The sequence below is a fragment of the Prosopis cineraria genome, unplaced genomic scaffold (assembly GCF_029017545.1).
Source record: "Prosopis cineraria cultivar Desert tree isolate PC_DT_omini unplaced genomic scaffold, ASM2901754v1 PC4, whole genome shotgun sequence".
Lineage (NCBI taxonomy): Eukaryota > Viridiplantae > Streptophyta > Magnoliopsida > Fabales > Fabaceae > Prosopis > Prosopis cineraria.
In genome coordinates this window covers 554,129-626,217 of record NW_026555335.1, presented here as the reverse complement: position 1 = coordinate 626,217, position 72,089 = coordinate 554,129, and the positions used below count along the sequence as shown (strand labels likewise).

The following is a 72,089-nucleotide window of genomic DNA, read 5'->3' as shown; positions in this document are numbered from 1 at the left end:
AAGTAAAAATTGGCATGTTGAAACATTAACTTAATTTATTATTTGATTAACTTTTACTTATTAATATATGATGGTAAGTTACAAATTGAGAGATTTAAAAATTTAAAAATTTGATAAGTTTTTTTTTTTAAATGATAACTAAATGTTTGACATTACAACTTTACTTTGATTGATATGAATTTTCAAAAAACATAATCAACTAGTGAAATATGAAAACAAGATCAAAAAAGTTCAAATTCTCCATGTATGAGTTAACTTTTAAATGATTTAAACAATTTGTGTCTTTGTGACATATTTTAATTTTGAATCACATTTTTTGGTCATGAAAAAGTAAATGACGGCAGGAAGTGGCACTGATTCTATATCCATTTGAGGCCAAGAAAATTATTGACCCTGTAAAACCCTTTTTTTTTTTGGGCCAATAAAATATTTTCATTCATTTGTGGTGCATATGTGCTTGGATTTTCTAATTTCGTGTAACTAGCTACATTTTGGCCAAAAAAAATGTTGGTGGTCACAGGAATTATTGAAGGTTGTTGTGGAAGGAAGAGCGCGTGTGTTGATCCTTGAGAGAGAATGAGAGAGATCTGGTGAATGCTAGAGGCAACATCATAAGTTTCTTTGCTTTTCCTACGTAGGCTCTTCTTGTCAAGTTGTCATATTCGTTGTCTTCTATTGCATCCAAGATCTTACCGTATATTATTAACGACGACCAAACCTGCAAATCATCCACAAACCAATTCATCAACAACTGCTATTGATGCACCACACCACGATGAATTTGTTTTCATGCAACATTCATAACTTCACACTGTTCCTTTGCATGCCAGGTATTTGCCGTAATGTGTGAGAGAGGTTATCATTCTTTAGGGTGTAGTAGCTTGGATTGGAGGTCAGTTAATTGAATGGCTTTCTACTGCCGCTTTTCATTTGCACTTTCAAGGGATTATTAACTATAAATGAACTGTCTTTGAAGAGATGATCCTTCATATTTATTTTTTTCCCTCGTTTTTTTGGTTGTGGGGTTCTCCAAGTTTAAGAGCTAGCATACCGGCCAACGGCTTGCCTTCTCGAGCTGAGAAGCCCCTTCCTCTGCCAAGCTGAAGTAGAATCTTGCCCTACTTATCTGACGTTTCATGAACACCTTCCATTCTTCAGTGACAGTTCTTGAGAAAATATCCTTGTCACTTAAGCCAAACTGGGCAAGTTCATCTTGGGGAAGGTAAACTCTACCTCTTGATGCACTGAAAGGATAACATGGAAAATTTAGATGACAAGGCTGTGAGAAGCACAGAAATTGTGAAGTAATAAATCAACAGGAGACTTACTCCTCTCCAACATCTCTGAGAATGTTTGTCAGTTGATTCCCAATACCCAAATACAGTGCTGCATTGTATATAGTTTGAGCAGGGAGAAGAGACTCTGCTGCAATTCCCATCACTGGAACACTCATCAAGCCAACAGTTCCGGCCACATAGTAGCAGTAAAGATATAGCTCTTCAAAATTCTTATACCGGGTTTTCCTTGTATCCATCCTCATGCCTTCTATCATGTCCCTGAAAGGCTATAATAGAAGAAAAACACTTTATTTCTGTGGATTCCTCGAGCCACTGATTCGTACATTTGTTTCTGATAGCTATTATGTATATATACCTTGATGTCCAAGGGAAACATAGACACAGTCTCAGTCAGAGCAGCATCGAGCATGTCATAAGGGCGTCCGTTGAAAATGTCATGGAGTCTCTCTTCCCACCTATCAAGAACAGCTGAGCTCATATAGATCGCATTTGGACCGTCAACCAATTCATCCGTCCTCCTGCACCAAACTACAGACAAAAATTTAGGTCTTTGAACTATACATAACTAATAGTGGGTTTGAGATGGACAAGGTTTTAAGAATAGATGGATCTTCCCTTTTGGCTAATCCAAATAATAGGATTCCAATAAGAAACTAGTAATGTGAATTCAGAATGTTTTCAAACAAGGTCAACTATGTCCATTTGGATTATTATTCAACTGCCTTTACAGAGTAAAGCTAGATGTAGTTTTTAGTAAATCCTTAGATATTTTAGCTACTAAGTCCATATCCTCGCTGTGAAACTTTCTTACCATAAATCGCCCATATAGCTTTCTGTCTTTCTTCTGTCATTAGTAGAGTTCCTGTTCAAGAATGGTGAGACGGTCTGAGTCGTGCAGGAAGGAGAATAGAATAGTTCATATGACTTGAAGAAATAAGCATGATAGAGAGGAACTAAAAGTCTACTCATGTTGAGAAGTTGGGCAGTTCGCAGTTGCATGTGCGAGGGAATAAATGAATCACAACATAAAAACCATTTTCTTCAATCAAAGTGATGAGACTCAAGAAGGAAAATCATAAAAATTCATATACTTCAATTCATTAGAGGGAACAAAGTGCATTTGCACCTAGATAGAAGGTCTTGGCATATTCTGCACAGATCTTTCTGCAACTTTCATACGCTTCCTCTAAAAAACCAGGACGAAACATTGGCTTGTTACGAGGACTGGTTGAGATGAACTTGGCCGGTTGAGTCTGCCTCTCTACAACATCTTGTACGTGCAGATCAGCAAGAGGAATTCCTTGTTTGGACAGATGGCGATAAACGATATCCCTTGTTGGTTTGGGAGCCAAGGTCACTTGTGCTCCTGTAACACTAAGTCTTCTGCTGATTGATTTGCCTGCACTGATATGGCTTCCAATGATGGAAGCGTTTGCCGCTGGAGAAAATGGCAGACTCATCTGACTATTTGAGATTGGTCAGCAGATGCGAGAAAACTATCAAATGAATGGCTTTAAAAGTGAATTCGGGGTGCTTCTGTCAAGTGAAGCCCAAGGGAACTATCAACTCCTTTTGCCACTATCTGTGTATATATAGTCACCTTCGTTTTTGTAGTTGCGAGTGAAGATCCATTTTTAATTGCGGCCTGCCTTTTTGTAGGGACCAGTTGCACTTGATTTGGACAGCTGACAAGTGAAATGAGAAATTCATTCATGCTCAATCATGGAACTACATATTTTCCCCTCCCCTAAGAAGCTTGAATCATATTAAATGCAGGGAATATCCATCTGATAGACTCTACTCTTCTCCCGATACATATGATATACTACTGGAAGTTGATTTTCTAGTTAGTAAATAAGACATGGGGCGTGGTTTGGTCTGATTTTGGGAGGGAGAACGTAATCTTCAAGGACGTTGCTTTTGTCATGGAGAATGCCACCGAAACAATGTTAGCCAAAACGTGTCCGGTAGTGGAATTTCTTGCGAGGAATCCTAGTCAGTTTTGATGCCTCCTAAGGCTAAATTAGTCTTGTTTCTGGATTGGTTCGATTAATATCGGCTTGTCTTGTGTTTGCTTATCTTTACAAATTGTCAGGTTGTAAAGCCCTTAATATTCGACCGCCCACGTGGCAAGCAACTGCATCCACACACATCATGCCACGCTTGTACTCGCAAATTCCTACTTTAGAAGTCGACAACCTCTTCTGGGGCAAGAGTGGGATTCAACTATTGAATATTGATGAAGTAAAAGAAAAGTAGGGAAGAGGAGCAGGATTAGAAAGGCCCCTTAACCGAACGGCTAAAATCATTGCGATAAACAATTAGCATTATTTAGCTAAAAAGCATCATTTACTTAACGATATTCAGTAAATCAGTTGCTCTTTTATATAAAGTTCTTGATGTCTTTTTATGGTTGTAGTAATAGAGAAATAGGAATGGAATTGGCTTGTGTTTTTCTGTTCTGGGATGCATATTCTCATGTATGTTACGGTTTCTATCTTTTCGTGGGACTTGGACTGCTCGAACTTATCCTTCATCTTCCTCGTCTAGGTGGTTGATTATACATAAAAGAATCTCCATCTTATTAATAACCTACCAAATATATTGATAGTAATAATTTTACATTGCATTGCATTATCAAGAGGGTCTGCAATCGAAACTAGACGGTCGAAGGATACATATTGCATACATAAATAGCCGTGCTTAATTCACAAGGCAGTATTTAGGTATGTGTCAGTTGGCTAAAAAAAAAAAAACGAAGGTATATATTGTTTGTGAGTTGGGTTGAAAACCTCAAAAAACAACTGTTGGTAACATTTTTTTCCACAAAATCTATTAATAAGGTCACCACAAATATTTTGACCCATACTGTTTGTGAGTTGGGTTGGAAACCTCAAAAAACAACTGTTGGTAACATTCTTTTCCACGAAATCTATTAATAAGGTTACTACAAATATTTTGACCCATATTGTTTGTGAGTTGGGTTGGAAACCTTAAAAAACAACTGTTGGTAACATTCTTTTCCACGAAATCTATTAATAAGGTCACTACAAATATTTTGACCCACTTTGATGTGTTTATATCAATATTATTAGACTTAATTCGGATCAAATAATTCAACTAATCAAATTGAAAACTGAAAACTAAATATAATTCGGAGCACCCCAAAATTGGTAAAAATGAATCGTTGAAGAACCAGTCATAACTAATCTTTTCTTACTTGAGATAAACAAAATTATCTTAATGAAAAGAGGTTCTATGGATAAAATTAATAACATAAGCATTAAAACAATAATCATTCAACTAATCAATGAGATTTGAGTCTAGTGGAAGGGGCTAATTCCTCACAATGTGATGAACCAAGGTTCGAATTTTCATTGGATAAGGTGTAGACATTTAGTACCCAACCATGTGTCAAATAGAATTGCTTTTAATAAAAGAATACCTATGAGTAATTAAAAATATAATCATTCAAACAAGAATCTTCATCCAATCAATAATCTATAAAGTTTTAATTAAATTTTATAAATCTTATATTATTGAATACTACTCCCTCTTGTCCATAATGTTAGTTACTTCCAACATACATAGCACATATTAAAAAGGAAGGAAAAAAGAGAGAGGAAAGACTTGTGTATTGTAATATCACCTAATTTACTCCATTATTTTAATCATAATATCATGCATTACCATGATAAAAAGAAATGAATTGCAATTAAAAGAGCTAACCATAATAAAAAAAAAAGATGTTGAAGGTCTATTATAGTTAATAGAATTGAACTTATGATTATAAATCAATAAAAAAGTGTATATACATGTACTCTACAATGGTAGAAAAGATTCTATCATAGTAGAAATAATTAAAAACTAATTAATAGGTACTAGTATACTATAAAAGGTTGAAACTTATCATTAATAGAGTATAATTTCACAATTCTTTGGGACCTCAAGTAGAACAAGTATTTTAGAACATTTCAAAGCCGAACAAGTATAAATTAGAGTTCCAAAAGTGTACCAAAGCATGTGATCTCGTTTTATAATTAAAACCATTGAAAATACAGTTTAGAAATCATTTTTCTAGGAATCAAGATTGTAATATCACCCTTACTACCTTTCTTACTTAACCAAAACCACCTTGGTAAATGTGGGGTGAACCCAAATAATCAAGCTTGAGTTTTTAAACATAATAGTAACAGATATGGGATCCCCAGATCTAGTCTTAAAACACTTTGAATCTAGACAAAAACAAGTTTAAATTAAAGTAAAAGCAAATATAGAAGCATGCGATACCAATTTGAAGATAATAGTTGAAAATATGAATTAAAACATCAATATTGTGAAATCAGAGGGATCCACCATGATTGAGCACAGTACGCCACATTGCATTACATAAAACTAGACAGCAGAATAATGTCAAATGTTATATCGGGGACCAAACTTCCAATGTGCTACAAATCTTTATCCGACATCTTATCGAGGCAATCTAAGTGTTCATAAAAAATTATTTCCATAAAGTAGCTAATGGCACTGGTTTCATTTTTAAGTTATTTCATACTAAAAAGTTAGACACCTAAATGCATTTAAGCTACTTTTCATACTTAACAAAAACTAAGGTGCACCAAAACTCAACCAATATGTTAAAAGTGCAACTCGACACCTAAACCACACTTTATAGACTTAAAAACCACCTATACAACACACCACAGCATTCATAACACACTTATATCACAATATAATTTCAACCCTCAACCCCTGGCTATGTGGCCAAAATATGATATGCAAGACTATAATGGTAACAACTATGTGGCCAAGATATGATATACATGATCAATGCTATAGCATCCTAAGTTTTTAAATTAGGAATTATCAGTATAAATTAATATAGTTTTTAAATCCTTATAGAGCTTTAAAAGGAGGCTAGATCGGTGTTTGAGCAAGCCATGGCACAGAAGAGAGTTTAAATTTTAGTGAGACTTTCTGTGCCATGCGCTGTAGCGGGTATGTCAATGCGCAGACTGGAAACAAAAGGAAGAAAGAAGGAAAATGAGGGAGCTATGGAGAGGAACTCGTGCACTACTAAGGCATGGTCCCTGGGCCATATTGGGAGCGTCAGGAGCTTGAATTATCCTTGGGTAAGTTCCACATTCCCTCTCTTTCATCTTTATATGAAGATTTCTAACTTTTAGGGCAACGGGGGCTTTGATTTCAGTTTTCTTAGGTTTAAATTGAACCAATTAGATTATTTAAAGTCTTGAAAAGTTAAATCAATCCTCTAACCTTAAGTTTATGAGTTTTATGATGATTGAAAATTTTTATTGAGGGTTTGGACTGACCCTAGGTATAATTTGAAAATTTTGAGACAATGTGAGGAATTGGATGATGAATTTAGTGTGTTAGGATGTTTAATAGGATAGTTAGAGTATTTTGAAATAGTCGGTGTGGTTAGGTGAGAAATTTAGGTGTTATAAGTACTTAGAACCTAGTAAATTCAGGGTTATCCGGAGTGATAATTGATGATTATCACTTAATTGTGTAGATTAAGTGTTGCTCAAGCTACCTCATCTATATAGAATATGTGGAGCTAATGTTGAGCCACGATAATCCTTTTGTGTAATAAAGGGTTGAGGTAGTAAAATAATTTACACTATTTGATTATATTGCTTAACTATTTATGAGTAGATAAATATATTAGTTCATATGTATTTGAAAGCTTGGCATATTGAGAAAGATGATTTTCCTTGTGTATTAGAAACTAATTTCAAATTGATAAAGATTTTGAATCCGTATGTGAAAGGTAATGACTTTTCATAAGTGTGTAAAATGTGTAGCAATTGAGCATGATCATATTAAGGGGTGGGAGTTCACCTGTAGAAAGGAGTAGTGAAAGTCCATATAGCATGTATCTCCTTAGTGTCTAGTAAAGCATGGTGTTGGAGATTTTCTCCTTAGTATCCATGCGAGATATAGTATTAGAGAGTGATACTCTGTAATGTCAATGATGCAATATCAGAGTAATGACACCCCAATTTGTATGTAATAAGGGGAGATCATAGTTCAAAGTAGGATAGGATACTTTTGGCCGAGTGATCCTACTACTAAATTTGAGCTTGGACTATTGTGAGGGTGCACTTGGTCCAAGAGCCTATGGTTTCAGTCGAGGTGATATAGAGACTCGGATGATAGAATGATCATGCTAGTGATAAATGATTTGTGTTGATGAAAAAAAGTATGTTATAATATGCAAAAGTATATTTTGGTGTTTAATGACTTTACTCCCTAATGGTTATGTGTGTTAATTAATGGTAGTAAATTATTTTGTTACTAAGATATTTATCTCACCCTGTAGTTATATTTTATATGTAAGGGCTCCAATAAGGGTAAGGGAAAGGAAGGAGTAACTGAAAAGTGAAGAGCATTATTGTATAGTTCTTCCCTTTCTTTTGTGGGTTTGTAATGAATATATTATGCTATTATGCTAACTTAGGAACATGACATTATTTTGATTATTACTTGTATGAAATTGTGATAAGTGTATGGGTATCTTAGTCCAAGGTTAATGTTGTGGATTAAGTGTGTGTGCTTGGCCAAGTTACAATTACAAGCGATATATTTGAAATGATTTATGTGTCAAAATGACCAATTGAGATGTGTATTAAATTTAATCCACCCCTTTGTGTTTTTATCAAATGGGGGTTTAGTGGTTATTTTGAGTGTGATTACTTATTTATATGATATGAATGAATTGTCATGTTGCACATCGTCCATTTAAGGTTGATAAAGTGTCTTTGGGGTTAATGACATTTGACATTGTGAGTTGGACGCTTTTGAATGTGTTTTAAAGTAAAAATGAACCATTTTGAGTTTGGATGTTTATCTTTTTAACAAATAATTATTTGAGTGTGAGATCAGTGTCATTAGTTAAAGGGCTAGAAAAACTTTATGTGGACACTTGAATTGCTCAAATCAAACATTGGATGGCAAAACGACACACTTTGAAAGTTTAAAAAGCTGTCATAATAGCAATCTGTTGTCATGACAATAGGTGTGCACCACGGTGCATGGTAGTTGCTCCACAGTGCAAGTAGCCTTCGAGGGACTCGTCCTTCTGTGCCATCCACCTTGGCAGGCATGGCTTGTGCAGCGGCGAATGAGCCAGAATCTAGAGAATTTCTAAATTTATTTTAGCTTGTTTTAATTGCTATTTTGATTTTCATGCTTTCATTACCATATTTAACTAATTTTAAACTATGGTTTGAGCTCAAACAACATTTTTAACAAGGGATTCTTGGAATCTCATTGTTTTAAACTAATTATCTTTTAAACCCTTGGATTGTGATAACTTCTTCTTGGGATTTTATCTAATCCTGATTATCACAATGGCGTGTAAGAGTGTTGTCCTAGTAATGTCAAAGCAGACATTACAAATGCCATTTTTATATCCTCTTGATACTTTTGACATGAAACCGTTGGCTATTTAGTAGGATTTATCCATGTAATTGGACTACTTGAGCCTTCCACCTGTGAGGAGCTGCTCAGCCAAGGCTACTATACTTACTTGTGAGGCATAATTTCTCCCAATATGAATACCCATAGGGTGTCATACCTCTAAGTTAGCCTTATTATGAACAAGTGGAGACTAGTTAGATTCAAGTCCCTCAGTGAACAAGTAAAAAAATCACTCGAAGAACAAGTAGGATAATGAAAATAAAGAGGCAAACTATCAAGTTTCGAATGACGACCTTATCATGTGGATTTCAAATCTCTACTCATTTCTTTAAGCAAACTCTCACCACAAAATGATCATGCAATGCAACTCTTGCTTGTTATAGTATGCCCATTTTCAAACATATCATTTACATGTAGATTTCAAGCATATAGTCATGGCATGTAAATCTCATTCTTCATGCTCATTCATCTTCACATAACCATACTTAACAACATATTTGATCATATCCATACACATCATCAAAATCATCACACAACATTCATTACATTTACATTTTCATTTCTACATATATCACATAGAATTTTTCTTAAGTTACCACATTTGCATCAAAAACAAGATTACAATTATCATGATTTTCCAAACAAATTCATAATTACATATAATTAATTATACAAGCAAATGACAAACTAAATTTCTCCCAATTATCTCAAATCTTTGAGAGGTCAAATGTTTACCTCTCAATACAAATACTTTTAAAGCTCTCATATAACTTGAAATGGTGCCAAGAAATGATCAATTTATAATTAATCATATTAACAATTGTTAATATCTTCTTTAGGATAAATTCCAACACTCTAGCTCAACACTTCTAAATTATAAAATCATATAATCTCTCACATTTAATCACACCCATTGGATTCATTAACTCCCTTTAACTCTCGTTATCTAAAATAAACTATCAACCACCATTAATGGTGATCTAACTCCTCCAATTGCCCCATTCAATGACATTTTTGGCCATTAATGACCCTCTAACAATCAAAACCCACAAAATTATAAATGCTAGGTTTCAATAACTTAAACCACTTCCATTAAATTTATTTAAGTCAATAGGTTCGGACCCATAGTCTTATATGTCTGAAAATCACTTTCATAACTCAAACCTTAACTCAAAAACTAGAGAAAATGGAAGAGGAAGGAAGAAATGAGTATATGAAACTTACCCTTAATATTTGTAAGCTCTAAAATGCCCTCCAAGATTTGAAACTCAAACCTTAAACCCAAGTAAAGGTCTTCGTGTTCCTTCTTGTTTTCCCTTTATTTTATCTTTGGTTTCAGACTAGTTTGTGCTCTTATTATTGCATAAATTCAATATGCATTTTGAATGTGGTATAAAGAGATATGCTTCTCGTTTTTATGTCTCGTGCATCGTGGCATCTTGTGCAAACATCGTGTCATATGGCACAGAGGTACTTCTCATTTTTCTCCCTTTTTGAAGTCTATATGTCTTAACTCCACTCCAAACTCAATCTTAGGGCTGAAAACACAACCTAAAACATTTATTAGCTCTTTACAATCACACACCACATTATTTTACTTAATTAACCTTATTTAACTTATCTAATTTGGGGTTAATTTTTTAGGATGTTACATACCATACGTCACAGCATGTGGCACAATGAGGAATCTCTCACTTGTCATACCATCCGGTCTAGTTCCTATCTTACTTTGACCCTAGCCTAACCTTGAAACTATCCAATAATTTAAAATGTCAATTAACAATCTCAAAACATGATTAACTTAATTAATCTACAAATTTAATAACTACCCTTGATTAGTAAATAGTTTCCATATTAAAAAATTTAAGATGTTACATCATTAACCTTAATTTAGTCTCGTCGCGGAACAAGTGGAGAAAAGCTAAGTTCGAGTCCCTCAAAAAATAATGAGATAAAGGCTAGCCTTTAATTATCGAAAAGCAACCATACCACGTGGATTTACACCACTCCTCTCCCTAAAACGAACTCTTACCAAACATGATCATGCAACACCTTAACACATCTAGCTTGCCAACATTCGATATCATCACGCTCAATCACATTTAACACATCACATATCATGAGTAACGCCTTTGTTATCTCATAAAATCTCATGCTACTTATTACCCATTTTTTCATACAATCATATGTCATGACATCATATCTCATGTTCATAATTACAAACATAATTCATGTCATGATGAATATGAAAATACATTCAAATATTCAAAAATCATGCTTATAAAATTCTATAACAAATCAACAAGAAAATACATAAATTAGATTCCCCCAATTACCACTAACCTTCAAGAGATTAAAGATTTACCTCTCAATGCTAGAACACCTTCAAAGTTATTATCAAGCCCAAATGGTGCATAAGATGATTAATTTTACAATTAATCATGCCAAACTTCATTAATGCCATCATAAATATACTTCTAACTCCCAATTCCAACACTTTAACAACTCTAAAACTCATAACCACAAGCATTTACTCACACCCATTATGTGTATTAGCTTCCATTATCCCTAACTACCTTCATTGCACTTAATAAATACTATTAATGGTTGCTAACCTCTCTTAACCACCATATTTAATGCAATTTTTGTCCATAAATATGAGCCCAAGCTTAGAGACATGCAAAATCATCAAACTTAGGTTTAGATAACTTAAATAACTTACATTAACTCCATTTAAGTCAATAAATTTAGACCTATAGCCTCATAAGTCCAAAAATCTCTCATAAAGCAAACCCTAACTTAAGAACTAGTTAAAGAGGGAGAGGAAGGAAGGAAAGGACATAGGAGACTTACCCCAAGTGATTAGCAGCTCTAAATTGTTACCAAATATCAAAAGATTTAAGCCCTAGTAAAGAAGGAGGCGTGCTCTTCATTTCTCTTCTTTCTTTCTTTCTTATTTTCCTACCAAGTTGAAGGCTCATTTAAACTAAAAATTACTATCTGCAATGGCACAGGGGTCATCTGCCACGATAGATGGTTGACAAGTATAGTCGCTTAACTCTTAAAATTAAACTAGAACTAACCCTAATATGGTATAGTGTTAACACTAGATCTTCTCATAAGGAGGTGATTTACACTACTTAGGAAATTAACTTGGTAAGTAAATTATACAAATGAGTGAAATTTTTACCTAATTAATTAGTGAATTAAAGTTGTAAACTAAATTTAATTTTGATGGGTGAACTTCCCTATTAAAGTGGGAACCCTAGGACATTGTTAATAGAAGAATCTTAGCTTCTAAATGATTATGGCAGCTTACTCAACTTCTCCCCCTTGGCTAAAAATGTTATCACTCAAGATGACTATCTTAAATAATCTAGCATCACCAATTCAATTTCTTAAGTACTAATTACAAGCCCCTTAAATATCCTCACTAGCTCAGCTTAGAGATTAACTAAGTGTTTAATCAAACATCCTCTCCTAATGCCATGGTCAAGAGTGATATCTAAGTATAAAACCATGCAACTTGAGAATTCATCAAGCATTTACCAAACAATTACATGCTAAGTCAATGCAAAACATTCACCAATTGAAAATCACATATTACAATATAAAATCCAAGGTAGTCGAAATTACCATTAGCAAAGGAAGAAGAAACTCAAGCCAACAAACTTATTTCAATACAAACATTTACAATCCAACCATGAAACTATAGTCAAATTGAACTACAATCAACTATAGTCATGGTCTACTAATGAAATTGAAATAAGATGAGAAATAAGTTGAGCTTAGCCAAATGTAGTTTTCAATGCTCATTTTCTATTAACTCCTTCCTAAGATTCCTTGGAGAATTTAGCTAGAAAATATCAAGAACATCTTGCTCCTCCAAGAATTCCAAGAGGCAGTGCGGTGCTCTATTGCCCTTGATGAATTACAGCTTTAAAACTCTAAGAAAATGATAGGGTTGGGTTTGACCTTGAGAGAGGAATGGAATCATGGTGGTTTTATAGAAGTTTGATGGCTAAAAGTGGAGATGGAGTGGCTGGACTACTAGGATTTTTAGAGAAAAGAATGAGAAAAATGAAGAACAAGATGAACTAGAGAGAGAATGGAAGAGATAAATGAGTGTGTGTTGAATTGAGTGAATGCATTTGAAATCCTTAAGAGAGAAGCTAAATAGCATGTTTTTAGGATCAAATTGGCTCTAAAAATTAATTTAAAAAGAAATTAAAATCAAAGGAGAGCTTCACACTATGTGTACATGCTCTTCGGTGTTTCTTATTGGTTGAGTGATAATTCCTATGTGAATAAGAATAATCTCATAATTTGCACTTAATAAGTCTGATCTACACATTCATTAGCCATTTTTCATGCCACCTCATATTCTTTAGTGCCCTCTTGCACTTCCTTGACCAATTGACATAAGTTTAAGTATACATGTCTCACCTATGTTATATAATGAACAAAATTAATCAAATAAATGCATGTGACATAATAATTCATATTTTGGCACATAAAATTAATTATTTAAATGGGAGATAAATAATAAAATGCAATCTAAGGGCTGCCCCATGTAAAACCATGTACACATACTTGCACAAAACCCTAATTAGGTTAACAAAGTCAACCACCCTAATGTTGTAATTTTTAATTAATATCTCTCAAATCACATTGAATTTTAAAAATATTTTATATTTATTCTCCTAGATTCAAAACGCATTTTGACTAGTTTTCTTACATATTTTCTCAAGAGTTTAATTTTTGAACCAAAATATCTTTAATGCACAACTTTATTCCTTAGGTGATTTTCTTACTTTTAAAACTATGAAAGCACCAAAATGAGAAATATAATATGTAAAATGGGTCCTAAATAAGTGAATAATTTATGTAAATAATATGTCTTATCAATTTTATAGAGAAGGCTACACACAATTTTGCCTTGCATTCGGGCTCAAGTGGCCCAATCTGACTCTGGACCCTATTTAAATGTTATAAATAAGGCCTAATAAGTCCATTAGTCTTCTCTGACTATCCAAAAGTTTAAAACTATTAGATTTACTTAATTACTCTCAATTAGTTTAATTCATCAAAGAGTTAATTTTTAAGATGTTATAAGGTTTATCTACCACGGTCGATGATGCATCTGCCCCAGCTGATGATGTTGAGGCCATCCATGATGACTAACGTATTAATGCCTAGCGAAAAGCCTCTTTAGCATTGTGTGTTGCAGAAAAGGTGCCATTTGCCACGCCATACAACTCAGAAACAATAGCATTCTTGTTATCCTAAGACAAATTTGGAGGCTAACTTCCATGACTCCTCAAATTTTTGTCTGGTATCCCTTTAAGGTGATCTAGATGTCGATAAAAATAATATTCAATAAACTAGCTAATAACACTAGTCTCATTTCTAAAATATATCATATCAAAAAGTTGAATACTCAAAACCAAAGCCACTCCTTTTTCAAACGTTTAAAACCTTTAAGGTGTCCAAGACCAAATCAAAGTGCCAAAAGCCTAACCAACCACCTAGACCAAACTCCAAGAACTTAAGAAACTATGTAATGCATCACATCACATAAATATAGTACATTCCTCAATTTCACTCCTCAACCCTAATATTATTAAAAAATTATGGGGGAGGTAAATCAATTCAAATTCTCAAATATCATTTACATATCATTATCAAAATAACATAATTATATATGCACCAGGATTTAGACCTTGAATACACATTTATAACTCATCAAACAAAGCCTAGGACACTAAATACAACCAAAACAACACATATATCATGCAGTGGTGCAAATATTAAAAGAATTGTCCTAGTTGACAATTTTTATCATCAATTACACATATTAAATCAAAAGAAAGAGGCATAAGTAGGAATCACAAATTCCTATACCTCAGGTGATTTTCCCTTATCCTACTTGGAGCTAGTGCTTGTAAAATCTTAAATAAGAGTAAGTTCAGCCACTCAATAATCAAGAAAAATTCTAAATCATGCATATGCAAATCAAATCAAGTAAGGCATGCAAAGTAGGCATTTAAACTCATTCAAAGATCTAGCACAACATCACATCACATGATATCACAAATGCATGATCAAACTACTCCTAATCTCCTCCATATACTATTAACTGAATTTGTGACCTGACAATTTAATAAAGCTAAGTCCATGTGAATAAACTAGTCCAAACTTACCAATTATGAGAAGTTACCTAGCTAAAGGTGCTACGCTCACTCTCAAACAATGAATTCTCCTAATTCTCAAATTCACTGAGGTATGCACCCAATTTAAGGTGATGTAAGGACTAAGGATCTAGGCAACTTAAGCTTACATTTATATTTAGGTGAGATTCAAAAAGAGCCAACCCTAAACTAAATTTCAAGGCCACCCATGGTGATAGTAAGTATCCACGTGGAAATAAAATAATATCCTCATAGGACAGACTCTTGCTATCCTCCTAAAGCATCATCATGCATACCAAGTCACATAGCATAAATTAGCTATCACAAGCATGCATGCAATATCATAGTTTCTTATAGGCTATTATAATATTCAAAATCTTCTTTCCAATAAATAATTAACATGTTAACTTTGAGTTATTTCTCATTTGTATAAAACAAATCATACTTGCATATGAGTTAATAAAACAATAATTTAAGTTTAACAAGTTACAAAACATTTTTTTCAAGTTTACAAACAACCATAACTAATCTAACAAGTAATAGCATCAAATAAGATTCTCCCAATTACCCTAAACCTTTGAGAATTCAAATATTACCCCTAAAAAGTTACTTCTTGAGCTAGGATTAAGCTCAAACAATTGTGTCATAAGGTTTATGTACAATTAATAAAACCTATCATCACTAGTAATCAATATAAACACTACTTTCTAACTCTTAAACTCACAATTTGTTAACCAAATTTCTTATGCACAAGTTAAATCTCACATCCAATGAGTTTATTAACTCCCTTCAACTCCATTTAGCTCCCATTACCTTGAATAACAACTAATATATCACCCAACAACCTAAAATTTTACTTAAAGAGGTTAAGGTTCATCCAAAACCTTAGACCCAAGTTCACAATCTTGTAAAATCATTAAAACTAGGTAATGGAGATGTTAAACAACTCCCATTAGTCCCAATAGAACTAATGGTACTGGATCCATCGCCCCCAAGGTTTGAAATTAACATCCTTGTAGAGAAACCTAAGCTAAAATCATGTGGAAAAAGAGAGGGAAGTGAGGGAAAACATTTACCTTGGTTGTGGTAGTTAAAATCTCCCTTGAATGGTCACCAAAGCTTGCCCTAGCAAACCCACTTCCTCCTTTTCATCACTCTCCCTTAGTTTCTCTATATTTTTCTCTTTCTAACTCGTGCTCGAGCTCAATCTCGTTATTTAAAATTTTAGACCATCTACCACAACACATGGCATATCTGCTGTGACGAATGACACAAAAAAGAGCCTTCACAATTTGGGCCCAACTAGCCTAATCCGTCTCCTATCCCAATCCAAAGGTTTTACCCAAAATTAATAGGTTTGTTAGCCATCACTAACCATATATTATCAAACCAACTAATACTCAATTTTTAACTAATTTTTTAACTAATAAAATTCAATTAATCAACTTAATCAATGAATTAAAATCTAGGATGTTATATGTATTTAATTTGTATAATTAATATACTTTTTTGACCAATCAAAATAAATGAATTTTAATATGTTAATAATATTAATATCAAAAATTTGTTATGGAATAAATAATATGTGAAATATTTATATCTCTTAATTTAATTAGAGACAAATACATTGAGTGTATAATACTAAGTATATAAATTTTTCTCAAGAAATTTAATTATTTTAAGATCTCATAAAAAATAGACTTACTCTTTGAGTTGTGCCCTTGTCAATAATAAATGCTCAAGATTTTCCAGGCAAAATTACTCAGCATACATTAATCAACACAACAAATAAAAAAATGAAAATAGTTGGTAAAAAATGTCATGCGTTGTGGAGAGGAGGAAGTATAAATCTGACAAGATGCATTTTGCAGAAATGTTAATCCCTATTTGGTGGTTGTGATTATTGAGATCAATGTACTGACCACTAATTGATAGGTATTGGGCTGGAAGCAATTATGAGAAGGCCCGATAATATCAGGCGGGCAGATTATATAATAATAGGCCTGACGTAAAATTAGATAAACGAAAACCAAATCCATGGATTTTATTTGCAAGTCTGCTTTGTTCGTTTTCTGTTGGTTGATAACGATGTTGATCAGAGAGAGTGAAAGAGGGGACCCACCACTCCAAAAGGTGGGATCTCATTTTCCTCACGATTTAGGGCCTGTTTGGTTCAAGGAGAGGGGAGGGAAGGGAAGGGGGAGGGGAGGAGGGGGAAGGGAGGGGAGGGGAGCTCCCCCCCCCCCCAATTTGGAGGGGAGGCTTTGGAGGGGAGGGGAGGAAAAATTTTAAAAATTTTCCCTCCCCTCCTCCTAACCAAAGGAGGGGAGGGGAGGGGAGGAGCTCCCCTCCTCCTAACCAAGTGAGGGGAGGGGAGAGGAGCCCCTCCCCTCCCCTCCATCCAAACACTCCTTTAATCAACGAAATGAAGTGCTGTACTATGATTTCAGCATGTCAATATAGTGACAGCGAAGGCACCACACGATTTTATCTTTGTTATCCAAACGTTTCTAATCCTGTCATCCAGGGGAACACACTTGACAAGGCCTATATTCATGTATATCACTCATCAATATTTATATCATTCTTTTGCTTTTTAAGTTGCCAAAATCATGCAATTTTAACATTTTGTTTTTGCAATGAAAAACCTATATTATATATGATGCCACCAATTATAATTTTTAAAAAGCTTCTTTCAGTAATAGCATTTATTTGAAAACTTTCGAGATGAATACAATTTTTTCAATGCTTTCTTAATTTTTTTTATATGGTCTTTTATTTATTTATTTTCACTTTATACTTAATCTTTGGATATAGTTTAACATTTTTTATTGTGCTTTGATTAGGAGCAATTCATCTCACACATTCTTTATTATTTATTGAGGCCTAGCATGTATTAAAATACTACCTAATATTATTCACTCCCTCTTTTAAGAAATGTAAGACATTGTTTTAAGGTTTGAATGTTAAAAGAAGTAAGTTATTTTCAGTGTTTTAATGTCTAATTAATGTGCTTTTACCAAACATGTCCCTAATTAACAAATTATTTTATATTTATTTTAAAATAAAGCACCCTATTAATTAAATATGAGTAAATATAAAAAAATAATATTAATTAAAATGCGTGATTCAACTAAAAATACTTCTTATTTTTTAAGGAAGGGATTATAAGCATTGTGGCTGGATCAATGATCATACGCATATACACAAACTCGTCATAAATTCTCTTGTTGTCCTGAGTCGAGTCGGTTTGCGTTTGCCAATAAATGGTGTTTAGGATGCTATAACACAGGAATGATGGAGTACCTAATAATACCACTTAAATTCTAATTAATAATTAAAGCTGCTTTATGGGAACTATATAACTTTTGACATGGCGAAACTGCCCTCAAATTATTTTTTTTTTTTTTTGCTTGCCTTTTTGGCGTGGGTTTTTCATTCCTGTTTCCCACGTGAACTACACGATAACTAAGTTATTTTAATTTATACATCTAAAAAGCATGAAAATGGATGGGTCGACCAAGAATTGGATCCCGGCCCATATCTTGCTTCCTATTGAAAAGTATCCTTGGTCTTCATTGATAACGCCGAGCGGAACCCTGCAAAACTAACTAGACAGTTCGTGGGCTGGTATCAGAGTACTGACCAGCTGTCATGATGCATGATGGAGTGAAGGGAGATGAGCGCATGGCCGCATGCTGTGAGGTTGTTGCAAAGACACGTTGAAGTGAGCGGAGCAAGGTATTACGTGAAATGTATTGTGATGTTTTCTCTCTGCTCTCCCTGTGAATTTCTCGTTCTCTTCCCTTTCTTCTTGATATGCTTCCAATCTGATATTTGAACCTTATATCAGTACTTTGACGAAAAATTTCTACAACAATTAGATTTCCTGTGCTTAATTATAATATTATTAATTCTGGTATGTTCGAGACACCAGCGTCTAAATTTGACTAGAAAACAAAATGCGGGTGAGAAAAGAGATTTTGGTATGATTTTGCTGCCTTAAACATGTGTGATTATTTTATGCTGAATGATTGAAAACGCTCAGACCGACACAATATGAATTAAATAACAATAATATTTTATGCGCATACGATGTGCACGCACCATCATCGTCTCAGAATCCAATTGTAAATCACGTTTTTATCCTTAATTACTCAATTAACTTCATCATTCTCAGCCCTCCCAAGCCCAACAAGGACTGGACGTCTATAAATGAAGCTCTCAGCCTTGAATGTTTTCAACACACGCAGACGAGAGACATCAGAGAGTATGGGGGAGGTAGTAAGTGAAGAAGTGTTCATTTCTTCTTCTTCTTCTTCTTCTTCTTCTTCTTCTGCAGAAGCGGAGAAGAACATTTACAAATACATATTGGGCTTCGTTGAGATGGCAGTCGTGAAATGCGCCATCGAACTCAACATAGCAGAGGCCGTTGAAAGCCACCACGCTCCCGTGACGCTTTCCCAGCTCTCGTCAGCCCTGAACTGCGACCCCTCCATGCTGTACCGCATCATGCGCTTCCTCACCAGCCGAAACATCTTCAAACAAGCATCCACCGCCCACGACGCCGGCCGGCATCAGCGAGCCTACGTCCACACCCCGCTCTCCCGGCTCCTGATCAAGAAGAGCGAGGCCAGCATGGCGGCCTTTGTGATGCTGGAGAGCAGCCCCGTAATGCTGGCGCCATGGCATAATTTGAGCGGCAGGGTCCGGGAGAACGGGACTCCGTCGTTCACGAAGGCTCACGGGAAGGACGTGTGGAGCTACGCGGAGGCGAATGCGGAGCACGGCGAGCTGATAAACGAGGCGATGGCGTGCGATGCCCGGAGAGGGATGAGGGAGATCGTGGAGCACTGCCGGGAGGCGTTCGAAGGGGTGAGATCGGTGGTGGACGTGGGCGGAGGGAACGGAACCGCCATGAGAGTGCTGGCGAGGGCATGCCCGTGGCTAAAATGCATCAACCTGGATCTTCCGCACGTAGTGTCGGCGGTTTCCGAGTGCCGGGGGGTGGTGCACGTGGGAGGCGACATGTTCGTGAGCGTTCCGCAAGCAGATGCCGCTTTTCTCATGGTATGTCGTCTTCTCTTTGGACATTGCAATGAATGAATTATATGATGAATGAGTGACACGGCGCAGTGGGTGCTGCATGACTGGGGAGACGAGGAGTGCGTAGAGATCCTGAAGAGGTGCAGGGAGGCCATAAGAGAGAAGGGAAGGGTGATCATAGCGGAGGCAGTGATCGAAGAAGGAGGAGGAGAGGGAGAGGAGCTCGAGGAGGTGGGGCTGATGCTGGACATGGTCATGATGGCTCACACCAACATCGGCAAGGAGAGGACCTTGACGGAGTGGGACCACGTCATCACGGCGGCCGGATTCTCCACCTTCACTGTCCGCCACCTCCCTTCTCCTGTCAAGTCCCTCATCGTCGCCTTCCCCTGACCCACCTCTTCATCAGGCGCACCATCCCTTTCTGGTTCTGTATGTGTGTGGTTGACATGCATGTACTGTATTATATTATTATTATATTCCTCCTCTTTACATCGAATAAACATGCAAGTGGATGCTTTGTATTTCAGCTTTTTCGAGTGTCAGTGGCTGGGGCCTTTTTTCTTCTCACCTTGGGGCTCGCCATCATTATTATATATCAAATTATTAAATATCCATCAATAATATAATACTCCGCTCCCTTAATCAGTAAGATATCATTTGTAATCTTTGCAAAAACACGAGATGGTGACCGGAAGAGAGCGTAGGAACAAGCATAGGACCTAGCAACTACGCAGAAAGGTGTGTGCGTGAGAGAGAGAGAGAGAGAGAGAGAGAGAGGAATCATCGATACTCTGTACTGTAATTTGTATTAGCCATGACATGAGTAATGAGTTAGAGATAGTTACTTGGTTGAACTGAAAGAAAAGAAGCTTGAGAATCGGGCGCTTCAGGAATCAAAATTAAAAATTGGGTGTCACCTCCAAAGTTCGGTCACTCGGCAGGAAATGGATCTAGCAAGTGGCAACACTCCATATAAAACACAGAGACGCATAAGCCGGCCAGAAAGACCAAGACGCGTCATTCTTAATAGAATAAATTGAATTCTATTATTTCTAAACCGCCAGATGTTACATCCGCCTCTTTGGATTTGCATATATAATCAATTATTGGAACTAAAACTATAATCAATTATTTGGCTGCTAACTAACTCCGTTATGGTAAAAACTATAAACTGGGAGGAGGGATCCCGTTTCAGTGCTAAGCAGTGTGATTAGCAGGAGAAGCTCATCACCAAAACGCACAGCTTAATTAAAGTAAGAAAATTCTTGGCCATCCATTATGTTCTAATCTTAGCCGTTGATTTATTTATTATTGTTTCACCTTATCAAACCCTGATGGCTCTGCCCCTCCATTATTTGCGTTTTTTTCCTAGCTTCTCCCAAAACCAATTCACCCAACGTGAGTTCCCCAATCTTTGGCCTATCTCATTAGCAATTTTTTTGGCTCATTTATCCTTTTCCATTATCAATAGAGAGGCTTGGAGGTATTGGATTTGGTTGGACATGCTGTATTCTTCCATGAACCTTATTAGCGGCGGCTGTGATTGGACATCACACAGAGGCATCCGATCTGGTATACTGTGAGGTTTTATGTTTCTTTCTCATCTTTCCTTCTATAATCTACATTCAAGGAATGATTTTTTTGTAACGGGAGAAGACACTATCTCATCTTTCCCTTTATAATCTACATTCAAGGAATGATCTTTTTGGCAATGGGAGAAGACACTATCAGTTTGTTGTTAACTTAGTGTCTAATATAAAGTTCAAATGACCAAATTGAAAGAGTTAGAACTTAAGTGGCATTTTTTATTTTCTAAGAATATGAAGGAAGAGGAACATATTTTTTGTTTGGATCTTTTAATTAGATGACATGAAATTTTTTCTTAGATTTATTTGCGATGATTTATTGCCAAAATTGCTAGATAGCACAAAAATCGTGTGTCTATGACAAGTATTCATCAATTTCTTATCCCCCATTCTATATACTTTTTATCTGTTATGTGTGTCTGAAATAATTTGACTTCTATTTTTTTATATTCTACATATCATTTCAAAATTTCATTTCAAATGCCAACCCTGTCACTCTTACTTCTTTCTCTATGAAATGCTTCTCAGTCAAACATTTCTTCCTCAAATGCTAATGGAAGTAATGTCATGAAATTATAGCAAAAAGACTTATTACAAGTCTCGAAGCTCACTTTGCTAATTGATTTCAAAAGATAGTCGGAATTCAACTCAGCATCAAGCATGTGAGACAAGTTCAACTCAGTGACCTTTGTTAAATATCATTCTTCAAGCATAAACACTCTATAATCAGTCTACTCAAAGAGTAAAGAGTTCAAAAATTTATTTTCTTACTGTTTACTAATATCATATATATATATAAAAAAGCATGCACCTTTCAGTCTCCATTGACCAAATGAACGAAATGGAATCCATCACTTTACTAATAATGTTGTACATAAATTTTAGTTTGTGTGCGCGTGCATGAATGAAACAGAAAGAATACACCTTTCAAATTCCATTGACAAAACAAACTAATCAGCAACTGGCTTCCTCCTTCGCACGGTAAGTCAATGCCTTTTGCGATCAGAATTCAACCTCCTCCCTCATATTGAAAGTCGACGCCTTTCTAGAAACACCAAACCTCCAAACTTTGGCGCCCAGCAGCATTTTCTTTATCACATTCGTTTGTTTCGCTCGCATATCACGTTCTGATTTTTTTGCTGATATTAATATTAAATATTTGATTTTCAAAACAGCCAAGCAAGACAACACCGTTTGCTAACGCATGACTACATCAGTGAATCTCGAAACCTGTTTTTTTATTAAAGCTGGACGTTTTTGTGTGATGAGCTACTCCTGCTCAGGATTATGCTTAGCAGGGAAACTGTTCCCCTGGGAGGAGTGGCTTCTGAAATTCAATTTTACAGTGACAACATTTATTATCTGAGAGAAATTTCCACCTGCCCAAACATACCCTTAAACCACATATCATCGTGCTCAATCGTTCCTCGTCGTCCTCATCGTTGCTTCTGTAGCTTGTGCCGCCATCAATTGCCTCACTCTGCTTCTACAATTCCATCCTCACTTTCTCCGTCTAGTATCAACAAACAGATTAATCAATCAATCTAGAAATCCAAATCTGAAAAGGTGATAACAAGATCAAGCGGATGAAAGGGGTGGTAGTAACATGTTCGGGCGATCAAATAGTCCATCTCGGATTGCTGATTCTGGTCTGGAAAGTCAAAATGAAAGAACCCAGATAAAGAAATTAAACACATAGTGAATAATTATTCTTACAATAATATAATTTTAATCTTATAATATTACAATTACAATATAATATAATATAATTTAAATTTCTATAATTAATTACAGATATATAAATAATGTTATTTTTTAAATACAGTTCAACTAATTTAATAATATTATATACTACCTTGTCAATATTTACATTTTCACAAAGTAATTTATAACATTTAAAATTAATCTTGACTAAATTATTTAAACATTTTTAATTATATTAGAATTAATTTTAAAAAACTATATCCTAACATAATTAGATTATAACATAATTTATTATAATAAAAATTAATTATATTAATCGAGTTTTTCATAATCAATTATAACTAACTAAAATTTAAAGGCATTATCAGTGGCCTAATTCTCCGTACAATTATCCTGCATATAATGATATGAGAACAAGAAAATGTTGGTCTCTTATCTCATCAACGTTCGCCCACAGGAGGGCAATCATTTACTTTCCCCCTCACACACTCTACTAGCCCTGTCACCGACTCACTGCACCTTCAATTATGACCCGCTTTTTTCGTCCGCATAGATAATTTTAGATACGGTCACCAGATCACTCCAAAACTCTGCACGAGACTCGAATTTATAAATGGACGACCTTTTAATCTCCCATCACCTCGCTTTATCTTTCTTTTTCAATGACATCTTGCCACCTTCGTCTGATTTTCTTTCAAGCTCATATAAATACATAATCGAAAAGGTTCTGTACTATCGCGAAAGAAATGTATCAGTTTGACGTCAAAGTTATATTTCAACAAGCCTCAACTTTTAAGATACTTGTGCATGCATTCACTATAGAATTCTCGACTTTAGGAATTTGCCGTGACAAACCCACCCACTCTGCCGCCGGCAAATTACTTGTCACTCGGTGATTTCAGGCGCAGTGTCAATGGCCTATATGCAGCTAACACTACAGAAACCTTACATGCAAGAAACCCCATCATTCCAACAATGACTTCCTTCGGCGTGTAGCTCACTTGCAAATCTCCAGAACCATACCTCGCCCCAAATAAAACAAAGCCTATTGCCAATGCCATGCTCCATATAGGGCCTTCCAATCCCCCCAACAATGGATTGCTTTCCCTCCGCTCTCTAGTGATTGATTCTGGAACTGGCAATCCATCCACAGATCTCTGCAATAATAGCAGATACAAAAAGCCGCCGATCCCACCTATCAAGAAAGCACAGCCTTCATTTTTTCCGGCTGAGAAGGAAACAAAGGATGTACCGAAGAACACCAGCATAGCATCATATAATAGCAATGAGAATTTCAAATCTGCATACTCCCTCATGCTCTCCTCATTTGATATCTTTGGATATTGAGGTAAGGCATCATCATAAGCGATTTTGCCGAAATGGACAAAGGGGTCAATCCCACTTAACTCAGTTACAAGGCTCGGTCTTAATTCCAGCATGGACAGATCGCTTCCTTCCCCAAGCAAAGCATCATCATTCTGAAAGTCATATTGGAAACCAGTGTACTCATGAACCTCCTCTTCTTTTAATGATAATTTGAACTCACAACTAAGAACTGTTATCGACACGCTTCCGAGTCGCCATTGACCTGACCTTAGAAAATAAATAAGAGCAGAATTAGAAGGTTCTGATAAAAATGAATCTAAATCAAATCGCAATTATAACAAGAGTCATCATTACCAAAAGATATACTTCAGAGAAATAAATGGATCTGAATCTCAAATCTGTATTGCATCTGAATGGATGTTTACACTATAAAGGGTCCTTGAAATCGCAGCTAATGACACGTGTACTAACCACTTAACTAAACAATCAACCTTTCTGACCTTGACCATAACTGACTGATTAACTAGTACTCCTCCGGTCCTATATATGGTACAGAATATTAAAGAAACGGCGTATGACTGAGCAAAGACTTTCGACTTTTGACCTATCACTGCAATGATGATGTTTTTCTTTTACCGTTAGATAAAATTGTGTTATTCAAAAAGTAGTCCTGAATTGTAATCGAGCAACGATATCTGTTGAATCTTAACCACTTTAAAAACAAACCTCCATCATAAATTTACCTGATTCAACGCCAATCCAGAGAGCTTTAAGTCTTGCAATTTTAGGTCCATCAAAGATAAATTCATCAGTGGAACCTCTTTGGAAATGAAGCGTATTAACATCATTTATATCCCCTGTTACTGTAGAATGATCCATCATCAAACTTGCAGGTATCCTTTGCAATATTGAACGCCCATATTCATCTATCAAGCACATAAGGACTCCAGCATTCAAGTCGCTTAAACTTGAGCCATATATGTTACTGGTACATAACTTGACCCTGAATAAAGACTTTGAGGTATCCTCCTTCAGAGACAAAGAAATCCCTTCTATTGATGTGTTTGTGCAGACTTTCACCTCAGAGCCAGACAGAAGATGAGAAGGCTTCACATAGCTCTGAAAATCTGTTGCACGAACAGCTTAGCTCCTTTACACATTCATGATCTGAAGATCAAATTAAGATTTCTTTGAAGAATAAAAGCACATTATCATCGCTGCATGGCCCAAGTTAATTCTCATTCTTCGTGAACGAAAAAGATAGAGAGAACAAATGCACAAGTCTTAAACTCTACCACAGAATCTACAGGGAAAAAATGGGCAGCCAAGATTTAAGACTGTTAACAGTGTTAAGTTTGATCAATCCTATAAACATGGTAACAGGTGTCAAGTGTAAAACATGTAGAAAATAGTCACAATACTATACGACAGCAAAAATCTATGGAAGTATGGAACCGCTAAGTTATGCCATGAGTCACCCCAGCCATAGGAAGTGGCTTGCCATCAGAAGCCAGTAAAATCCAAGCGTTTTCAGTGATATGAATCATCTATAGAGTGGCCAAAGTAAAACACAAGCTACTCAGGTCGGTGTGTTAAAATGTTTAACTTGAACAACCATGTTGATGCACAAAAGCAATTGATTATTATAGTATTGATCAACATGGTAGTTTAACGTCAACGAGTGATGTAAACAATGTTAACCTTATTGGTTGGTATCGAACCTGCGGTAAGCCATTTCAGAAATCCCAAGTGACACTCGACGACGAGTGTCATCGATATTCTAATTAGGAAGCATTCAAGAAAACCCATCACAAACAAACTTGGAAACTAACGAGAACCAAATTCAAGGTAATCATGGCAACTTTCTAACCCAAAAGAGAGAAAAAAAAAAAAAAAAGCTCGAACGGTTTCCATAAAATGGGGCAAAACCCAACGGACAACGAAAATAGCTTTTGAGCGCAGTGAACATATTGAAAGATTTTTTTTAAAAAAAAATGTGAAAGTGAATTAGTGTACCCTGGAAAACAGATCGTTTGGCCCGAACTGCAAATCGGGAAGGGGTGACCGAAGCGCGAATTCTCGGCGGATGGAAAGGCGAGAGGAAGAGTTTTGGTTTTCGTGTTTGGATGCTTTGAGTGGTTGAATATGCCCAACTCGGCAGAGGAATTGCTTCCATAGCTTTAGCCTTTAAGCCCCACGACCCCGGACATTCGACAATCAAAAAACCCAACGGCCCACAGTCCAGATCGGTAAAAGGGAATCATACATATTTCTGGGCATTCATCTCCAACGCCACAAGCTTTCTGGATCTCGCAATTTGTAAATATCCCGCATGGTTAGATTTTTCTTTTTCTTTTTGTTCTTTTTATTTTGTTCAAAATCGAACTGGGACCATCTTCGGTGCTCAAATTGTTTAATAAATATTTTTATCATCAATCTATGCAGTACCGATTTAATATGGACGTCCATATTTAAAAATTCTCAACTTATACTTTGTTTAAAAAATATTTTTTAAAAAAATGGCCATTAGGATATTATTGTTATTTTTGATACTATATTTATCTAAATACAAATTTGTAAAAATTATAAAAAAATTAACATTAAATTTGGAAATCCCGTACTATATCTAGAACATTAATTTATAAAAAATTAATATTAAATTAAATAATTTAAATTAAATATGTAATAGATTGATGATAAAAAGATTTATTAAAAAATTATAAACTTTTATTTTAATAAATATAAAATAAAATATTATAAATTAAAACAATTTGGACAATCCAAATTAAATCTAAGTGACCCATATTTATTTTTTAATCATGAAATGATGCATGATAAGTTTATTTTATATGTTTAATCTTTTATATCGTGGTAGTCCAAGTTGAAAAAAATTCTATATTAAAAAGACTATTTCTATCATAATATACTTTTATGAAATGATCTTAATTCTTAATTACTATAATAGCCTATTTTTTATCACATTAAGGTTTCAAAATATTATTTAAAGTTTTTTGTACCATGGTATTATTTTAAAAAATAAGTTTTATTCTTTATCGTCATGACTAGCTTTTTTCTATCATGGTATGTTTTTAATGAAGAAAGTTCACCATAAAATTATATAATTTGTAAAAAATTGATGTAAATTTTAGAATGTTACAAAATTCATTACTAATTTTAGATTTAAAAATTGATCGGCCACTACTAATCTTCATCACAAATATGACTTCCCATGCCATCTCTCGTGTACACATCACCCTTACCACCAGCCATACTATCACCATGTCAATAATCTATTTTAATCCTCATTGTTTGTGATATTGTCTTGTCTCGAACTCAAGATCTCCCTATTTTTATAATAACCTTTTGTTAGTTGAACTAGAATGACTTTTCAATCTCAATACTTAAAATTTAATATATACTAATCAATTGAACACATATAGTTAACTTAATGTATCAAAATATATATATATATATATATATTACTATATGATTATTTAAATATATTGGCAACATGTATCATCTCACACACGCGCTAACACATATAAATATATAAATCAACATATATATTATTAGTTAATAAATATATTATTTAATATCAATTAATATATTTTATGAAAATAAATATTTTTGTATATTATTTTATATTATGTATGTTATAATTTAAATATTTTCATATGAAATAAATTATTTTTACATTCAAGCTTGTATGGTAAAAGAAAAATTATTTGTTATTTTTTCTATATCATTTTATATTACATATTTCACTTTAATAAGAGAAAAAATTTTTGTGTAATTGTTTAATTTGGTAGTTATTAAGCTTTTTTCATTGATTCTCTCTATATTTGTTATATTTTTTATTTTTATACAATATTTAAGCATATTTTACTCATTTTTAATTAAAAATATCTATCACTAATCTGTCATTAATGTAAAAATTTAGTGATGAAAATCAATGACAAATTTAAATCTATTTCTAAATTTATAAGATTTTACCAAAATGTGATGACATTTTATATTCATAATTAATCCATTACTAATTTATGCAATTAGTGACAAATGTCTATAATTAGTGATGAATTAAAGATCTGTCACTAAGTATTTATCATTAATTTTAACTTTTTATAGTATTTATTTATAGTTAGATGATTCTTCCTTAATTTGTGTTTAAAAATAATTAAAATATCTTTTCTTGTCAAGTGTCACATGTATCTTATTAATCTAATGTGGCAAAATCTATTAATAAAATAAGAGTTTTTAACAGTAGAAGGGTTTGAAAAAAAATAAAGGTTAATTTGAAATATTTAAAGACGAGGGAAGCTAAGTGATATACAACTACAATAAAAATAAGGGAGTTTATTATATTTTGGTCAAAAATTAATCAATAATTCTAAGCAAAGGAGCCATTGTGTGAGGAGAAAACCTGGACACTAATTCATGCATTGGAAAAAACTTATAATTTTTCATTTCATGTCAAATGGAAAATCGCTTGAGATCAGCTAATCTGTTTGAATGAGTGGGTGGAATTTATCGAAATTATAGAATATTTAGACTTTTTTTAAAAAAGAAAAAAATTCAGTTGAAGCAGGGCATCTCCTATAAGATTGGAGTTTATAGTAATCCGAGCACTTCATTTCTGTTTGGCCGAATCGAACACTTGATTTGGTTCTGACTATGGGACAATTCCTCATGGTGCTTGAGAGTTAATATAGACCCTTTTGTCTAATAAACTAATTTTTAAAAAAAAAATGTCGTTTTGTTTGGATGGTTCCTAATTAACTAAACAGCTTTATTTAATGAAAAATTTTTATTGAAGTTTTATAATTTTTATGAAATTATTAACATATTCTTGTAAGAAAAAGTGTGGGTGCAGACTGTGGAACCAAATTTGATGGGGTGAGGGGAGGCAGGGTTGGCAACAGAATTGCGTGGCATGAAGAGATGGAAAAGGAAAGTTCATCTGGATATTTGATTATATTACATAGGTAATCAGTGTCAGGATTTTCAAGGAGTGATAACTGATTTCTTAGAATTGAAATTAATGATAAGAATAAAGTGCATGTCAATAATTTTTTCAAGGAGTGAAAATTATTGGGAAAAATAAATTTAAAAAAAATAGCGTGGAAAGGAAGGCGAGTGTCGACAATTTCATTCCATTATTTGAAAGATTGCAGTGAAGTCGCAGATTCATTTCTCCATAATCGGCGTTTCATATAAAATTATAATGAGGGATGGCGGGAGGGAAGAGTTGGGAAAAACATGTGTCTAAAATCTATTATTTTACAAACAAAATAATTTAAATAAATTATTACACGAATATAGCAGAGTATAATAAAATATTTTATTTAATATTATTTTGATCACATTCAAATTATGTTATATTATTATTTAAATACATGAATTTTAAATACATGAACAGTGTGTTTTTATTGTTTTCTGCTATAATTTAAACTTGAATTAAATAAATGTAAAAATATTAAATATTTAGATTGTAGTTTCATGTATGCTTAATTTAAATGATTTATTTTAAATGTAATCTTATTTTTTTTGTCTATTTTTTAAAAAAATATAAGCGGGCTAACCGGTGAGGTACAAGTTTAAGTTATGCAAGATGGGCCAAAACTATCTCACATATAATTGAATTCATTTTTTCTAATTCAACCTGCAACTTTTTGTAGGTTAGCAAGTTGAGCTTACGAGACCAACCCATATTATCGGCTCTAAATGTGGGACGTATCCAAGACATTGATTCAATACTTCATGCAGCTAGGGGTGGAGAGAGGGGGGATTGGCAGGGGCCATGGCTGTAGGAGTTATATATTTTTGGCTATTGCAAATTAACACATTATAGAAGTTATGAAACACTAAATAAAATTCTCATTTCAATTCTATATGTAATTTTTTATGCATGTATTAAACAACTATTTTAATCGTTTGAAGATATGGTTGTCATAAGATATACTTATTTTCAATAAGATAATGTTATACATGTTCTTAAAGTATTGGTGTCATTTTATTTTGCTTTTATTTTATATTTAACGAAAGAAATTGTAAAAATTATTATTAACAAATTTTATTAAACATTACGACAAAAATTTCAAAATATATTAAATGCTATATACTTGATATCTATCATAAAATTACTTCAAAAATTAAGAGGGTTGGAAAAGATGTTCTTCCAAAATTTTTTTTTTTAAATAATCAAGCTATTAAAATTTATAATTTAAATTATTTTTACTCGATATAATTCAATAATATATTTAAATTATTTATGTGATGATAATTTATACTGTGAAGGAAATTGCTAAAGTATTTATTATAAACATAACAACTAATGATTTTTATTTCATAAAAAAAACAACGAACAAAACTTAAAAATATATATGTTATTATATATGTATAAAATTAAATATAAATATATATATATATATATATATTAGAATTTATATTATATCGATGATATATATATACACATAATTTTTTTATTATTATATATATTTTATCATTTTGGTCTTCCGTTAAAATTTTTTGGCTTCGCCTGGCATGCAGCCAAAAATTTCCCTCCATTTCTCCTTTACAAAAACCTGCTTTGTGGTTCCGCCAACCCAAAAAGGGAAAAAATGAAATTTTTTTTAAAAAAACAGACTGCGAACGGGAAGGCAAGTGGCATGTGGGCTGCGACGACACTTCCTTCAATTATTTGAAAGATTCCTGTGATCTTGCACATTCAACCTCTTATCATTTCTCTCCTCCATCAAATCCCACTTTTTTATCCAAATGCCATCACTTTTGACGTCAACAAGAACGTCTTCATTCAAAGATTAGACTCTTGAATAGAAAAATGGGAGCATCCCGCTCAAGCAAGCATAGTTTAGCCCTCAAGTATCTTTCAATCTATTCACCTCTGAATCGAATCTTCCCTGCTGTCACAGTTTAGCTTGAATTCCGCAGTAATTCAGGAAAGCAATGCGTCGAGGCAGCCTTCACTTTCAGGAGCCTCCTTGGCGGATTCACCTTCCAGTCTCCCTCCCTCCACAGATATGCGGGCCCCCGCGTTTTTTCGCACTGGGAGCCTCGACTTTCAGGTGCCACTTTGAAACATTACGGCTCAATTCTTCACGTTATCATGTACGGCCGATTATCCCATACACCCGCACCCAATATCTTGGACTCTTCCTTATCACACTGGCTTGCAATAGAAGCATCAATGCCTGGTAGGTATTTGTGATTTGGACGCAAAGAGCACCACTGCCTGCTTTTACAAGCAGTTGACCTTGTCCTTCATGATTGGAATCCTCCTGCTCTTTTAATCAACCAAAAAGGCCCTCGCAATCGAGATTCTAGACCAAGCTCCCAAACACGCCCCCCACAAAAACAACCAAAAAAAAAAACATGGAGGATTCTCGGCAAAAACTCATTCTTGACCATAACACACAAACTGAAGCCACCCCCACCCTCCATTCACCCAAGAAGCTAGCTCTTCTCCCTCTCGTCTTTCTCATCTATTTTGAGGTCTCTGGTGGTCCGTATGGGGAGGAGTCTGCCGTGAAGGCTGCGGGGCCGCTCTTGGCCATCCTCGGCTTCCTCGTCTTCCCCTTCATCTGGAGCATTCCGGAGGCTCTTGTCACGGCGGAGCTGGCCACTACCTTCCCCGGCAATGGAGGGTTCGTAATCTGGGCTAACGAAGCTTTTGGCCCTTTCTGGGGCTCCCTCATGGGCTTCTGGAAGTTCTTCAGCGCGGTCATAAACTTAGCTTCGTATCCTGTCCTCTGTATAGACTATGTCAAGCTGGTGATTCCATCTCTGTCTTCTGGCTTACCTCGCTACCTTTCCATATTTTTCTCCACTATCGTGCTGTCTTTTCTGAATTATACTGGTCTAACTATAGTAGGCTATACTGCTGTGGCTCTAGGTGTTGTTTCTCTGATGCCGTTTGTATTGTTGTCTTTGATTTCAATTCCCAAAATTGATCCCAGCCGATGGTTAAGTCTGGGTCAGGCGGGTGTGAAGAAGAACTGGACTCTGTACTTCAACACCCTGTTTTGGAATTTGAACTTTTGGGATAGTGCTAGTACTTTGGCCGGTGAAGTTGAGAAACCCCAGAAAACATTCCCGAAAGCCTTGTTATCCGCTGGTTTGCTTACATGTTTAGCTTACATAATTCCTTTGCTGGCCGCTACAGGAGCCGTACCACTTGATCAGGAAAAATGGGTCGATGGGTATTTTGCAGATGTGGCCGAGATGATTGCCGGGGAGTGGTTGAAAATCTGGATGGAAATTGGCGCTGTTCTGTCCATTATTGGACTATATGAAGCTCAAATGAGCAGCGCAGCATACCAGGTTCTGGGCATGGCCGATTTAGGATTTCTGCCTCGAATTTTTGGAGAAAGAGCGAGGTGGTTCAAGACTCCTTGGATGGCCATTTTGGTAGCAACGGTAATAGCGCTCGCAATGTCTTACCTGAGTTTCACAGAAATCATATCCACAGCGAATTTCTTGTACAGTTTGGGGATGCTTTTGGAGTACGCATCTTTTCTCAGGCTGAGAAGGAAGTTCCGGACATTGGAAAGGCCATTTGAGGTCCCAATAGGATTCCCGGGTCTGGTCATCATGTGCTTGGTGCCTTCTCTGCTTCTGTTAGTCGTGATGGCTGTCGTTACCAAAGCCGTGTACGGGGTCAGTGCTTTCCTGACTTCTCTCGGTATCGTGTTGTATTATTTCCTGAATCTCTGCAAGGCCAGGAATTGGATCCCATTCACGAACTCACTAGGCACGATGGGAGATGAAGACGACCATAATTTATAGACGATGGGGATTATTTAAGTTTTATTTTGTCAATGTGAAGAAAGTTACCGCCCAAGAATACGGTTTTTTATTTGAGGTTAAAATTACGATGCAAGTGTGATGTAACGCCGTCTTTCCCCTTATCTTCATTAATGAGTAGGAGCATTCACACCAACGTCAACAGGTCCTTGCAGAAGCCTAAACTGCTCGGGAAAAGACGGGGAACGAAATACTGACGAGTGACAGGCACCTATTCATCAAATATGCGCGCGCGCACAACAATACTTTGACTTTGATTGGAGATGATGGATCCGCTGTGGGAAAGAGGAAGAAAGACAATCGTGGTTGCAGGGTAGTGGGGCGAACGATGAGAAGGAGGTGGGCGGGCTGATAGGATTACAGCAGCATGAGATCACCCTCAAAGCTGAGCCATTTGGGTGAAACGCATAATCATTAATCAAGATTATTTTATAGAGATAACCGATTAGAGACATTTTAGAACAATCACCGTAACTTAACTAATGAAATGATTATCATAACGAAACAACATGTTAACAAGAAGAAATTCTTAATAAAACATCATGTTGATAGTACAATGGTTAGTTTAGGATACAATTTCCAACTGTGCTTGCTTCAAATCTTGCCATTTCCTTCGCCTTTTCATTTTGGTTGCTGTTTCTTTGAAACCAATCTTTCAAGCTTGATGCATTTGTTTTGCTATCGAAATCAGACATGACTACCATTTTCTTTTGTTATTTTCGTTCTTTGAGGAGGTACAAACAGGTGGGTCTTAACGGGGCCTCCTGGATTAGAACTGTAAGCCAGCTATCATTTGTTTGTACATGACTTCTGGTTTGCGTCGCTGGTTTCTACAGGCCGAAGATAAGCAATCTTGCTTTCCATGTGACATGCTGTTATGCTGCATTTACCCAAAGATTCTGGTCACGTCCTTTTTAACATTCACTTGTATTTCTTTGTTTATTCGATCATACTTTCTACAAAAGCAATTCTCCTTTGTATTTCTTTGTTTATTCGATCATACTTTCTACAAAAGCAATTCTCCTTCAATGAATTGTTCTTCAAACAATTCAACCGTATGAGTTTATAAAAAGAAACTTCGATATGATATCGTATATCATAAAAATGTTAAAATATAAATATACCCTCTACCTGAAAATTTAAGTTGAGATCACCTGCCTTCAGGGGTGGACCCACGTTATAGGTGGAGGGGGCCTTGGCCCCCCAACCTTGCCCCCTTCATGTTCACAGTAGGCGGTAACACACACAGAGAGAGAGAGAGAGAGAGAGAGAGAGAGAGAGAGAGAGTTATGAAGGAGGAGGTGAGTGAGTTTTGAGAAGGTGAGAGAGAAGGAAAAGGAAGCAACCAGGTTCAGGACCTGATAGTCATCAATGAAAGGAGGGATTGGCATTTGAAAACAATTTTTTATTTTTTATTTATTTAGCAAAATTGCATTTTTCACCTACTAACTTTATATGATATTTTAGTTTTAATTGTTTATTATATTTTTTGATCAGCTTTAATTGTTTATAATATACTCCCCTAATCTTATTTGTAGTGCATTTTTTAGAAGTAATTTTTAGCATTAAATATATGATATTTTGTAATCACTGAATTACTTTTTTCAATTTTATTCTTCATTGATTAACATAAAAATATTTAATATAGTTGTATCATGATTTAAAGTCAATGATAAAAATAAAAATAATTTTTTTTATGATATCAATAAAAAAAATAATTTTTTTAAGATGCATCAAATGAATGATAGCATTTTATAATAAAAATTGAAAGGTGTATTTTTCATTATTATAGATCATGAAATGTCATATATTTTCAATAAAATTTATTTATGGAATCTGTAAAATAATATATTGAAAATGCAAACTTTTATATATTTTTGATAATTTTTTCTTGAAACTAATATATCATAAATAATAATGATATTCCACTTTTTATATTTTTTTTAGGTTTTTAGTTTTTAACATTATATGTAATTATACATAATTGTTTGTGGTGAACAACAAATATTAGGCGTGCTAGAGACATTAAGTCTTAATTGATAACAAAAAGGTCTTAAGCTCCCTTATCATAGTTCACTCGAATGTAAAAAGATATAAGATTTTGGTAGAACAAGCATTTGATTTTATTGAAATGTGAAAAAGTTATAGATCTAAACTGAAAAATTAACTGATAAACTAAAAAGCTAAAAAGTGTAAAATTGTAAGTCTTTGATTGAGTGTTGGTTAATTTTTTCTGTGTCTTCTTCTTCTATTTATACTGTCAGAGTAGCAGCAACCTCTTCTGTAAGACCTAGTATGTTTTGCTGAAGAATTAAGGATCTCGTGAAACTCATGGCACATTCTTTATTCCATACTCTCCATTTTGGTAATCAGCCCGTTTTATCGAAATACTTGAGCGTAAAGCCTGTAAATTCCAACATTACTTGAGATTGTGTTTTTCATGCTAACGATCTAATGTCTATAGCAGACGAGATTTTAACATGCTTATTTATTGTAATTTTTATTAGGCCTAGGGGCCGGCTCTTTTTATTTATATTGGGCCTGACATTTCAGTTATTTAGTCCAATTAACCTTATGACTTACCTTGAGTGATGTTTCATATTTTAGCCCAAATAATAATTTATTATTATGTATATTCTTATTCTATGAATTATTTCTTATAAAAAAATAAACAAACTTAATTAATTATTAAAAAATCCCCCCCCTTTATAAATTTGGAAACTGGTTCCGCCCCTGCTTGCCTTTGCAAAGATCAATTAAACGGACGTTAATTCGCATTAAATCTGTGAACAACTGTATTACATTCCAAAACTACACTTATTATATACTCAAGCCTCAACCTTAGATAGAATATAGTAGAACGGAAAAGTCAAAATATAAATACTATGAAGACATGTTTTTACTTTAAAAAAAAAAAAAGAACTTGGAGGTTGGGACTAATCAATTCCGCGCCGAAAACTACCCATTAATGTTATTTACACTGACTGAGGCCGAACTTTTCTCTGCCATCTTGTCATTTTTCCCGGTGACGCGACGTGAAAGAAAAAGGAAAATAAAAATTTGCTATTACATGATTGAGAATGTGATGATAATTCGGGTCGGCTCCTCTGCTTTCGTTTCAAAATTAAGAGCATTTTTTAAAACAAAAGAAAAGTGAAAAAGCAGCGCTAAACGAAAAAGCAAGCCGCGACAAGAGGGGAAACTTCATTCTTCACGTTCAATTATTCATAATTGAGCGAACCGGACCGGTCTTTTTTTTTTTTCAGACGCTTCCATTTTCCTTTTCTTCTGTTATTTATTCCCTTTCCTTCCGTTATCAGTTATCACTGTTCCTGCTCTCATCCGTCTCCCATGCCCCATATGTATACATGTTTATCTTTTCTCATCTTATTTTCGTAATGGTAGATCATGCTTACTCTTCATCTATGGTATATAAGCAATTCACGTTAAGTGATCACAACAATGTTATGGCGCAGACCTAAACTTTTTAAAAAAAAAAAAAAATTAACATTGCCAGGCAATATGTCAGTCACGGACAATTTGTTTCTTAAAAGTCCAAAGTTCAAAAAAAAAAAAATGTCTTTACATTTTTTCAACACACAAGAAAATCTGCTCTTTTCGTTCCATTCATGTTTACTTAAAAAAAAAAAAAAAACAAGAGGGTGCAACCCAATCCATTTCTATTCCACGTGTCACTTCTTCATCCGTCCTAATCACCTCGTGTTCCCTTTTCACTCTTCACTCCACGTACGCTAGTCTTATCCTCTTCGATCCGCACACTGCAGTGAACTGGAGTGGCGCCCAATCTCAGCACCATAAAATATCCTTGAAAAAACACCCAAGATCTTAACTAAATAATTATAATTGATGCTAAAAATTATGACATAAGTGAGAGAGTTCATGATAAGAAAATTAAATCAGAGCAGGAAGTGTAATTTCGTGACTTGTTGGAGAAATGTGAACGATGGGAAGTTTGTGTTGTAATTTCGTTTGGATGGCAGTGAGTTAGAAAGGGGGGTGAAAACGGAACGCCGGGGCCTGGGCAATGAGACGCGACTGATGGTTTTGTAAATATGGATAAATGGATAAAAGTAACAACCAGTCAGCCGAGAGCAGTATAAATACAAGTGCAAATATCTGCAGACTCCAAGTATCGGTTTATCCACTTTCTCTTCGCATCCGAAGATTCAAATGCCAAAACATCCATTCTCTTCAAATTCAAATTCAACTTCAAATCAAATGCGCCTCCCAGATTTGATCCCTGATCTGCCCCACGATCTGGCGCTGGAATGTCTCTCCCGGCTGCATTTCTCCGTCTACTCGCTCGCTTCCCGCGTCTCCCCTCAATGGCGTCACCTCCTCCGCAGCCACTTCTTCTACCGCCACAGGAAGAAATCCGGCCGCACCCGTAACCTCGCCTGTTTGATTCAGGCTCTCCCCCCTAAAAATCTAAACGATGGCCTCAAGCCGACCTCCTCGCCTGCTTATGGCGTCACCGTCTTCGACCCTCTCAGTCTCACCTGGGAACGCCTCCGCCCCGTTCCCGATTTCCCCCTCGGCCTGCCTCTCTTCTGTCAGACCGCCAGCTGCCAGGGCAAGCTGGTGCTCATGGGAGGCTGGGACCCCCTCAGTTACGAGCCCCTCACGGACGTGTTCGTCTACGATTTCAGGATGAATGAATGGAGGAGGGGGAAGGACATGCCGACGAAGCGATCGTTCTTCGCGATCGGATCCCGCGACGATCGGGTCTACGTGGCTGGCGGGCACGACGAGAACAAGAATGCGCTCAAAACGGCGTCGGTTTACGACGTGGTGAAGGACGAGTGGGCGGAGTTGCGGCCGATGAGTCAGGAACGGGACGAGTGCCAGGGGAGGGTGGTGGGGGAGGAGTTCTGGGTGGTCAGCGGGTATGCTACGGAGCAGCAGGGAAGGTTCGAAGGGTCGGCGGACGCGTACGGATTCCGGTCGGGCCAGTGGAGGCTGGTGGAAGGGGTTTGGGAAGCGGGTCGGTGCCCGAGGTCGTGCATTGGGGCGGGGAAGGACGGGAAGCTAGTGAGATCGGGCGAGCTAGAATCGGAGCTCCGAGTCGGGGTATGCGGGGTGACGCTGGGTTCGACGACGCTGGTGACTGGAGCGGAGTGCCAAGGGGGACCGCATGGGTTCTACTTGCAGGAAGGGCAGGATTGTAAATTGAAGAATATCACCGTGCCCGATGATTTTTCTGGTTTTGTTCAGTCAGGGTGCTGTGTTGAGATTTAGTGAAACCGGAGCAGAGTGACATGGAATTTTCTTTCGGAATAGAGGGTGGTACACTATATTCAGCCGTTGATGTTATGCGTACAAAACACTGTGACTTGATCTTAAATATGTAAATATAAATAATGAGATGATGTATGCACCATTAATTATTTTAAGTGCATAGAGGACCAACTCATGATGCTAGGATATACTTCTTGCGATGTCCTTTTTATAAATTATTTTTAACTGACTTATCAGCATTAATATATATTAACTAATTTAAAATTTTGATCCTAAATTAATGGAGAAAGAGTGTTGGGGGGGGGGGGAATTAAAAAAAAAAAAACAAAGAAAGAACAAAAGTGATTGGAGATGGGTGGAAATGTTATTGTTGGAAACTGAAATGCCATCTTGCTTTTCATTTTTTCCTTCGAATACTATACAAAAGGGTATTTTTGGAAATGTACTTTAACAATTGCAAAAAACAGGGATAAAGGATTAATATTACAGATCAAGCCAATATTCTGGAAAAGTACTTATTTAGAAAAAAAAAACGAGTAATTTAGACCAGGGAATTTGAGCACATTCGGTTTAGTCTTTTAAGGGTCAGATTTGCCGGAGGATGCAAATGCATTCATCCTAGATTACGCAGATTTGGAAAAGTGTTAACTTCGTTTGGATTTGAATAGATGCCAGGTTATAAGATCCAAATAGTTTGCTTTCAAGAATTTCATATTCTACAAGTATTCTTAAGAATACAAATATATACAAATATCTAACCTATGATAAAAAAGATTAAAGATTAAAATTATCCAGCACAACTAATTTATTTAAATAAATCCACAGCTCAATGGTCAAAAGAATTTTCTCAACATATTTGTGCAGCGACGGTGATTTTCTGCACCGGTAAATCAAGAAAATGATAAAACTTGAAATAATGTGTAAAAATTATCATCATCATTATTATTTTTGTTTTAGACATGCCCTCAATTAAATACCTTCCCAGGATGTGCATTCTATAATAATTTTCATTCTCTATAAGGATATTTTAAGGAAAACTCATTAATTACACCTAAAACTTTAAAGTGGGACTCGTAAGTTTGAAACTTGCAGATAAGATGAAAGAGAAATACCAAACTTGTCAAGCTTGTGACGGGACTTTGGGTTTGTTTTTCAGCGATAATTTAATTACAGTGACGTTTGCCTTTTCGTTCATTGGATTCCCACGAGCATTTGAGCAAAGACGGGGCAAAGTTTCACGCACGCTTCTTTTTCCTTATCAACTCCAATCACGCACAAAATAAGTCTCTATCATTTAAAATATCACCATTCACTTGACCACAAATAAAAATCACCACCCCAAAATTCCAACTTGGAACACAACAGGATACGTGATTTCTGCAGCTTGGCACCAGATAAGGAAAAACTTGATATTTCATAGTGTATAAAGTCGCGTTGTACAATGGGGATCTCTCATTATATGTTAAAAAAAAAAATGGGCATCACAAATATGTATGTATCATGTATGGTAAATTGGCTTCTCAACTCAATTCAAAAGTAAACGATACACTCAGCTCCTTTCATAGAACAAGATGTAAGCCTCACAGGCAAGAACTTCTTTAAGGGAAACTTCACGTACATAGGCATCGCTTGCATGATACCATGTGCAATTCTCATTCTTTTCATCGGCCACTTTGTTCCTCTGACCCCCTCTTACATAGGCAACATAGTGACCCCCTCTCATTGTCCCCGAGTGCTCCACCACGCCTACCAAGTGGTATTCATGCTCCTTCTCTTCAGTCATGCACCTGTTTTTTAAGCCATAAACAAAATATTGTTTTACTGCCAAGACTTTTATTCATCAACTTGATTACAGTTTTCATGGTGTAGAGCCATCCAAATGCGTACTCCACAAGTCACCTTGACCTGTAAATTCTATATGTTCTACAATCAAATTTTCATGGCAAGATATTACTTAACCTTCTTCCATGGCAATAATAATGCACAGCCAAATGCAAGCCTCATTGTTGAACTCTAGAGAATCTAATCACGGATGCTCAACAAATACATGCCCCACAACTTCAACTTTGCAGGCAAGAAATTATTTCCTTCTTTCCCCTTCTCCTTTTGGCCCCCTAAGAAAAAATTATACTAGGAATGAAGAAGCATACAAAAGAGGAGGATTGGTTATCCTCTCAAGTCTCGGAAAATAAAGGAGATCACCAGACATATGCATCCTCTCACTCAACTACATGACACCTTGACCGTTCCATACTGCCTTCTTTTTCTTGCATGTATCATAAACTTTTTCTTCAACTACCATTATTATCCACAAGGTACCTAATAAACTTAAAGAGAAGTTTTACTATACTACTATAAAACCAGCTACGTTATATGATAATAAATGTTGGGCTTTAACGGGACAACAAAAGCTTAAAATTAGAATAGCAGGGATGAAAATGTTGAGACAGATGTGTAGACATACATGTAAAAATAAAATCAAAAATATAGACATACAGCAAAATGTAGGCGTAGTACCTATTGAGAGGAAAGTAGTAAAAAATCATTTGAAATAATTTGGACATGTACAAAGAAGACTGCAAGAAGCACCAGTGAGGAGAGTGAAACATATAACTTTAACCCTGTTAAGAAAAGCAAAGAAAGGCCAAACAAAACACTTTTGGAAGTTATTAACTGTGACCTCTTAGGAAAATTTCTAAAAATTTGGTAAATGATAAAGCACAATGGTGTCGTGTAATTTATGTACCTGACTCCGCCTAGTGGAATAAAGGCTTCTTGTTATTGTATCATTATTATCCATACGTTAATGCTTGTCAACATGCATGACAATGAGTGATAACGTTTCTTTCTATGTTTCCTTCTTTCATCTCTTTCTCCTCTATCCATTTATCCAAGATATTAAATCACCCGAGACTCGACATAGTGCACTGAAGTGGATGGGCTCAGTTCCAATAACACAGAACATCTCAAGAATACAAAACACTAAAGAGCATATGAATAAACATAATGCCTGCCATTTTATTCGCCACCAAGCCTGATTTAGTATGATACAGAAGTCCGTAAACGTTAAGCACTCATCCATAATTAGAATACCCAAAGTTGGCATTTTGAAGGATGCCTTGCCCCAGAAATCAAAAGATATGGATCTTGCTTTTACTAGAAAGATTGGTTGCTGGTTAGATTAATGAACAAGTGTTTACCACAAATTTAAATAACCTACACCTACTGAATCAGAAAAGGGGAGGAGTGGTATCATAAAGGTGTGAATATCAGCAACAGACAATCAGGTCCAGTCAACAACAGATAGATTTTTAAGTTGCACTTTTGATCATAAATAAGCTCAAGACTTTTTTCACAAAAAAAGCATTATACGTTATAACAGGTCATTTGAGCCGATCGGGTTTAGATATCAACATTATGGTATTTACCAAATCCTAACTACACAAATAAAACAATTTATAAGACGCAATAAATATATATACCCATCAGTTTCTACAGGGGTTGATGAAGTAAATCAGCCATAAACAACAAATAAAGAAAAACCAATCTTGTAAACAACGGTAAAAATAAAAAATAGCATTCCCAATATTGCAAAACTACAGGCAGTCAAAGCACCATTAAGAAACAATGAAAATAGAAACTGGGCAGGTCACTTTCTTATCCAACATGAAGAGAGAAGGGGCAACTTCATTGGACTTTAAAATCTTTAAAATTCTCTATTTTGTTTTAGCTCTTTGCAAGGATATCTCATCCTTTGTTGTACTTTTCCACTCCTCTACAATGAAATTTCTTCTTCTGTCCAAATTTATCCTCATGATCTGATCAAACTTACTCTTAACGTGAATAATGACTACACTAAATTGGAAAAGATCATATCAAGAATGAGCAAAACAAAAGGAAGCATGCAGAAGAATCGTGTCCACAGTAGAAGTTAAAGTTCAGAGTTCAAACAAAACCTAGTAAAGTTCAGACAAGTACCTTGGATCCATATATGGTCTGAGATCAATAGTTTCTTTGAAACTGACATGGCCACTTAGTTTACTTAAGCGACCTCGAATGTCTTGGCTGAACCTCTTCAAATGAATAGTGAGAACAGGAGGTGCTTTATAAATAAGAATGCTCCTAGTTGCATTCCTCTTCACTTTCACGCTTTTGGTATCCACCTCTTCATCTTTAGTGACTCTTGAGTCATTGTTTTCATGATTCAGCAACTGAGAATTTCTTTCCTGTATATCTCCAGTTGCATGCTGTACACTACAAGAATCAGCAGCTAGACCATTTTCTTCTTTGTGAACTTGGCAAAAACCGGAAGATTCATCATCATATATATCTTTCTCCTTAAACGTCTCATCTTCCCCCTTATTAATGACTGTATTCAACTCATCCGTTTGACCATTTTCTAACTCTCTGCAATCTTTAACATCTGAAACCAAACTGTCTTTAACTTGGTCATTTTTAACATTACCATTACCTGTTCCGACCATAGTATAACAAGAGTTAGTTGTATGCTGGGGGTCAGCATTGCGTACAGTCTCTTCTCCATTGGATACCCTGTTTTTCTGCGTTTTTGCTTCCACTTTCTCACGATGCAGAATTTTTGAACAGTTCTCACAATGCCACGCATTTTCATTTGAGAGAAGCTCGGGTTTTATAAAATGAGCCAAGCAACTATCTACAGAGACTGGTGAATCTGTATCATCTACTTCATCTGGATCGGACTCACTGCTGTTTCCAGCATTAACTCCAACCTCATTATTTACTGGTCTAGGAGCGGGGCCTGCAACAACCTCAGGCTCATCAAATAAGTCACCAAAGCCTTCAAATCCCAAGTCTTCTTGCCCACAACCCAAAACTGTTGAGGAGGCTTCACCATCTCTCCCCGTGATCTCCCTTGTAAGAGAACTTTCTTCTTTATATGGAAGCAACAGCACTTTTGTATCTTCAACTTGTAATGGAACCTCATCTTCCCACCCATTCCTTAAAGAAGAATCTGGCCTAAGGTTTTGCATCTCATCAGGGAAACAAATCTGACTACTAGATTCACAGCTAGTTTGCACAGGATATTCATTTAAGAGTTCCTCCTTGCTATCATTATCCTGTATCACTGCAACATCCTTATTCTGGGAAAAGAAACCACTTTCATCTGTCATGGTTCCTGCTTCCACATAATCCAACCATGTAAAATCACCTGATGAATTTGATGCTTTCTCCGTACCATTCTCAAGGACTTGAGTATGGTCAGAGTTTTGAGCAGTTAGGAAATTGGGTGAACTTGAGACCTCATAATCAGATGGGGTGCTTTTATTCACAGGACCAAATACCGTAGATTCCCCAGAAGAAGCCACCACCTCTTCTTCAAATGATATGTTAGACTGCACAGGGCAGGATGATTGATCATTTGATATTTTGGTTGCTAAGCTTTGAGCAGGCAAGGGACCGACATCTCTGCTGACTTTCACCCGAGCCTTTCCACCTTTCTTTGGCGGAAATTTTGCTTTCTTGGATCGAGATGCTAATGGGGCTTTCTTAGGTGGAGATTTTTTAGAAGGAACGGGCAGTGAGAGATCTAGAAAAGGCTCGTGCACAACTGAGGCATGCCCACATTCAACACAACATACAGTACTTGACAATTGACCCCCAAACAGAGCATCCACTAAAGTAGGTACATTGGAAAGGATTCCATCTTTCTCAGGAGCATCCTTCTGTTTTCTTGCAGCTAGTTCTTCAGAACCCAGCCCCTCTAGTAAGCAACACAATAATTCATGACTGTCATGCTGCTGATATCCTCGAAATTGGGGAGACTTTGAGCATACACAGCAAAAAAATGATCTAGGATTTATAATGCTTTTCAATCCCGAGTCTGGGTTTGTTTCAACAAATAACTTCTTCAAGGAACTAGTCAAAGGCCCAGCAGGAGCATCTAGCTTTAGAAAGTTATCTCGCAACTTACTCATAGCTAGGAGATTTTGCATGATTGAATTAAAGAAGCAAGTATTACCAAGATTACTCATGCCTCTGACTATGTAACCTGCTTTCCTGTATGAATCACTTGTCAGCAAAGCTCCTGATTTAATTTCAGCAGTGATGCTGCCATTCCCAAACCACAAATCTTCAACATCTGCTAATGATTGGTCTGATGGTCGTGCCTTCAACAGTGTGACAACATCAGAAAGAACGTGGTTTTTTTCATCATTCTGTTCAGTTTTCTCAACAGGGATAAACATGTCACAAACAAAACACCAGCACAGCTGGGGCTTTTCAGAATTGACCACCAAGGGGTGCCTACTTTGCCTGGAGTGCTTGATTGCATGGCATTGAGGTGTTGCTGGAAGCCCAGCACCTCCACAGGTATATCGACCACACTCTAGACAAATCCATATAGCCTTTGACTCAGGTTTCAAATCTTCTGAAGCAGTGCCTTTTTTACTCGCATGTTTACCTTTTTTTTTATTTCCCCTCCGATCTGTGGCACTTTCCCTACAATCTTCACATGCCATGCCTATGGATCTAGAAGGTCCAATCTTTACAGATAATTTAGTTAAATTAACACTCTTTTTGAGATGAGGGCAGGATTTTATCTCTTCAACAAGTGAAACTGCATCATTGACAGGTGCAACAGTTGGGTTGCATGATTGGACAACCTTTTTTGGGGTATGTGTAGCATCACGCTTTTCCTTAGCAGAACCTTGTCTCTTGTTTCTAACTCTCTTACCCATCAATTCCTGTAATTTAAACACAATCAGTGAAGCCTGGCTAAATAAACTTAATGTCAACAGTCAAAAACTTATTAGAAAACGAATCCCTCTTACAACAAACAAAAGCAATTTTTTATTAGTTACTATGCACAACAAAATCCATTAGTCATGCATTTATACAAGTCAGAACCAAACTAACAAAAATACAGTACAGTATACTTTTTCTACAGATAACAGAGGCACAAGTCACTTCAAGAACTAAGCACATTTACGATTCATTCATTGTAGAAAAGGCTGGGTCTTCATAAAACACAATAACATAATGTGATCCATTTAGCCAAACCCACTTAGTTGGATAAAGCTTGTTGTTGTTGTGGAAAAAGCCAAATGAGTGCATCAGGATCTTCCTCAGCAATCCTAGAGCTTGATAAAAGAAACACAAAGGAGACAACAAAGATAGGTTTTGCAGCTAAAAGATGCAAACTATGCATAGCAAAAGGAAAAAAAATTACCAAATTAATAGCATAATTGATAATTAGTAAGTTAATAACACAGCAAAAAAGTTCTTCCTAGGATTGACATGGTACTATTGATAGCAATAAGCAAGAACAGTCCAAGAGGGATATATATAAGAAGTGCATGAATCTTCATTCAATCCAACTTTATGTTAGAGAATATTTGAGAGGTTAGATGAAAGTAGATTATTTCAGTTGAATTTATATGAAGAAAGTAGCTAATATATGAAACAAAATCTAAGACTTGGAAGTTTTGAAATCGTTATCGTTGTTTACCAAAAAAAAATCATCATTTGCAGCCAAATGGCATTGTCAATCATTTTGTCATCTTCATAAGGTCACAGAACCAAGAGACTAGTTTGTTCAATTTGTTTCGAAAAACAGATAGGTGATGCTTAAGATGTCACATGTAACGTATACTTGAAAGGATGCTAGCAGTAATGCCCATAAAAAAAGATACAACGAAAGATGGTACAGGCTGGATAACTTCCAAGTTTTGAGTCTGACATTGTTTCATCAACGAATAAAAGGAACAATGCAACTATAAACATTTTTTCTGCAATAAAACACAAACAGAAAATTCCTTGGCATTTTTTTTTTGGGATAGCAAAACAGGGCCAGAGGACCAAAGAACTCCTTGATAAATGTTGCAAACACTAAATTGACCCTAGGATTCCTATTTAATGCGGATTGATGCAGAAGTATTATTAACTGTTTCATGTACACTTGATTCAAAATCAATTTGGCATATATGGTTTAAAGTGCGTCACATTTTGACTACTTTTATGGTGGTTTCTTAATTTCAAATTTTGACGAAAACAATCACATAAAGGCTAAAAATATAAACAGTTTCGTATACTAATAATTTCATAATGGTCAAAGATTAATACTAGGATTACACAGACAATTTCTATTCTCAAATGTCGGATTAATCACAAAAATGACATCAAAAGATTATAATAGCATTCAAGGTATGAGCAAACATGCTTTAGCAGTCACATGAATATTTCTGCCAAAAAATAAAATAAAATAAAACCACAACAATGTTAAGAGAATTAAACAGACCATCCACTCCAGAAATAAAAGACTAAACAGACTAAAGAAGGTTGAACGCGAACTTTAAAACATAAGATACATGAATTTCGAGTTAATCTACAGAGTACCAACTGTAATCTACACTTTAAAATAGGATGATTGTTTTGCAAGGCCACTGCACTCCCAGCCAAGGACTCTTCCCCAATGGTAATAACTAGGGAAATAAGTCCAATCAAAACAGGAGCATGTGAACTGGATTAAACCGCATGCAAAAGCAGTAAGCTACAGATCAAGAAAGTGCAGCCTGGCAAATTTTACAAGTTTTAAAGTAAAGAGACAAAATTTAAACACCCGGCCAAAGGGGGGAGGGAACAGTTTACCGTCATTTATCAATTTCAGAAACAAGTTATCAAAAAAGGGCAAGCACCAAACTACATTAAATCCAAAGCATCATCGAACTTCGACTATCAACAATGAGAAGCAAAAGCATCAGTCAAAAGAATAAATAAATACAGCAGATAAAAGTCATCACCTCCGCGAGCAAATAAAATAAGAGCGAACGGAATGGGTATTAAAGCGATGATTTTTATGGATATCGTCAAAAATCAGTATAGTTCAAATTGTTGCACCCGTATCAACGCCAGCTTGAGTTGGCGAGCATCAACTCCCGCGCTCGCCTACAAATGGGCAGCAAAGAAGAGCTTAAGAGATTTGAATCTGGAGATTGGCGGAGAGATGAGAGTCCAGAGGCGATGTTAGCTTGGGCTGCTCAGTTCAAATCAGAGAAAAATGGCATATGGCAGTGGCTTTAGGAAGCCAACTGTGCTACCATGGAGGAAGGGGGGGGGGGGATGAGAAGAAAGGGAGTGAAGAGGGGTTGAATAGATGAACCCCAACGCATAGAGGAACGAGGCAACCCACTAACCCTGTGTCATTGACGATAATTTCCCAATAAATCAGGCACCGGTACTCCGACCCAGAGATAACACTAGTGTTAGCTTATTACAATTATTTATCACCAAATAAATTGCAAGCATGAACAATAATTATTTATATTAATTAGAGAAAATTGGTTGATAAGACCTAATTAAAACTAAAATTGTGTCCAAGCACCAAAGTAACTTGAAGGACCTAGTTTATTATTTTATTTATAAAATAATTTGATCAAATGACCAAAATATCCTTTTATGTTAATTAAAAAGAAATTAAAAAAAGGTACAAAAGTCGGTCGCCGCAGCTAAGGTGACCTTTAGCCACTCTTTCAATAGTTGACAATGTGCTTGTTAGAGCTTTGACTAGTAGGTGAAGGGTTGCTGAAAAAATTTAACACTCTTTGATTACATGCAATCATCAATAATTACATGTAAACTCAACAAACAAATGGTACAAGGATTTTGACTCAGGGTGTAAGGTTTTTGATTTAAGGTGTACATGTTTTGACTTAGGGTGTAAGGTTTCTAGCTTGGGTGAAAGAAATCTAGCTTAAGGTGTAAGGCTTCTAGCTTGAACAATTACATGTAATATCTTATGGATTACATGTAAATCAAATGCATAGAGAGCATCTACTGTCAATGTCCCTGTAACTACATGAAAATGACTATGGATTGCATGTAAATCAATATAAGAAAAAATTTGTGAGTATGCTTAGGGAATAATTTACATGTAATCTCTAATGGATTATATGTAAATCAAACACACAAAGAACACACTCTTGTCAGTCCTCTAAAATTACATGAAAACGACTATAGATTACATATAGATCAATATGTGAAGAAACTTGCTAGCATGATTAAGGAATGATTTACATGTAATCAAACACAAATAGCGCGCCCTTATCAATGTCCCTGAATTACATGAAAACAGTAACGGAGTACATGTAAATTGATATATGAAGAAATTCATGAGCATGCATGAGGAATAATTTAAATGTAATATCTGGTGGATTACATGTAAATCAAACACATAGAGAGTACACCATTGTCAATACCCCTGAATTACATGAAAACAACTAAGTTACATGAAAATGACTAAGCCAGAAGCTTGGCACCAAAACTAGATCTCTTGCACTCAAGTCAAAAGCTTTACACCTAAGCCATAGCCCTCTTACCCAAGCCAAAATATATACACCTTCAACTAGAAGCCTTGCACCTAAACCATAACCCTTGCACCTAAAGCCAAAGTCCTTGCACCCTCTAATTTTGGCACCCAAAATCAAAAAATATATCATGAAAAGTAAGAACAACATTATACCCATGTTAAATTACATCATATCCTATACAAAAAACAAAGAAGGCGATACTCACAATAATTTCTCTCTTGTTTAAGTATTATACATTATATAGCCAGCCATATTAACCTATAAATGATGCGGATTCAATAATGTAACATAGATGACAATTGAATTGTCTTTGAAAAACAAGTGTGAAAAGGAAGAACGAACAACAAAAATTTCAATAAAGCAATAGTAATTCCATTAGGTCAAATAGAATCACAATGATAAATAAAAATTATAAGGCACCTCATATAAAAAAATATACCATAGATAAGAATAACATCAAGCTCATGTTGTAATATTTGGAGAATTTAACCCCTAATTAAATGAGCAAATGAGACTAAATAAGTAAACAAATGTGGTATGTGATTATGGAGAATTAACAAGTGTTTTAGGTTGTGGTTTCAGCCCTAAGGATAAGTTTGAAGTGAAGTCAGGCCATCTAGATGTCAAAAAGTGAGAAAAACAACAATAAATGACTCTATGCCACATGTCGTGGAGCATGCACAAGATGCCATGGCGAACAGGCCATTAAAGCATGAAGACCCTTTTCTGTACCACTATGCACCGCGACACATAGTACAAATTTTACAGAAATTAGTCATGAAAACAGATAGAAAACATAAAGAAAGCAAAAGATACATGAAGGAGACGCAAGGAGCTCTACCAGGGCTTGAAGGATTAAAGCATTGAAAGTGTTTTGTAGCTTCTAAACACTAAAAATATCCAAGGAGAGACAAGTAAGATTACCTTTACTAATCCTCCCTAACCTCTAATCTCAATGTAATTGTCAAACTTATCACGTTATACAAATAGGATTCTTAGTTTTCAATGTTTAAAATATCCTAAAAGAACTTCACAATAAAAAATAAAAGTTCAAATACTACGCGAAAGCATAGGATTTCAAAAAGAATCAGTGCATTTGCTTAAAATTAGAAAACAGTGAAATAGTGCAGAATAAGAGGCATATGCTACGGCTTGCGAGCCTCTATGTCATGCACCGCAGCTCAGGCATAATGCTTTATGGTGCATTGCATGCTTTTTGACAACAAAATTATGCTTTCATTTGATAGCAACTGAGGCAACTTCCGACGGGGCCCATTTCTCTGTCTGACATCCAATTGATGTGATCTAGATGTCTATAGAGAGCTTTCTCTTAACTTTAGCTATTGGCTTTAGTTTCACAATCAAATTATCTCTCAATAAAAAGTTAGGCACTCATTTCAAAATTCCCTCATTTTCACCATTTCTACACAACTTGAGTGCTCAAAACTCATACCAAAAACTACAAACACCACCCATACTATACTCATTAGACTACAACGGACTTGTGTAATGTACCACATCACTAATAATGCTCATGAAATATATTTTCATTACTCAACCCCTTAATCTCAAAAATAAAAAGGGGAGCTCTAATTACATAATTCATTCATTAATAATCATAATTCACATGTCATACATGACTCTTACTTGTACTAGTATTTTAGCTTGCTATAGATTTCACAATCTATACACATATACCTTAGGGCCCAAAATACACTATATAATTTAACAACACTATAGTACAAGTAAGTCACAACATGGACTAATCCTAGTTGACAATTTCATACAAAAATATACACATAAATACTTCAAAAAGAAAAGGAGGCCTACTAATAGGATAACAATCCTATGCTTCTAGTTGTTTCCCTCTGTCTTATCCCCTTGAGCTAATTCCTGTAATATTAAAAATAGTGGGATAAGTACAACCACTCAGTAACTAAGGTCTATCTAATTCATACTAATGCATGTTAATCAATTTAAATACAAGTGGCAAAGATAATCAACTCTAAATCATTTAACGTGTTTAAGAGCATAATTTAATTTCTCATTTATAATATACATGCTCATGAGACAATGATTCAGTAATACATTTTCTCATAGAAATAGGAACTAATGCATGAATTGTTTTACTAAGGTCACAAAACAAGCAACTATATGCCCTTTTTATCACTATATGCATGACCATAACTCCCTTATATTCTCTTTATTCCTCTAACATGAAATTGTGAGTTATAACACATTGGGATCGTTTACACACTGAGACTACCCTAGCTAAAACACACATGAGAGGTTACCTGGCTAAGGTTTCCTATCTCACTAGCGAGTCATGATTTTTCTCATTTCTCACATTAGGGGATGTTATTCTCCTTATACTAGTTTTCTCGTTAAATAAGTGGATAACTAATTAGGTTCAAGTTCCTCATTGAACTAGTATGATAGTCTCTCGTTAAACAAGTGGGATAATATAAATAATAAATTTGGGCCAATCATCGAGCTTTGATGAAAGCCTTACTATGTGGATTTTAATTCTCTACTCCTCTTCCTAGGCAAACTCCTACCTCTCAAGATCATGCAATGCATAAATATGCAATAACTAATAGATGCAAGTGTTCACTACCTAAGCATGCACAATATCTTATAGTCATACACACATCATTGGATTCCACGACACATAATATTATTGAACTGTTGTTGAACTCTTCTATCACACAATCATTAACTCCGCTTGACATATAATCACATCACTAAACTCCACATCATAAACATTCATAGCACTCCTATAAAACACAATTTTATTGAACTTTTTACTTTTCAAGTCATTGAACTCCTCATAATGTAACATCCTGGATTTTAACTTTAGGAATTTCTACTATTTATAAGGGTATTTTAGTCAAATTAAGTGGATTTTTTGTTAATAACGTTTTAAGAAGACTAATGTAGCTAATGGATCCTTGGACAGCCTTAAAAGAGAGCTAGATCAAAGTACAAGCAGGCTATGACATGAAGAGAGATTCAAAATGAGTGTGGAATTCTCTACGCATGCACTTCTGTGAATGAGAATTTTGAATTGTGTTCTTGAACATGTTGAATGTTTTGAAAATGTTATCCTTGCCACTTGCATTTAAATTGATTAATATTAATTAGTATAAGTTAGATGGACCTTAGTTATAAAGTGATTGTACTCACCCCATTATCTTCAATATTACATGAACTAGTTCAAGGGGACAAGACAGAGAGAAACAGCTCGAGGCATAGGATTACTATCCTATTTATAGGCCTCCTTTTCTTTTTAAGTATTAATGTGTGTATTCTTACATGATATTGCCAACTAGGGATAAATCATTATATGACTTACATGCTAAATGTGTTTTGTTAAAGTATACCATGTATTTTGAGCCCTATGATGTATATATATTATTTGTGAAACTTATAACAAGGTCAAAATACTAGCACAAATAAGGGTTGTGTATGATATTTTGCTAATGATGATTAACTATTAGAATGCGTGATTAGAGCTTCCCGTTTTATTTTTGAAGTTAAGGGGTCGAGCATTGAAAACATGATGTATTTGTTAATTATGAGTTATGGTGTATTGCACAAGTCTACTTGGGTTGATTGAGTATGGTCTGAGTAGTATTTGTAGCTTTTAGCTTTTAGTAGGAGTTTTAGGTATTCAAGTTATACATAAGTTGTGAAAAGGAATGAATTTTGAAATGAGTGTTCGACTTTTGACTGAGAGATAGTTTGAGTGTGAAACTGAAGCCATTAGTTAGAGTTGCAGACACTTAAATCACCTCAATTAGACATCGGACAGATAAATAAGGCACGTGGAAAGTTCTCCTCGGTTGTTGTCAACCGCAAACTCATTTAACTCTAATTTATGCTTGTAAAGATGAGTTGTTAGTTTTAAGAAAATTTTGAAAACTTGAGACCCTATTTGTGTAAATTAACAAATTTGATAATTATATTGATGTTTAAAGTTTAAGGAGGATTAGTAAGGATAACCTTACTAGGCTAACTTGGAGATTTTACAAGTAACCATCATGAGTGGGTCATTCAAGTATTAATATACAATGCCCATAAATTAAAACTAGCAATTCAAAAGAATATTAAATAGGTTATTACAATTTACAATTATATTGTGAGAAATCTGGATTCCTTGTGACAACTGACATGAGGTGATCTAATGCTATAACAATTTTGCCTTTTATTATACATATAACAAAGGAAACATATTAAAGACAAAATCACAATATAAAGCGCACCAACATTAGTCCAATACCATAAGTTCATATGCCAATTATTAGGTAATGATTGAAGTTTCAAACATGAATAGATAAAAGAGATGACAAACTCAAGATACTATTGATACTTCAAAACATAAATTTTTGGAGGTTCATTATCAAATTCTAAATACTTACATGATTTCATTATGATATTAGGAATGATTTAGTCAAGTACATCATGGTCAAATATTTCATTTACATTATATCTATTGCAAAATAAAGTCATTCCATACAATATTTTGTATGCATATGACATTATATTTTAAAACAAGGCATGTAAAATATAGCATAAATTTATTTGAATAAATAAGATCAACAAAAATGTACATACTACACTTGTATAGTTCTTGTACAATTCCTCTATTCTAACAGTAACATTAGAAGGTAGAGATCTTGCTTCTACTTCTTTCCTGATTCTCAAAAGAAGTTGTACAAAAATACAAGAAACATTTAGCAGTAAAATAACTTTTTAAGATTTGATGTAAAAACTATGCTAGAAAATAAGAGTATAAAAATAATTGAAATTTTACATAAACTATGGCTTAGAGTGCTAAATTCTGTAAATGACTATATATAATAATCAGACCATTCTTCTAATTTTTATGTAATGTCTGCCTTAACATTATCAGAACAACACGCTTACACATTGTTGTGATAATCAATATTAGATAAAACATAAGAAGAAGTTATCACAACTCAAGAATTTAAAAGATAATTAGTTAAAATAATGGGATCCCAAGAAACCCTTTTGAAATATTATTTGAGCTCAAATCATAATTCAAAATTAATTAAATATGGTAACAGAAGCATGAAAATCAAAACAGTAATTGAAAACAAGCTAAAGCAATTCTAGAAATTCTCCAAATTCTGGTTCGTTTGCCTTAGTAGATGGCATAGAAGGATGAGTCCCTGGAAGGCCACTTACGTCATAGCGCGCACCTACTGTCATGACAATAAATTGCTATTATGGCAGCTTTTTGAACTTTCAGAGCATGCTGTTTTGCCATCTAGCATTTGATTTGAACGGTTTAAGTGTCTATATGAAGCTCTTTAAGCCCTCTAGCTAATGGCACCGACCTCACACTTAAACTATCATCTGTTAGAAATATAGACACTCAAACCCAAATTGATTTGTTTTCACCTTAAAACACATTCAAAAGTGTCTAACTCACAATACGAAATGCCATTAGCTCCAACGACATTTTGACGACCTCAAATGGATTGCACACAACATAACAATTCATTTATATCACATAAATAAGCAATCACACTCAAAATGATCATTAAACCCCTATTTGACAATAACACAAAGGGGTGGACTGAATTTAGCACACATATCAACTTGGTCATTTTGGCACATAATTCACTTCAAATTCATTACTTGTAATTGTAACTTGGCCAAGCACACACACTTAATCCACCACATCAACCTTGAACCAAGATACACACATTTATCACAATTTCATATAAGTGTCAACCAAAATAATGTCATGTTCCTAAGTTGGTATTATATAATGGCAATATTCATTACAAACCTAAAAGAGAAAAGGGAAAAGCTATACTACAATGCTTTTTACTCTTCAATTGTCCCTTCCTTTATCTTGCTCCTACTGAAGCTTTCACCTGTAAAATATAACTACGGGGTGAGATAAACATCTCAGTAACAGAATACTTCACTACTATTAATTTACACAACCATTAGGGAGTAAAGCTATTAAAATATCAAAATATATTTTTACATATTATAACATACTCTTTTTCATCAACACAAACCATTTATCACTAGCATGATCATTCTACCATCCGAGCCTCCATATCACCCTGACTGAAACCATAGGCTCTTGGACTAAGTACATATTCATAATGGTCCGAACTCACCTTCAGTGGTAGAATCACCCAGCTAAAGGTGTCCTATCCCACTTTCAGACTATGATCTCCCCCTATCGCACATGAATAGGGGTGTCGTTACTCCAACACCGTATCATTGATGCTAAGGAGTGTCACTCTCCAATGCCATATTCTGCATGGATACTATGGAGAAAATCTCTAACATCGTACCTCACTAGATGCTAAGGAGATACATGCCATGTAGACTTCCACTACTCCTTCTTATGGGGGAACTCCCACCCCCTAACATGATTATGCTCACACTCATCATATTTAACACACATATATTTCAAATTTCTCAACTAGTCCATATAAAACTTTCATCATTCTTATCATTCACAAATAGTTTTTCATGCACAAAACTATATTTCGCAATATGCAATGTTATCAAATTCCAAGTAATAAATTTAACAATCTACTCGTAGACATTAGGCAATATAATTCAATAGTGTAAATTATTTTGTTACCTCGACCCTTTATTACACAAAAAGGTTACCGTGGCTAAATATTAGCTCCACACATTTTATACTCACAAGGTAGCTCAAGCAATACTCAATCTACACAATCAAGTGATAATTGTCAATTATCACTCTAGATGACTTCGAATTCACTAGGTTTGAAGCACCTAAAATATCCAAATTTCTTTTCTAACAACATCAACTATTTCCAAATACTTTAACCATCCTATTAAACATCCTAATACACCAAAATCACTAACCAATATTTCACATTATTTTAAAATATTTAAATTATATCTAGGGTTCATCCAAACCTTCAACAAAAATTTTCAATCACCATAAAGCTCATAAACTTAGGATTAGACGATTGATTTAACTTCTCAAGACCTTAAATAATCTAATAGGTTCAGTCTAAACCTAAGAAAATTGAAATCAAAACCCTCATTGCCCCAAATGTCCAGATTTTTGCATAATGAGGGAGAGGGAGAAGAAAGGAAAGCTTACCCAATATATATGAAGCTTGTAAGGCCTGCAAATCACATTGGAAGCAAGCCTTAGCGGCCACAAGCTCTTCTCCATCGTTGCTCTCGACTTCACCCTTTCCTTTCTTCTGATTTTCAATCTAATTTGCGATCTGATAAGTGCAGATTTTGCACATGTGCCACAGCGCATTGACACACCCGTCGCGACACATGGCACAGAAAGTCCAACTAAAATTTAAACTCCCTTTCGTGCCATTGCCCACTTAAACATCAACCTAGCCTTCTTCTAAAGCTGTCCAAGATTTCAAAAACATTAATCTCCCATAAATATGATTAATCAATAATTTATCTAAATTGACTAATTTAACCTTAGAAATACTGATAATTACTAATTAGGAAACTTAGGATGTCACATTTTACACAATATATCTACTTTTTGAACTATTACCTTGAACTTCATATTGTAAATCAAATAATATTTTCTCAACCTAAATTGGTAAATTATGTCAACTAAAGCAATCTCCATTGTGAGAATTACTTTTAGTTTTGCTCCAGACAATAAAAACATATGGCAATTATATCATAAACAAATGATTTATAATTATACCAAAAATAGATGGTTGACAATTATCTCATGATCATTGAACCAATTAAAAACTAGAATTAAAATCATAGGAAGAATAATTAACAACAAAGAATAATGCTATCAAAAAAAGTAGCCAATAATTGCATAATGATATTTATGAAATTGTGAAACTATAAAGCAAGATAGTTATATCAAGATCCCAGAAATAGATGACTAAACAACAAATGAGCTGAAACAAGAAGGAGAATTAGAAACACTTGCTAGATATCCTTCATATAATCGAGAAAAGGACAATTGTCGTAAAGCCTCAACAAATGGCATAGATTTAATATCACTTGTAAAAGCAAAAAATATACTCCCATGTGATGAATTGACCAAGATAACATGGATGAAGAAGAAGCATCTCTACTTCACAAAAATTCTTACCCATAGTGCCTCTAAGTTAAATCATACAAACAGCTACCAGTCCCTCCTTCCCATCCATAAGAATTATAGCAATTAATCAAATCCAATCTTTTATGGCATATGTGTTGTGTGGTACCACCAATATTAACATCCTAAAAACTCAATAAATTACTCCTCATCCATACAATACAAGTATGCAAGCAACACATGATAGCAATTCTTTCTTAAGATGTTCTCAATTTTATTGAAGATGGTTTATTTTGGATTAAACAATTATTTAGTAGGACATTTACAACTAATCATATGGCAACAATATAATTACAAACACACTGGTGTATTGACGATTCATAAGTTTGAGTGTTGTTTTCTTGTGCCCAAACCCTTTTCAATTATAGTTCTTACTTCTAGTTAGATTCTTTTAGAAAACTTGGCATCAAAATCCAAGTCCATGAAAGCAAAGAAGATGAAGAATCGGCAAAGCATCTAATAAAGAAAGGCTTCTAGCTTCGAAAAGAACCCACCCTACAGAAGCTCAACTGTGGACGAAGATTAGTGATGAGGAAGAGATGTTAAATTAGCAAAGAAACACAATCAATGGTAGTCGAAGGGAGAATGGAACGAAATGGATTGGGGGAGGACAAAATGAGAATGAATAGTGGGCAAGCTTAATGACAATGAAGAGAACATAAGCCATGAAGGTGAAAAATAGTAGGCCAATGATGGGGACAATGAAGTGAGCGATAAGAGATGGCTGTGGATTGAGGTAGGAGCTTAGAACATAGATAAAGAGTAATGTTGAATGGGTGAGGGGCATTTTGGTTCATTCATCCTATCCTTTTTTGAATATTATAATGAGTTGGGTCATTAACTTTCATTTGATTCTTGGGCACAATTTCTTCCTAAGTAAGTTATTTTCACCAATTATCCCTATTTATTATTATTATATTGTTTTAATATCAAACATTCGTTAAAAAACATATCAAACAATAGTATATATACATAAAATTAGGTACAAGTTTGTCCAAAAATGATAATAATAAATTCATAAAAGCACATTGAAAATTTAATTTTAATTCCTATAAATCTCATAGCCCTCCATTGAATAGGGTTGCGTGTGGTGTCTAGAGGATTAGAACGGTAATAAGTAACTTAAAAAGGTGTAAAAAGTAAAAAGAAGAGGAGTGATGGAAAGTAGTTTCTAGTTTCTACCATGTAGTCGTCCGGTCCTTTTTATAAATCATTTCCACCAACCTCATCAATATTAATGCAAAAAAAAACATATAAGGAATAAAAGTGTGTAGAATTTCAAATATGTCCTTATATAATAAGTCCAAAAAGTGATGTCATATTACTCTTTCGCTATCATGAAGGATAATTTTTAAAATATTTTTCAAATATTACCTAAAAAGTCACACCGTAACTTATAAATAGGACCAAATGAAGAATGTGACCTATGAACGGATGATCGTGAAATCAGTGTTAAAATCGATCATGTCACTTTATACGGGATAGAGGTTTTGTTCATTTTGTCTTGGTCCTTTATTCAATGTTAAAGCTGTGCAAATGGGTTATGGGCCAGCCAACATGACTTAGTGTTTTAGCAAGTTGGGTTAGGCCAACCAGCCAAGATAAATAGGCTAGGAAAACCTAACCTAACCTAAACCACACATTGGCAGGCTAGGGAGCTCGTCGGCCAGCCCACAAAATGCAATTTTATTTTTTAAAATGATTTAAAATTTATAATCAATATATCATATATATAGACAATGATTTTTCATATTATTGTCTAAAATAAAATTTGAATATAAATCTATATTATTTTTTTCAACGAATTTACATTTGTGATTTCAATCAATAAATCTTATGAGATTAACAAATAATATATATTCAAAATATTTCTATAAAAAACTAATAAATAATTGATTTACAAACTATAACAAAAATTTCATTTACAAATTGTAAAAAAGATTTACATTATCTTTCAAATGTAAAGAACATATTTGAGACACCTAAATTATAAATTTAAAAAATATTATCATTATTGTAGATTTATAAGAAGATATATTATGATTAAAAAAATAGGCTAGCACGCTGGCCAACCCGTTTAGCTCGCAGGCTAGCACATTTTAACTTACCATTTTGCAAGTTGAGTTAGCCTAACCTGTTTTAAAAAATAAGCCAATTCTTTTAATCTAATCTATTAAAATTAGCGGGTTGAACGGGCTAGCGTGTAGGCTCAACCTATTTTCCTCGCTCTGCCCAGTGTTTTGAGTTGAGAAAACCCTCCTCCTTGTCATGGACTTCCAAGTAGTTGTTCTCACCAGTGGTACCTCCAACAAACTCCTTCCTCTCGTCTCCCAAGTACCCTTTTTGTTATTTTTCCCCCTCTTGTCAATGGTTCTTAAGATTTTCATAGTCTCTAGTGTAACACACCAAAATTTTTTTTTAAAAAAATAATTTAACTTAACCATAATTGGGTTATAGCCACCCAACATATTTTTATATCAATAATTTCAATATAAAATATTTTATAATTGGCTTCAACTCATACAATATAACATTTCAGATAAATTTTTACCTCCCACATGCCATTACGTTAAATCATATTTGTCCATCCTTATACTTCCAACAAGTAAACTAAATCACATTTGTCCATCCTTATACTCTCAACAAGAAAAATAAATAATTTAGTCAATTTTCAACACAAGCCAGTTATTTGGCCTTATAATCATGCCATTTTAACCAATCCAAAGTAAACCAAATATTAAAATTATAGTCATCCAAAGTATATCAAAAATAGAAATAGTTTGAAAGGCATGATTACATTTATATATTCATATAATTGTCAATAAATAAAAAGCTCTAATATTGGCAATATAACACATTATAAATCATAAATCAAATACCCAAAAAAGACAATGGATCTATGCCACTAAGCCTCTGGGACTCCTCCACGTGTCACTCGTGGCTCTTCTCCTGAAAATTGTTAACCACATAATGAGACTCAAAAGTCTCAGTAACCAAAGCCAATTTATGATAGTATATACCAACAATTAAGTGTGTGCTTATTAAGTGAGAATTAAAAATAATATAATTCTATTACAATACACACAAATAACCATCCTTATATCCCTCCATTAACCTCGAGCCGTAGCCCTCACTCGGTGCTAAATTACCTGATCAAAGGTAGATTAGCCCGAGCCCTTACAAGCCACCTATTGAGCATTAATAGGGGCGTACCATGTGGCATATAAATACAACAACAATAGCAAGTCTCCCAACACCTCCCACAATAATCAAACAAATTTATAATAATATTGCACAATTATACAATATTACAAAATTTATAATTTTCTCAATAATCACCCAATTAACATGAAGTAACATTAATCATAAATTAAGAGCATGGTTACCTTGTAGCTTTTTCAATAAATTATTCCTTACAATTTCTCTCCCACCACAATCTTCACCAATAATACAATCTACAAATAACATATTATTTATAAATATTAATTTCAATTTTTGAAACTAATAAAATAATTCTAATAATAGAATTAAAAATGTAACATAATTTCTAATCTCAATCTTAATACAAATCTAGAGTTAATACTATTAAGTAAAATTTTTAACTCCTCTTTTACTCATCAATAAACATTAATAATCTAAAAATCAACTTCTAAACTAATTTCTATTATTAAAATTTTCTTTTTATTTCATAAATTCGCACCTAAAATACTCAAAAATTAAAAATTGAGTCTCTAGCTTAGAATCACAATCCTATAGTTATAATAATTCATTTCTCATCCCAAATAATTATCTAAACCTCAATAAATCAACATATATTTTCAGATCTAGTTTAGAATTTGATCCATAAGCCACAAATCCAAAAATCATCAACAAATGTATACTCTAGAATATTTATTATACTACTAACAACCTCATAAATCATATTTATTCAACATAAATTCATCCCTCTTCCAGATCCTAAATTTTCTACCACCACAAAATTAGAAACCAAAGAAGAAGGATGACTAAGAAAAAATTTTAGAACACTTACTTAGTCTTGAAAAACTTGAAATCACACCCTAAATATCCTATTAAAAACTTTTACCTTAAAAACTCAGATCTCCCGCACCGGCAACTCACCACAACGTTTGAATGTTGAGGTAACCTTTTGACATGCCATCCTTCCTGCGCATGCTTTTGTCAAGGTGAAGGATGCTGCTTAATAAAATTAAGGACTATATGATTAAAGCGACAGATTTAAAGGGGTTCATACTTCAGCATCCAATACTTAAAAGAATAGTAATATTGATTTATTATTGATGCCCATAAATTGGAATGAAACTCTGTACTCTTGCTGAAGTTGAGAATAATTCATTAAGGTTAGTAGATGATAGGTTTTAAACAGGTCCATTTACTTACATTGACCAATATTTTTTTCATTTTGGAATAAAACTATATGATTGTAAACCATCTCATAGCCTCTAAATGTAGCTGAGGAACCATATTATTAGCTTTAATGTGTACTTATAAACACCTGTCAATTTGGAGATGGAATGCTTGTCAACTAATCTGAAATGCAATACATTGATACAAACATGTGGGATGACTTGAGCACCAATGCAAATTGAAGCATAATTGTCATTATCATCTTAAGAAGTATAAACATTGGTATGAACACAATACAAGCATGGATATGACACTATAAAGTAAAGAGTTTCAAGGTGGTATATGAAGTGGGGAGCACATTCAGTGCTCATCAGGATCACCCCTGAATCAATCTGGATTGTTCAAATTTAATTCGAACGGTCCAAATTTAACTATCTTTTTATTTTTTTATTTTTTAAAATAAAAATTTATAAAATTTTAAACAAATATATTTTATTATTATTATTAACATGTACCATTCATATTTAATTAGATTAGTCTACATTTAATTTTAATTTTTTTATAATTTTTATGAATTGACGATACAGATTTACTATGAACTGTTTTGAATCTTATAAGTATAATAAGTTAAAAATTTTAAATCTGAATAGTACAGACTAAATATGTATGGTCAATTTATAAAAAATTAGAAAAAAATTAATAAGATTTAGACTCATCTAATTAAATATAAATGGTACATGTTAATAATAAATATATTTATTTAAAATTTTAAGAAAATTATTTTAAAAAATTTAAAAATTAAAATAGGTATTTAAATCTGAATCGTCCAGGTTAAATTTAAATGGTCCAAATTCGCTTAGGGGTGATGAGCACCGATGAGCACCGAATGTGCTCCAATATAAAGTGTTGCATTATGTTTAATGAGTGAGTAAACATATAGTCAACTGATGATTAAAAATTGGATCGAACCAAATGATGACTGTCGATTAGTCCGGCTTTCAGTTTGGTCAGCCATAAAAAACTATTTATGGGGTTAGGTCATTTCAAACAGGCTATTGAATTAGAAACTGAAATCAAGTCAGGAATCGGATTCAGTTTTTAAAAACCGGGCAGTTCAGAAAATTACTTTTTTTTTTTTTTGAAGAAAATGACCTTTTTTTTTTCTTTTTCATTTTTGAGCGCCAAAAGCTAAAACCTAACGAAGCAAACCAGAGAAGCAATGCCGGACAGAGAGCTGAACTGAAACTGAGAGTAGAGTTCGAGTGTTTGACACTTCGACTTGGACTTTGTCAGTTCGTCTCTCCTCCTCTCATTCTGTGTCTGTGACTGTCACACGATCGACGTCGCGCGACCCTCACTCAAGCGTTCGGCTTCGTCAGTTCGTCCTCCTCCTCCTCTCATTCTTGCCGATCGATCTACGTCACTGAACCAGGCAGGCTGCGATGCCCTGATCTGTGAAGTTCATTCTCCCTCCTTTGACTCGTCGATCGTCTCATTTGCCTCCCTCACAGGCCACAGCCACCAGTCGATCGCCGTCTTCTGAGTTCTGATTTCTAATCTCCTTCGTCAGTTCTTCGTCTGTCTGCTTCATCATCACAGTGAGTTTTTTCATTTTTTGTATTTCAATTCCTTGGATATTAGATCTTTTGATTGAAAATAAATCACAGGAAGAAGATTTGGTTATATAGCTGAATTAATTTTTTGGATATATAGCTGAACATTTGGTTATATTGTATAATGTCTTTGATGTTGATTCATCTGTCACGAGAATGGGTTGGTCAACACCTGCTTTCCCCTGCATTTGGCCACTTTGTTCATGTCTTTCGCAAATAGGGTGTCACGAACGGAACATGAACTAAATGCTGTCATGAACATGATTGAGCTTGGCTCTGGATTGTGGTTCCTTCAAATCTAAGTTTCTTAAATTATGTTTTGACCTTACATATGATAGCAATAAAGAGATAAAAAATATATTCATGCAACAGTGGAAATACAATTTATAAATGATTAGATCTTTTTATACTATTTCCTCTGAACACATGAGTAAAGAATATTTAATTTCAAATTCCTTCTAGCATTGACCAAAACATTTGCTTCTTATCAAAGGATCTATTCAATTTTGTTTGTAAGATTTAAAATTTAAATGCCATATCATCCATGTTTGGCTTCATCTTTATCATCTTAGGTTGCTTAGTTTACTTTATTTTATTTTATCCTCTTATGGCAATAAAGACCTTTTTTAAAAAAAAAAAAAAACTGCTGATTGATTCCTTGCATAATATAATTTTAGAATCTCATTTTGCTCTCTTATCACTTTTACAATTGATGATGTAATTTTAGAGTCTCATTTTGCTCTCATTTTGATATTTTAATCATTTGATGTTTTATTTATATTATTATATAGATATATAATTTTTTTAATTTAATTATTACATCACCAGTTGGACCATGCGAACCGTAAAATGCTGGCCTTTCCGGTTCAATGCCTGGTTTGATTCTGAAAACATTAGAGTCAACTTTTTGAATTGTTTGTATTCTATAGTACATCTTATTGGTGTGATTGATATTTTTGAGGTGATCTAATTATGTGTTCAATGGTTTGGATTGGTTCTCATAAGATAAATCCTCCGTAAGAGACAACAAAGAATATTTGCCTCATTTGATCTTTGGATTGTTTTCATTTGATTAAAAAAAAGGGGAAAACTTGGCTAATTTTTCTTTTTAGTTTCTTTAATTGAATAAAACTAATAGATACAGCAAGTGATTATTACTCCTTGGCACCAAACCTCAAGGTGTCTAAGTCACTTGGATGATATTCTGGATTTTATGAGAACAGGTATATGCTCATTGTCCTTGGCTCAAACCAAATTTTTTTGTCTAAGCTGTGGAGGGTTGAACTATCAACACTGATAATATGTGAGTTACCATTTAAAAAATATGAATGAGATTTCCTCCTGGAACCCCTGCAACTATTGCTGTGCTGGAAGAGTTCTTTAAAATCTTGTCAAAACATTCATTGGTGGCAAATGCATTTAGGTGTATAAGGGATGCAGGTTTTTTTTTTTTTTTTTTAATGAAGGGATGTAGATTTAAAAGGCTGCCAATTTCAAAATTCAATATGTGGTTTTGTGCAGTCCTTTGTTGCTGAGTACTTCATGATGTCATTTTGGATGCATTTTAGGCATGCATGTTTGCTCCTTGGGAAGTCTAACATTGACAGATTAGTCTCTTGTATAGTTACATTTTTGCTTGAAGGAACAAGTCTTTCTGGATAATGACTGAAGTTAAAATAAAAAAAAAAACCTGAACTAATTTATCATATGTACTTTGTGTTAGAACCACTGCCACTTTTTGTACACTGAAGGGGATAAATGACCATGTATTTGTCTGCAGTGACTTTAAGCTTGTAATTTTCAAGTTCTTTTCATAAATTTATACTCCTTGTACAGATTAATTAAATATTAACAGCAATGTCTCAGGCTGCTGTAGTTCCTTCTCTGCTCACAGCAATATTATCCATCCTTCTGCAGAACTTGGAGCAAAAACAACCGTGAGTTAAACTATCTACAAACATTTCAAGACAATCTTAATGTGGGAAACATGCTGTCTGATTCTGGCATACAATGTTGATTACGGTGACTTGTTTTAGGCAGGACCACATTGCATGCTGGGCGAAGGGTCACAGATGAGTGATTAATGCAGCGTTAAAGTCTGTTATTGATCTTCACTGCCGGATAAGTGCCAATGTTAAGGTGGGTTGATATATTAATAGTACAAGTTGACTGGAAGTTAGCTTTTCGTTCTTCAATTTATCTCTGACACTTAGATCTTTATGCTCAGCGGTTGATTAGCACGTTGGCTCCTTATTAATGTTCTCTTGTATTGAGTAAGGTTTATGTTTGAATTTATTTGAATTTGCTTATCCTTGTGCGGATTGTTAATTCCATAGTTATGAATTATGTCACTATTGGAGATGGTTGCTCGATCAAAGGTTCTGTTATCTGCCCCATTGTGCAGGTCCAAGAGCTTCCTGTGCTAAAAGATTGTCAAGTAAGTTCTCTCTCTCTCTCTCTCTCTGTTGTGTTTGGAAATTCAATTGGATTTAATGGCGCGTGTTTTCCCAGATTGGAGCAGGTTTTGTGGTCACTGCGAGAAGTGAGTACAAAGGAGAAGCGTTGGCTAGGAAATGGAAATGGCATGTGAAAGTCCGATGGGGAACGTGGCAAATTGAAGTTTGGAGGAAATTTTTGCAGTCGTTGCTGGAACCCTATACAATGGCGTGCTCTTGGCAACAACGGATACATCATTGAAATTTTTGATTTTTTTCCCTTCATTTTTGCTTATTTTATTTTACTTTTTCCCATCCTGACTATCTGCAAGCACTTTTATTGAACCAGAGTTCAGAACAGCTTCAATCAATCAATGTTCAGTATCTCTCAACATAAATGACTGCATATTGACATTGGTTTTATTTTATCCTTGAACTAGCCACAAACTAGTGCACTCCGCGAGTTGGCCAATTCAAAAGACGCAAATACAAGTAATGATAGTATAGATAGATAATTTTAACCACAATATGTTTATATCTAGTCAGAGATTCAACTGAGATTGGATGGTTAGGAACTCAAATGGGTTTGGGTTTGGGTCTGGTTATGTGCGAGCCAAGAGATTGAGCTTGTAAGAGAAGTTAGGAGCTAGCTGTCTTGAAATGAGTTCACAAATGGTTCTGGTTATTGCCCAATATATATGAGTGTTGCCTTATGGAAAATGAAGCTAACAATGTCTGAATTGGTAGGGAAGTCTTGTAAAAAATCTATTCCCGAATCCATGTATATTAAGAGAGCTTGAAGCCGGTACGGTAGTTATAGACAAGTACTGTTGATTGGGCTGATGATCAGTGATCTTAGTCACGGGCTCACGCCTGGCTTGGTTGGTTTGTTTTGTTAGTGAGATTGATGGTCTTCCATCAATTGCGAGCACGAGAGATTGTAGTTGGTATTGTTCTTCTTCCTTTTTTTTTTTTTTTAATATTATTCGCCTGTTGTTGGTGTTCCCCCCATAAAATGAACTTGACCTCCTTCATTGAACCCATACTTCTATGTTCTGGCCATGGCCATTTACTTCACTTTCTATTTTAATATAATCCCCCCGAGTGTCTTTTTTTTTTTTCCTTTCTTACATTCGTGGCAAGACATCACATGTTAACTAGAAATATGTATTAAAATGATGAAACTGATAGACATTTGACATATTAACTGAAATAGTACTATTACTGTCAAACTAATAAAGCCTGATTAAAACCCTTCACACAAGCGTGATATGCCCTATTTGGTATCATTGTTACTTGTACCAAGTGCAATTTCACGAAGCTTGTGATGCGCAGGTGATAATCTTATCACAGCTCTGGTGCCTTATATGTATGGGATACAACTATCATCCAAACAAATTTAGGAACATAAAATCAAAGGGACTCTCTATATCCTAATATTCACTTTGCAAAGCGGACCATCCACTCTGCAGCAATATCATCGTGATTTGCTTTATCTCCCAAGTACAAATGGGCAATGCCAGGGACAACAACATTATTTGCAAAATACTCATAACGACTTGAGACAAAAAAGCATCTCTTGAGTCGAGTCACAACACATAATGTACATCATTATATCAACTTCCAATTCTAGAAAATGAAGACGTTCCATAAATTGGTCAAAATTGATCCAGAAGGGACTAGGAAGACCTACAAGGGTCAAGATTTATCAAAATTAATCTAACTGCAAATAGCACCTCAGTAATCGTTAGTGTAGGACTCCAACCATCCTTCAACATGCCCAAACTAACTTGGCTAGCAGTGTCTATATAGTACCTGGTAAACGCAAGTCTTGCATAGGACTTGCGAGCCAAGATTGCTTGACTGAGAAACAGAGCTAAGCAAACAAACCAGACTTTAGAGACTATTAACAAGTTACCAATCAACATTCAGCAATTCAGACTCAGCCAGCATTACATTACAAAACAAAGCAAAGAAACATAAGCCAGGCAGTAATGGTCCCATTGTATGGGGTCAAAAGGTAAAACTTATGCACCCTAATTCACACTTGTTGTACAGTTTTGCATATATTATATACATATTTGGACTGAGGAGAACGGGGAAGAAAAGAAGGGAAAGGACTTCTTTCTTCTTCTCCTTTTTCCTTCCTTTTTTCTTTGGGAGTTTGAATTAGAATAAACAGTTTTTTTCCATTCCTTGTCATTTTATCTCCTCAATCCAAACATACTCTGAAAGAAGTAACGAAGTCAACGATAATGTCTAGATTGAATTTCTCTTCCCTTCCCTTGACCTTCAATAACCAGCTACTTGATTATTATTATTGTTATTATTTTCATTTTGTGATAAGTGACTGACTAATACTATCGTAGCTTGGAAGGAAACAGATCCCCGAAGATGAAGTGGCATACTTACTCTTCAGTTGAATAACCTCAATCCAAACGTGCATGTTTTTCTCAGATTAAAAAATGACAAATATCCCGGTGAATAATACTTATTCAAAGGTTTTATTAAAGTTAGGAAAATATATATTGTAAGCTTGAACGCATAACGCACGGATGCACAATAGAAGGCGTATCTTCTCCACACACATCCATCCACCTGCCACAAACAAGGCCTCATCAATCATCAACTGATAGTGATAGCAACGCCATGCAATTCGTGATGCATCAAAGTGCTCGTGCCTTGAACTCCGATACAGACCCTATATAAACTCAAGGTTAGACAGGCGGTGGTCACCACCAACCGATTTGCAGTTTAAGCACAATCCAATGCCTGCCCGGAAACAGTTTAGCCACATGATCAGCACAATTTCTAGTAACACAATTTAAGAAAACAAAACAGAAACAATACGAAGCTCATCATCCATAAACAGTAACAAAGTTACGTCACAAGAACACTAACAACATGGTTTATGCCATGATCTTGGCAGACCTAACATAAAGGCTGTCCACAACCTTCCCTATGTTGGAAATGGTTTCTAAGGTTGCAGGATATATGGCGTCACTCTTGGGATCATCAAATATGACGAGGCACCCAGCACCTTGATCCAATGTGCCAGCAAACTTCTTGTCCAAAATCATCTGGGACAACTTCCGCTCCACATTATCAATGGGAAGTTCGATTAACTCAGCAATATGCGCAATCTCGACCCTAGAGAATGGCTCAATTAATCTACAAAGGTTCTGCTCCAGAAGGGTATCATATAGGGATGATAGGTGCCTGTGGACAATTGGGTCTTCCTCCAACTGTGCATTGTAGTCCCGCAAAGCAATTTCAAACAACTTAAGGGAACGTTTAGAATGAGCATCTGCAACAGCTTTCATGGCATCCAAGTCAGGGCCAACATATTGGAGGCCTGCTTTAGAAGATATAATGCCCGTCACATCATCAGCTTGACTCACCATAATCTTACACAACAGCATGTATTTTAGGCTAAAAACAGCCTTGGGGTCTTCAAGAGCATTAAAGGACTCAAAAGCTTCAAAGAAATAACTATACGCAGTTTTATAATCCTTCTCCTCAGCGTGAAGTATCCCACTTTGCAAATCAATGGCACCTTGTTGAGCAGGGGGCACATAAATAGCATTAGCAGCTGTTCTTGCTGCAGTGAGGGCAGCTTTTGCCTTTGGAAGGTTCCTTAAGGAGAAGTGTAGCTTGCTTTCCAGCAAGTCTATGTCCACAAGAAGAAGCTTGTCATCCAATTTTCTAACCTCTTTGACCAAGCCGGTAAGGAGGGTCAAAGCTTCTGCATACTCCTTACTTTCCATAAGAAGTGCTGCAAGCCTTGCCTCAACCCGCTGCCTCAGAAAGGTACGCTTTTCAGCTCGAGTCCACTGCACCATCTCTCTGCAGAGTGTAATTTGTAGATCAGATGTCCCTGGTATTTTTGCCACAGAATCAATTATTCCCCTCACGATTTTTGCAGTTTTTGCCTTAGGGATCAAAGAAAAGAATGGCCTCAGCTGAGTGAGAAGGCTGCGCAGATCTTCTGCCCTGTTCTCTTGCCTAAGAAGATCAGAGAGGTTAGTGATGGCCTGCTCTTTAATGCGCAGAGCTTCTGGAGATGAAGAGGGGTTCTCAAGTGCACGATAAAGAATAGAGATAGCCTCAGATGGGCTTTTGGCCTCCAGTGCCTGTGCAATTGTCTCTGTTGTTGCGGGGAGATGTGAGGAAGACATTTTTACTTCTTCCAAAAACTTCTGAAAAGAACAATTTCATTAATCAAGAGAAATATACAAAACTATACAGCTTTGAATTACTATCGATTTGAGTGGGAAATAATATCTCCCTGCTTTAGCTATGTTTTTTCCACTTAAGCAAAACATGAATGTCTTCACCTTATTGAAATGATTATATAGCATTTGCCAAGACCTCAAGATGTATGGAAAGGAAAAATAATATTTATGAGCGGCCTTTGCCAACAAATATCTCATATGTGACTATCATATGGCTCATAAAAAAAAACGAAAGCCTAAAAGAACTCCCTCATCTAAGATCACCATAGCCTACAATATGAACAGTGTGATCATAAAACATATACGTCTTAAAGAAGATACAAGCAAAGACAACAAAAAAATAAATAATATGCATAAAATTAACATAACTCTAAGGTATAATTGGCTGCAAGTATTATAACTATCTTATGAAACTGAATGCAATGAGAGTTAGAAACTGGACAACGACTCAGTTTTTTTGTGTGCATCTTGTGTTAGAAGCAACATTTCTAAATGATTACCTTCAAGTGAACAAAGTTTGTGACAAGAAAAAGAACACGAGCTTCAAGATTGGGGAAGAACAAAACTCAATGTTATCTTATATCTACTCGGGGGTGTTTTCTGAACTGTCAAACTTCACAAGTTGGTTTTGTGCAGCCAGCCTTCTCTTCTTTGCCACAAGGCTATTCTCATCTTGTTTTTTCCTTCGCTCTTCAAATAACTTCAACCCTCTAATTTACCACTGATTTCTACAATTTTATAGCATAATTGCTTAATCTATTAGTTGCTTTTAGAATCTTTTTTGAACCCTTAAAATAAGAAACACCAGCAGCTTGTTCTATACTGTGGAGCTCACTCTACTAACGAACACCCACCATCCCATGAGTGGATTAAGCATTTTTCAATTGGATATTTTCTTATAGACCATGCTTCATAATGCTTATTAAGGATAATATTTATTTGGTTGCTGAAAATGTTTTGAAAATTGGATACTCCTTGAGCATTTCAGTTTAGAGGAATGCGATGAATTAATCATTACTGTGTACCCATTATTTGGGAGTTTACAATGTTAAAAACCTTTGGAGTTTTAAAGGTCATGTGGGCTAAGATGGGTTGGAACTCATTACACTCATACCCCATTGTTCCAATCCCTTCAAATTGAGGGGCTTCGATTATTTATAATTTTTCATTTCCTCTTTTAACCTAAACCAGTTCTCTTTTCTTCCGTTTTCATCTTCCAATTTGCCTGAACCTATCCGAACCATATCACAATATTGATATTTCACTATGACCTTCCCCTACATGCATATCAAGTCACAGACCGGGATATCTGCTATATAAATTGAATGGCAGAAACAAGTTTTACCACATGTTGAATAGAAAACACAATGAAGAGCAAAGATTATGATTGTTGAGGAGGGATACCAGGAGCCAAACATGCACACACAGAAACAGAAAATTCGAGCAAGATCATTCAAGTGAAAACATTATATTGAACAACACATATGCACAAGAGCAGTCCCAACCATAATAGAAGCCGAGTGTGAGTTTGCGTGTGAGTGAGACTTCGAAGTCCCGGACAATCCCATCCTACCAAAAATGAGCCAAATGATATTCATTCAAGCAAAGTACAAAGCAGGAGCCGAATACCGCACACAAAATAGTAGCCAGATCATTCAAAGAGGGAGGTTTAAGGATTGGGAGTATGTGGTAGTAAAACGCAAAGGAGTGTGGAAGCTTTAGAGATAAATTGACAATTAACTCTTCCTCTTCAACAATAGCGAGAAGCAAACAAAGTGTGGAGAATGGATTCAACGACAGACAACTTTAGAAAAGAGACTAAAGGAGGAGCGTCGATCTAAGTGTGTGAATGTGAGCAAGGCCAAGAGCTGGATGGGAGTTTTAAGTAAATCCAGAATCAACTTCACTAGGCTAGCCTTGTTAGTGAAGATTTTTCCACGAAGCCCTTTCAACTGAGCAACTCCGCATGTTGTCTTTTCATAATCCCCATCCCAATCCTGTCTCGTTAGAAACCAAGTTATCCCATAGCTGCCACTCTTTTTTCATATTATCCCATTTGTTTTTGAATTGCTGCTTCTCAGAATTTTTTTTTCCAGTCTTATCATTGAAGCCACAAATTATATTTTTCCATCCTGCTTTGGTGAGGCTACCACCATTTCTTTGCAATTTCCGCACTTGTTCCAAACATATGTCAAAAAATATTCTAGTACTTCTCAGGTCCCAGGAAGCTTTCGACTAATCATTACTCACTGTGCTATATAAGAATTAATTGTACAATATCACATATA

General features: G+C 35.1%; 7 protein-coding genes across 13 annotated transcripts in view; 3 read left to right on the top strand and 4 right to left on the bottom strand.

The window, feature by feature from the left end:
• Window positions 1-368: 368 nt before the first annotated feature.
• LOC129309874 (phytoene synthase 2, chloroplastic-like) lies at window positions 369-3,103 on the bottom strand. The gene is made up of 6 exons (XM_054951623.1): window positions 2,425-3,103; window positions 2,110-2,160; window positions 1,654-1,826; window positions 1,329-1,564; window positions 1,052-1,244; window positions 369-718 (listed from the first exon to the last, which is right to left on the bottom strand). Exons 1-6 carry the CDS (start codon window positions 2,756-2,758, stop codon window positions 524-526), a joined length of 1,182 nt encoding a protein of 393 aa, XP_054807598.1. The 5' UTR covers window positions 2,759-3,103; the 3' UTR covers window positions 369-523.
• Window positions 3,104-19,142: 16,039 nt separating this feature from the next.
• On the top strand, window positions 19,143-20,510 carry LOC129308231 (acetylserotonin O-methyltransferase-like). The gene is made up of 2 exons (XM_054949289.1): window positions 19,143-20,005; window positions 20,072-20,510. The coding sequence occupies exons 1-2, from the start codon at window positions 19,151-19,153 to the stop codon at window positions 20,372-20,374; spliced, it is 1,158 nt and encodes a 385-aa protein (XP_054805264.1). The 5' UTR covers window positions 19,143-19,150; the 3' UTR covers window positions 20,375-20,510.
• Window positions 20,511-23,609: 3,099 nt separating this feature from the next.
• On the bottom strand, window positions 23,610-26,938 carry LOC129307891 (uncharacterized). Its single transcript, XM_054948832.1, has 3 exons — window positions 26,617-26,938; window positions 25,344-25,727; window positions 23,610-24,862 (listed from the first exon to the last, which is right to left on the bottom strand). The coding sequence occupies exons 1-3, from the start codon at window positions 26,774-26,776 to the stop codon at window positions 24,153-24,155; spliced, it is 1,254 nt and encodes a 417-aa protein (XP_054804807.1). The 5' UTR covers window positions 26,777-26,938; the 3' UTR covers window positions 23,610-24,152.
• Window positions 26,939-31,267: 4,329 nt separating this feature from the next.
• On the top strand, window positions 31,268-34,288 carry LOC129307825 (probable polyamine transporter At3g13620). The gene has a single exon (XM_054948741.1). It carries the CDS (start codon window positions 31,990-31,992, stop codon window positions 33,400-33,402), a length of 1,413 nt encoding a protein of 470 aa, XP_054804716.1. The 5' UTR covers window positions 31,268-31,989; the 3' UTR covers window positions 33,403-34,288.
• Window positions 34,289-37,410: 3,122 nt separating this feature from the next.
• Window positions 37,411-38,865, top strand: LOC129309592 (F-box/kelch-repeat protein At2g44130-like). The gene has a single exon (XM_054951215.1). The coding sequence runs from the start codon at window positions 37,612-37,614 to the stop codon at window positions 38,677-38,679; it is 1,068 nt and encodes a 355-aa protein (XP_054807190.1). The 5' UTR covers window positions 37,411-37,611; the 3' UTR covers window positions 38,680-38,865.
• Window positions 38,866-40,074: 1,209 nt separating this feature from the next.
• On the bottom strand, window positions 40,075-47,832 carry LOC129308521 (ubiquitin carboxyl-terminal hydrolase 2). 6 transcript variants are annotated; one of them, XR_008592635.1, is made up of 5 exons: window positions 47,457-47,832; window positions 42,658-45,401; window positions 41,426-41,606; window positions 41,197-41,300; window positions 40,331-40,466 (listed from the first exon to the last, which is right to left on the bottom strand). XR_008592635.1 is itself a non-coding variant. In XM_054949665.1 (3 exons), the coding sequence occupies exons 2-3, from the start codon at window positions 45,393-45,395 to the stop codon at window positions 40,229-40,231; spliced, it is 2,976 nt and encodes a 991-aa protein (XP_054805640.1). In that variant the 5' UTR covers window positions 45,396-45,401; window positions 47,457-47,828; the 3' UTR covers window positions 40,075-40,228. The 6 variants fall into 6 exon arrangements, 3 of the variants coding, with proteins under 3 accessions (XP_054805640.1, XP_054805641.1, XP_054805643.1); XR_008592634.1 differs by having other exon boundaries at window positions 41,197-41,606; XR_008592633.1 differs by lacking the exon at window positions 40,331-40,466 and adding an exon at window positions 40,779-40,793 and having other exon boundaries at window positions 41,197-41,606.
• A 20,533-nt stretch (window positions 47,833-68,365) lies between these two features.
• LOC129308693 (26S proteasome non-ATPase regulatory subunit 11 homolog) overlaps window positions 68,366-72,089 on the bottom strand; it is a 5,246-nt gene continuing 1,522 nt past the window's right edge. The window contains exon 2 of one of the 2 annotated variants that reach the window (XM_054950002.1): window positions 68,366-69,765. In XM_054950002.1, coding sequence (XP_054805977.1) covers window positions 68,476-69,744 — 1,269 coding nt within the window. In that variant the 5' untranslated portion in view covers window positions 69,745-69,765 and the 3' untranslated portion in view covers window positions 68,366-68,475. The remainder of the gene's footprint in view (window positions 69,766-72,089) is intronic. The other variant, XM_054950003.1, reaches the window with a different exon arrangement.

What these genes read in the sequence shown, in the direction of transcription:
- LOC129307825 (XM_054948741.1), top strand. Translation starts at nt 31,990, where the DNA reads ATGGAGGATTCTCGGCAAAAACTCATTCTTGACCATAACACACAAACT.
- LOC129308521 (XM_054949665.1), bottom strand. Translation starts at nt 45,395, where the DNA reads ATGGGTAAGAGAGTTAGAAACAAGAGACAAGGTTCTGCTAAGGAAAAG. An exon ending in AGACCATATATGGATCCAAG is followed by an intron (nt 40,467 to 42,657) that starts GTACTTGTCTGA and finishes CTTAAAAAACAG; the next exon opens with GTGCATGACTGAAGAGAAGG.
- LOC129308231 (XM_054949289.1), top strand. Translation starts at nt 19,151, where the DNA reads ATGAAGCTCTCAGCCTTGAATGTTTTCAACACACGCAGACGAGAGACA. An exon ending in CAGATGCCGCTTTTCTCATG is followed by an intron (nt 20,006 to 20,071) that starts GTATGTCGTCTT and finishes GACACGGCGCAG; the next exon opens with TGGGTGCTGCATGACTGGGG.
- LOC129309592 (XM_054951215.1), top strand. Translation starts at nt 37,612, where the DNA reads ATGCCAAAACATCCATTCTCTTCAAATTCAAATTCAACTTCAAATCAA.
- LOC129307891 (XM_054948832.1), bottom strand. Translation starts at nt 26,776, where the DNA reads ATGGAAGCAATTCCTCTGCCGAGTTGGGCATATTCAACCACTCAAAGC. An exon ending in CAAACGATCTGTTTTCCAGG is followed by an intron (nt 25,728 to 26,616) that starts GTACACTAATTC and finishes TTCGTGCAACAG; the next exon opens with ATTTTCAGAGCTATGTGAAG. An exon ending in CTGGATTGGCGTTGAATCAG is followed by an intron (nt 24,863 to 25,343) that starts GTAAATTTATGA and finishes TTCTAAGGTCAG; the next exon opens with GTCAATGGCGACTCGGAAGC.
- LOC129309874 (XM_054951623.1), bottom strand. Translation starts at nt 2,758, where the DNA reads ATGAGTCTGCCATTTTCTCCAGCGGCAAACGCTTCCATCATTGGAAGC. An exon ending in TGTTTCCCTTGGACATCAAG is followed by an intron (nt 1,565 to 1,653) that starts GTATATATACAT and finishes CTTCTATTATAG; the next exon opens with CCTTTCAGGGACATGATAGA. An exon ending in CTCAGAGATGTTGGAGAGGA is followed by an intron (nt 1,245 to 1,328) that starts GTAAGTCTCCTG and finishes TTATCCTTTCAG; the next exon opens with TGCATCAAGAGGTAGAGTTT.